The following is a 72,089-nucleotide window of genomic DNA, read 5'->3' as shown; positions in this document are numbered from 1 at the left end:
CGCCCTTTTCGGGTTTTCAACTCAAATCCACCTTTGGTCTCAAGGCGTCCTTTGCGGATTTTCACCTTGGCCTCTCCCTTTTTTTTTCTTTGTTTTTTTCTTTTTCTTTGCTATTATTTTGAATTTTTTTTTGAATCTGAACTCATAGGATTAGGCATGCCCTTGTTATCCCTTTTGATCAAAATTGACACTTTTCTAAATAAGCCCTTCTACATAAGGTCCTTCCCAGCTTGGGATAAAGTTCTTTTTGCATGGGAATGGTTTTCTTCAATACCAGGTCCCTCTCGAGGAATTCTCTAAAGTGAACCTTTTTGTGAGCTTGCATCATTTGCTTTTGGCGCATTTGACCATGATGGATAACTTTGAACATTCCTCTTTAATCGGAATTAGATCCAAAAACTCAGAGAGAAAGAATCTCGTCTTCAATAGGCAAAACCGCGATGGACCCAAGAGAAAGACATTGCCCCAGTAGATTTTTTTGTCATCCCCTTTTTGGCTATATGACATTAATCATGAACAGACTGCAAAATTTTGATATTATGCTGTTGTTCAAATTTAGTACATTGTCAGATATGATCCTTTTGGCGTTCCATACTGATTCTTCACGAATTTGCTAACTGTCGACTTTGTATCATTGACATATAAAGCAGCTTCCACCCTTTTAGTAAAGTAATTGACGACCACAAAGATGAATCGATGATCGTCAGACTCTTTTGGCTAGATTGACCAAATGACCTTCATGCCCCGCATAAGGAGAAGTCATGTATCCCAATGATTCTTTGTAGGGTAAAATCCGTTTCTCGACTTGTTCTACCTACCTTAACAAGTCCGGAAATAGGCTACAATCTATGTCATCTTCAAAGTCATGAGATCCCTCTAAACACATGTCTCGCTCAAAAGGAGATTCTGAGTCTGTAGCAGCGTCACTCATGTCGTTGATATCCAGGGACCTATAGTAAGTACAAAAGAATATACAAAGAATGTACGAATTTAAGAATGATTATTTGTACAATATAATTATGAATGTGGAAGAAAATCCAAAAGAATGAAAGAATAATTATTTAAAAAGAATAAAATATATTGGCTCAAAAAATGAATGCAAAGATGTATTTTATTAGAATAATGACGTTTAGACATGAGCCTATTTCGCAAAGGCATTTTTATCATTTTAGGCTAAAAACAACAAAATTGTTCTGAACATTACTCTAAATAAGCTCTAAAAGACTACAGAGATTTCTTCCGTAGTTCAATTACTTAGAACACTTCTAAATTGATAAGGGTGAATATCTTCAAGGACCCTTGTAAATTGTCTTCAAAAATGGCATTGATGTGAACGCCTCTCAACATTTCTTCATACATCCCATTCACCCCCATTATCAAATGTGATTGGGTAGCGAATTTTCTGCACTAGATGAATCGCCAAATTTGACAACGCCCATACTGAAAAGCCTTTCAACCAGTTTTTTAAAGGTAATGCAATTTTCTATAGAATGCTCCGTAATTCCTGCATGATAATCACATTGTGCACTTGCATCATACCATTTGGGTTACGGGGGCTATGGAGGCTTCACATGTAAAGGAGAAACAACATGCGCATTGAATAAGCTTTGATACAGCACTTTGTACGACATTGGAATTAGCGTGAACTGGAGCTTTTCAGTACCTGGCTTCACACCTAATTCTTGTCTTGATGAACTCTGTTGATTAGCAATCGATTTGCCATACGTATTCACGCCGTTCACCTCATTTTCCTTTTCTTTTGAGGCTTGCCTTCTGTATTTCCTCCAGCATCAATCTTTCCGCTCCTTATGGCGCTTTCAATCATTTCACCATTCATGATTATGTCAGAAAAGCTTTTTGTTGCACTCCCTAACATATGTGTGATGAATGGGGCCTTTAATGTATTAACGAAAAGCATTGTCATCTCTCTTTCTAGAAGAGATGGCTGAACTTGGACGGCAACCTCCCTCCATCTCTGTGCGTATTGCCTGGCACTTTCACTAGGCTTCTTCTCCATGTTCTGCAGAGTAATTCTATCAGGTACCATGTCAGTCACATGGCTGTACTGTTTTAAGAACGGCTCAATTGATTGTACCACTTGGATGCTGCCCCTGCGAGGCTATCCTGGAAACAATATATCAGTAGTTGGTCATTATTAACATACCCAGTCATCCGCCTACAAAACATGGTAACATGAGCTTCGGGGCTACTAGTTCCATTTTATTTCTCAAATTCTGGCATTTTAAATTTGTAAGGGAGCACTAGATCCGGAACCAGACTCAATTCTTTAGCATCCATCCCATAATAGCCTTCTGCACATTCCATCGCTCTAAATTTCTCTTCCGGCCATTTGTACTTTTCCTCTAGCTGTTTTGGCAATTCATCATTCATTTTCTCCTTTCCAGCCGTCTCATCGAAATCAGGAATAGCAGGACTAACAAAGTTGGCTCCGGGGTTAGAGCCTGATCCTGCTTGGAGATTCATTAGCGTTGCAGCGTCACCTGGAGGATTAATGGTAACAGAGGACCTATGCGGGTATATCTCAACTTGTTGGGGGGTAAAGTCCGGAGGATAGACAGGTCCCTCATTGTCTCCTTCTTCAATATTGAGCACAGAGCCTTTTCCTTTATCAGTTCCTTTGTTGAACCATTGAGTTAACTGAGCCATCATACTCCCTTGAGATTCCATCATTTTGTCTATAATCTTTTGCTGCTCATTCATTTGCTTTTGAAGCTGCTCCTACATTTCCTTTTGGGATTGTTCTAGTCTTTCCATCCTTTGATCCATAACCTTAGTTTACGATCGAGTACCGTAGTGGTGTTTGGTAGGTTGATTGGTTTCCAGATTAACTGAGGAGTGATTTAAATTAATTAGAATCTTTTAGTGGACTTTAATGCTATGATATCATGTAATGCATGAAATGAATGCATAAAGAGACGTTGATTCTGATTCAATTCCATTTAGAGAACTTTACTAGAAAACAAATCTCTTTACATAAAATGAGTATTTATACGGCCTTGCCCTCACAGGCGAAGACATTCGATCTTCTTCTTCATTCGAGCGTTAAGATAAATCTCACGAACTTTTCAAAAAGGACATCTCTTCTATCTCCTTTTTGCTCGATCCGGGCACAATTCGTTGCTCACTCATCCTCGTGATGCTCGTTGGCTTCTCTTTAAGAAAGTTCAGCAGCTCTCGAATAATCTTTGTCATCTTGAATCCTTGGGCAACGGATCCATAGTCGTGTAGTCCTCCATTAAATTATCATCCTCCTCTTATCACGTGTTCTTGGACCATATTCGGACAACCATATTGTCATCCACTTTATCAAGAAACCCATTTTCTTATGACAAGCTCTCTATTTAACAACTGAACATGAATCAACACCTCTTTTTTATGATGAAATGAAATGTCATGTCATGCAATCAAAACAAAACACAAAAGGTCAGTAACATATATAAACATAGAAAATAATCAAGAAATAGTAAAACATCTATTCGGATATCTACCAGGGTTTAGTGCGGTTCTACCTAAGGTAAGCTCCTAAGGCTCATTATATGCGGTTAGGTTCTAAAGTAAAGGTACCCGAACTAGCAGATTCCTCAATCCTCACCCATTATAGGCTCATATGGACTAAGTTCAGTTCAGGGGAATACATTTCCCTATGGCTGCACGGAGATGAAAATCTCACGAACACATAGGTACGGATGTATCCTGGAAGCGGTCCACTACCCTGCACGGAGGTGAAATCCTCACGAAGGACTAGTTTCTCGCTCCCACTTAAAGGGTAAAATGATTCAACCCATGTAATGTGTAGTGCAAACAGTACTTAAATACATTAAACAAGAAATAATGAATGCAACAGGCTTTTTAAAACAAGTTTCCTTTTTCGACTATAAGAAAAAATTAACCAACTTTGCAGCTCGACTCTCAAAATTCCCCAGTGGAGTCGCCAAGCTGTCGAAACCATTTTTATTTTTGGAAAAAAACAAAAATTAGTTGTCGATAAAAATTTGGAGTCGCCACCAATCTTTTATTAAGGTGTGATTGGGTCACCTAAAAACGACTTTGGTCTACGAATTTTAAAAAAACGGGTCCGGGAGTCGGTTACGTATGAAGAAGGATTAGCACCCTCATCATGCCCAAAAATTGAAACCTAGTTAGTTAATTAATGTCTTAATGTCGAAAATTTGAAAAATATAATCCTTAGCAAAACTTAAAAACATTACGTATTAAGACCCTTATCATTTCAGAGGAAGAAAATGCCACACCCACTGCGTTAGGGCACGACATTCTAATTTCCTCAAAAATGAATTAGGCCAAAATACTCGAGTAATAAAAACTTAAAAGAATATCCATTTATTCAATATTTAAGAAATCGCGGCCCAATACGTTAGGGCACAATTCCTCCAAAACCTCAAACTCGGAATATTTCCTTTATTATTTTTTAGAAAAAATCTTCATTTTGAGAAATCAATGCGTCACATCCAGTACGTTAGGACACAACGTGTTGAATTCCCAATAATGAGTTCTTATTTTTTTGATTAAAGAGAAATGCTCGATTGTTAGATTTAACGAAGAAAATCGGAACCCAATACGTTAGGGCTCAATTTTCTTGAAAATCCTAAATCGAGCATTATCTCAATTTTGAAAATTTTCTATTTTAAAATCGAGTAAAAGATGATGTAACGTTATATTGAATGTATGTATAAATGTTACAATAACAAATGCTACAATTGTATAGAAATAATATAAATGGTAAATAAACGAAATTAATATAAATAAATAAATAAATAAAGCAATGAAAATGTAAAATATTAAATAAATGAGCAACGTAAAGCATTCTTTTAGAATATAAATGTAAACACAAATAAATAAACAAGTGAGGGACATAAGCAAAACTATAAAGTAAAAATAAAGGATATAAAGTACGTATATAATATATCTATTGAAATTATGAAAAGTAAAAGGCATACATAAGGTACGAAGATGGGTTATAAAATTTATAAAATAATATGTATATAGAAATTATAACAAAAAAATCTATGTAAAACTAGGAATATTTAAAATGTAAAGAATATATATAAATGCGCATTAAGACATTTGCAAAATAATAAGAAAATAGATATATGGATATATGTATATATTTAATTTTGAAATAAATGTGCACGTGTATATATAGACAATGAAAATAATAATGATTATGTATATAAATTATAGAAATAAAAATAATAATTACAGCGTTTAAATTAATTAATTCCTAAAAATAACAAAAAGAGGACTAATTTGAATTAGAAATTGATATCAGGGGCCAATCCATGAATAAACGGAGATTGGAGGGCCCTATTGAACACGCTAATAATTCAGAGAGGCTGGAAAGGAAATTACCCTTTTCTCCTCCAAAACAGCGTCGTTCAAATAGGATTTAATCGAAATCGAAGAAAAATTAAGGGGGTAAATTTTAAGAATAAAAGAAACTTAATTGTAAAAATATTAAAGGCGGAGGGGCTAAAAGCGAATTTACCCCTCCGCTTAAAAACACGCGGATCCTCCCCGGGTCGGGTCACACGCGCGAGTCATGGAGTGATACGGCGCCGTTTTGCTATTATTATTAAAAATAAAAGATTTTCTAAAAACATTTCATTTCTTTTTTTTAAGAATAGTAAGCAGAGGGGGAAACTCTGCTAGGGTTTTCTTTAACACAAACTCCCCAGCTGCCACAACCACTTCGGCGAACCCGAATCTCCCCTCCGGTTCTGATTCGGCAGCAAACAGGGTTTCGTCTTCCTCCACGCAGGTAAGTGTATTCCCCTCTTTCACTCTTTTTTGTTTTGTCAAGGAGAAAAAGAAAGAATAAAAGAACACAGTAGAGAAACGCAGAGAAAAAGAAAATTGGTAAATCACCTTTTTTTTGAACTGCTAATCGTTTTTTCTTTATTGATTCTTTTCAAAATCGGATCCCTTTTACAGTATCATCAATGGCTTTATATAGCCATAATAAAAAAAATATAGAAATAAAATCTTATTTACATTGATTTGATTCTCAATCTTTTGATTTCTTTCCATTACTGTATTGCTTCTCTTTTTTTTTGTGCATATGAAGATTCGGGGAGGCGGCTCGTGCGAAGATCCTGGTTGCGGCGCGAGTTCATCCTAGAAACCTTAGGGTTTCTGATTGTTTGGGCCACTGGATTTGGGGTTTGGTTTTGGGCCTCTGTTTGATTTGGGTCACATAGGCCCGTTTGTAATTTGGGCCCTTTTGACCCGGGCAAAAATAGGATATTACACTAACCATAGTTTAATCGATGACAATTCTCCTACATTATTTTCAATAAGTAGAATATCATCGACATACAAAACGAGGAAGACCACCTTTTTGTCCTTTATATGATTATAAGCACAAGGTTCATCAGCGTTTTGTTCAAATCCAAAAGTCTTGATCGTTGGATCAAACCTTTTATTCCATGAGCGGGATGTCTACTGAAGTCTATAAATGAATCTGAGCAATTTGTAAACTTTCTGCTCCTTTCCTTTGACAACATAGTTAGTGGATTGAGCCATGTAAATGGTCTCATCAAGATAGTCATTCAAAAATGCTCTCTTGACATCCATTTTCCAGATCTCATAATCAAGAGCAGTAGTAATAGATAAGAGTATGTGGATAAACTTGAGCATGACTACTGGAGAAAAGGTCTCATTGTAATCGATGTCTTCTTTCTATGTGTAAACTTTCCTTACAAGTCTAGCTTTGTGTGTTTCCACTTTCCCTTCCACATTTCTCTTCTTCTTGTAAATCCATTTACACCCTATGGGTTTAATTCTAACCAGTAAGCCTACAAGTTCCCACACCATATTGGTTTCATAGAATCTATCTCGGCATCCGTGGCCTGTTTCTAAAGGTTGAAATCAACGTCCTGCTTAGCCTCCTCGTAAGTGAGTGGATCATCATCATCCTCATGATTGACTTCTGTATTATAAATACTATCCTCATAGATGAAGAAGTTTAGTTTCTTAGAAACTGTCCCACTACGACGGATTCCCCTATGTTGTTGATCATTTACAGGTTTTTCTATAACTTTCTAAAGAATTGAACTCGGTGATTGTTTTACCACTCCCAAAAGTTCCTCGAGTACCACTTTAATTCGAGGCTTAAAGTTATCCATGTAGCTTTCATTGAGGAAAGTAGCATGAGTAAAAAAATTAATCGTATTATCTTTTGAATTGTAAAATAATCCTCATTTTGTTCCTTTTGGATATCCCACAAATATGCAAAATTCTGTCCATGTATCCAACTTCTTTGCATCCTTATCCAGAACGTCTGCTAGACAACCCCATATTCTAAAATGATTTAAAGTGAGCTTCTTTCCATGCCACAATTCATAAAGTGTCTTACAATAAGACTTGATTGGTACATCTTTAGAATATAGTAAGCTATTTGTATTGCATCTCCCTAGAAGGAAGTAGGAAGTTGTGAATAGCTTAACATTGAACAAACCATGTCAAGCAAGATTCTATTCCTTCTTTTAGCTATGTCATTCTGTTTTAGAGTGCCCGACCCAGTTAATTGGAATAAAGTCTCATTCTCTATGAGGTATCCTAAGAATTCATCGAACAAATATTCCCCACCTCATTTAGACCGAAGATTCTTTATGGATAAACCTAATTGCTTTTCCACTTCTACATGAAACTCTCAAAATTTATCAACGGTTTCGCTTTTGCGGCACATTCAATACATATATCCATATCAAGAATAGTCATTGATAAAAGTCACATAATAATCATAATTTCCTCGGGCATTGATACTCATGGGACCACATACATTAGTGTGCACAAGTTCTAAAGGTTGGTTGGCCCTTGTACCTTTCGTATTAAAAGACCTCTTAGTCATTTTACCTTCCAAGCAAGATTCACATTATGGAAGACTAACTTCCTTAGCATACTTAAGGGACCATTTTTCACGAATCTAGTGATTCTTTCTTGGTTAATATGACCAAGTCTTAAGTGTCATAGGTAGCCCTCATTAGAGTGAGACGTTTTAAGCTTTTTATTCACTATTTTAATTTGAATCATCAAGTAGTTATTTGGTTTGATAAAGTAGAGATTATTTTCCATCCATTCATTACAGATTAAAGAATGATTTCTGTGAATAGTAGTCCCTTTATTGAATGTCACAGTATAACCGTCATAAAATAAACATGCTACATAAAGTAAATTCCTCTTAAAATGATGTATATAAAACACGTTCTTCAAAACAATCTTCCTAAAATTATCGAAGTGTAAAATAACTTCTCCCACTACTTTGACTGAATCGAAGTGTAAAATGATTAACTAGCAAGAAACTGGATTACATTCGATCAGTTCATGAATCTTAATTCTCAAGACTCCATACGAACTAATGTTCGTTTAACGTTTGGTCATCATCTCTAGCTTAAATATTGTTTCTTGGAAAACTATTTAATAAGAGATGATCTTCAGTGTGTAACCATTGACTCAACACCCATCATGAACATGCTTTCATTTGTGAGTCATCTTGGGAAAATCTCTCTGAAAATCATGTATGACTAGTTGTCTTAAAAGGAAATCTCATCTAGTGAACCCATATGACAAAATTTACCTTGGGGTGCGGCCAAGGTAAGAATCGACTCAAAAAATTATCATGCTATCACTTTGGGACCATCAATGGAGGTCGTAGGTCTTATTCAAGGGCCATCTCCCACTCAATATTTTAAAACAATGGGAGTTTTTTTATCCCAAATTTCAAGAATGATCATACAATAATCCTAGTGACATTCTTACCTAATCTAAATGACATGCTTCCAATATATGCATGGAATGCTATGACAATTTTATAATATCTATTCATAATAATCAATCAATCTTAAAACAAATAATTTTGATTCTCCACAGTTTTTCTTTTAAAGGAAAAATTGAAGAAGTGAATGAGAACCGTGCACCAAGTCTGGTCCTAGGAAAGGGAGGTGAGTCAAATTTGACCGCTTAAAAACCAAGCCTTTCCTAGCCAGAGCCAATCCTAGACATGCACCTTCTCATTACCACACTTCTCACAGTTATCGAATAACCTAAAGAAGTGAATAGAACAATACAACACATGTATTTTCTCATTACCACACTTCTTATTTTTAATCGATTAACTGTGCATCATTTCATATATATCATAATTATAACATTACATAATATTATAAACAATTATAAAACATAAATATAATGAGATAGGTAATTAAAATAAAATTGTCAGCCAAGGTTTCTATGGTTCTATTTCTAGAAAAGAAACGGAAAAGTAGAATTACATAATTTTTACCACAAGGCATTCCTTGGGTCTTCAACCGCCATCGTATCTTTTACTCGTCATGGACTTCTTTTAGAAAAATTACATTTAAGTCCTATGTCCGTTTCTGACTCAAAATTCAAATTATAGAATTAATATAATAAATAGGATTTGGTTTGTTTATTTTATTATTGTTTATTTTATTATTATTTATCATTTAAATATATAATTTAAATATATATAAATTAAAATATATTAATAATATATAAATAATATTTTAATAATATAGAAATAATATTAATAATATAGAAAGAAAATATGCGTTATATATAACTAATTATATACTTATACTTAATATATTATATACCTAATGTCATATTTTCATATTCTCGGTAAGTGGTGACATACGAGCACTTGATTCGATTTATTTCTTTATCTATGAATTTTTTTTAAAAAAATAGCCCTACGTGGAGATGATAGTCCACGATCTATTTCTTAATAACCACAACTTCAGCAAAAAAAATTATATAACAAATATATAAGATCGCATCCATTCCCATATATAACTCAAAACATGTATAAGATCTAAAGAATGTCACTTTCTATGTAATCAAATCATTCAAGAAGAAGAGAAATTTATTTTGATTATCTGTTTATACTTATAGATAGAACACAACCTGGCTCTGACACCAATTGTTGGAAAAATAGGTTAGGAAAACGCAGCGGAAAATAAATTTATGAAAAAACCATAGTTTAAAAAATTTTCCAAAACAAGATATTGGTTGTGATATCTAAAGTAATAAACACTAAATCAAAATTTTACATTTTCAATTCATCTAGGATGAGCGCTTCAACTGAGTAGTCTTCTTTGCTATCCTCAAGTTCACATCTGTCGAGTGTGGGCTCGCTTCAAATCAGAAAAATTTTCACAAAAATTAACAGTAGGGTAATTTTGAAATTTCTCTAAAATTTTGGGTCAAGTTGTGAATCGGAAAAATATCTCTAGAATTTTTTTGGAATAATCTCTTCACAGAATTTTCTCTCTACAACTTTCTCTTGAATTCAAGTGTGTGCAAATAATGACAGAAGGCTCTCTTTATATAGGGAGAGTTTAGAGAGTTTAATTATGATTAAACTTAATCACTTTAATATTAAATTAATATAAGATTTATCAAGATAAATATTAGATTAAATTTAATATTAAATCTTATTAAAATAATAGAATGTTTATCTACAATATAAACATTAAATTAAATTTAATATTAAGATAATCACTTTAACATTAAATTAATAAAATTCTATTAAGATAAGTATTAAATTAAATTTTATATTAAAGTATTAAAATAATAATATTTTTGGAATAATTAATCTGAAATCAAATTCTCTGGTAGAATTCCAGTAGGAGTGTAACTCTTCCACTACTCAACTACTAACAACTAACCGCCGCCGGCCACCAAGACACCGTTGTTGCAGCCACCGACACCTCCATGTTCGGTGATACAGGTGCAACACCCTTACAGCACCCCAAGCCGGTTTGGCTGCTGCCAATTCGGTCTGGGTCATTGACGACCTGACCAATCTGATTTAGCCACCGGTTGGACCGTTGGCCCGATTTCACATATCGGGCCTGGTTCGACCAGTTTTTGGGTCTTGGTCTCAGTTTTGGGCTTCCGGACCCAATTTACGATCTCAAGTCCAATTTTCAAGTTCAATTACCCATTGGGCCAATTATCTAACTTGAAAATTAACTTCCAAAAATATCATATTAATTTTAATTAATTTGATTTTACTTGAACAAAATTATTTTTTCCAAAAATCACTTCGATTTTCCAAATTAATTTTTCAAGAAAATTCTTTAATCAAATTCTCTAGTTGAACAATTCTCATGACCACCTAATTTAATTCCACATTGAATAAATCGACTCAATTAAATTATTTTCTTCTGATTCAAATGTAGTCTGATCATGCTTTCGTTGAGCTAGTGGAGCGACCAATCGGACATATACAATTAAACTATAGTGATTGCAATTATGTCCAGAAGCACCGTTTCGATAATTCGCAATTACTTAATCGTGGAGCCAGTCCACAAGAAGCACCATGATTGAAAACTCCTTGTTGTATGCTCTTTATGATAGCAATTCATCCAACTGCTTTGTTCAATGACCTCGTCATCTGTGTGTTACCCACATATGATATCCTTGATTCTTTTGAGTTAAATCCATTCACTTAATACAATCTTGTTTTATCTCATTGTCACCATTGTGTCTTCTTAATGATTAATATGATCACTGCCAACAAATGATTGTGATAAATTGCTCGTTCGAGAACGAGCAACCCATGGCCACATTCCATATTTATCAATCCACACAATGCCAATGAGAGTATATCATTAACTCTTAAATTAAGTTATGAATTCCACTGTTGCTACTAAAGCCATGCCGTACAGAAGTCATGTACCCAACATACCGACTATGGGCTCGATCATCTTTACAGCATAGGCCTCCACTTATATCAAAGCACATAAGTTGTTTATGCATGGTCAGTGACTAACTTAGGATTTAGGTAAATCACACCATGAACGTTACAAGTGAATTAATTCACAAACGAATTCAGAATTAATTCATCTTGGGTCCAGTCTAATGTATCATTTTATCAAGAAATACATTTATGTCTCTACTCGTGGAGTCAACTGCTCCGATAGCCGAGACTAGCCATATCTCAAATTGGAATTATAGACGACATAATAAGCCTTCTTAGTATTTGAATCAAATGCTCACTTTGATTCTTTTATGGGATTACAGACTCATTTAGATTACTACTGAAGTAAGTTGTTTTTCTTGCAATGTAAACGTTTTTTATAATGCCACTTATCTTCAGTTTGAACTTTAGACAATCAATGAGCTAATATTTGCTTGTCACAATTTCGCTATGCATGTAAAATATAAAAGACATAATAGTGAAATGTGAAATTAACTTTATTTATTTATTTATTGTTCATATAAATAGAAAATAGTTATATATTTACTACAATATGGACACATTTCTCAACAAGGTGTGATTAGAGTATCTAGGTTTCCTTCTTTTACTTATTCAGACCAAGGGTTTTTTTTTTTTTTTGTGTGTGTGTGTTTAGTAAGCATTTTCATACTATGTTGTTTTGTTGAATAAAGATATCCAACATTTTTCTCAAAAACAAGTGATAAATTTAAAATTTTATGGTTGATATAAATTAAGAAAACAGAAAGTCGCAGGTTCAACCTTATCTTTTATCATTTTAAAAATAATTTAATTGAATAAATTTTTTACAACTTTTTAAATGGTTACGACCTGGAGATTTGGGTTTCCGAAGCATAATTACATCGATTTCACCTCAAAAGATTTGGGACCCTGATACAAATTCATATTGTTCAGGTAAATAAATTTTTTTTATATATTATTGAAGTAAATATTATTCTTAAAAAAAAAGCCAAAACGAAAATGTTTTTCTTTGAAATCAAATACAACCTTAGGGTTTGTTTGGTTTCCAAAATAATCTCTATTTTCATTTTCTATTTTCACTTACAAACAATGAATTCTAATTTTTTCTTAAAATTGAAAAACAAGTTTGATAAATAAAAATAAGAACTTGTTTTCAACCATTTTTTCAACAAGTTTTAAATAATGAAAACATGAAAATATGGACCATGAACTCTATTAATTGAATAACTACTGCCCGATAGTGCATACTAATAAAAAAAGAAGAAGAAATATCACCATATATATAATATCTATTATTTTATTATTTAAAATTTTGGTAGTCCATGATAAAATTATTAAAAGTTCATTTAATTTATAAAGTAAAATAGACTTAAGAGTGCAAAAAGCCTTCAACATTTTTAAAAAGCAATTAAGTCCCTATTTTTTTCACTCATTTAGGTACTTGAACTTTCAAAATGCATAAAAAACCTTCAAACTTTAAAAAAAATCAATTAAGCCCCTACTTTTTTTTTGATTCAATTGAGTACTTGTACTTTCAAAATGCATCAAAAGACCCTCAAACTTTTGAAAAAAAAACACAATTAAGCCAACGCTTTTATGAAAAATTAGAAAGAAATTATAAAAAATTAAAATCAATTAAAGCTATAAATATTATTAAATTTTAATAAAAATTCAAATATTAAAATTTATTAAAATTTAGAAAAAATATAAAAATCTTAAATATATGTAAATTTGTAAAATTTTGAAAAATAACAAGAATTGTGGGAATTTTCTCTGTTTTATTCCTCCCAAAATCAAGAACATATATACACAAGAAATACAAAGATAGAAACCAAAATATTATCTCTTAAACTTAGCATCTAATCTCCTAATTAAAACAAAATATTATCTCCTAAACTTTAGCATCTAATCTCCTAATTAAAAGAAAATAGATATACACAAAACTACCATACATATTTACATAATTAATTCCAATACCCCCTCAAGTTGGAGCATGAAGATCACGGATGCCCAACTTGCAAAGGACAGAACGAAAAGATGTCTGACCAAGAGCCTTGGTAAATATATCCGCAAGTTGTGACGTTGTTGGAACATAGGTAGGTTTCACATTGCCGTGGAGAATTTCATCCCGAACAAAATGACAATCCACCTCGATATGTTTGGTACGCTCATGGAAGACCGGATTGTGAGATATATGAAGAGCAGCTTGACTATCACAAGCAAGCGTTATTGAGTGCGGATGAGAGACTCCAAGACTACCTAATAATCCCTTTAACCATTTGAGCTCACATGTGGTCACAGCCATGGATCGATATTCGGCTTCTGCGGAGGATCGAGACACCGTGTGTTGTTTCTTTGTCTTCCAAGATACCGGAGAAGTACCCAAGAAAATCAACCATCCTGTGGGTGATCGTCTTGTCAACGGACAACCGGCCCAATCCGCATCGCACCAACCGTGCAACCGCAGATCACTTTTGCTACTCAAAAACACTCATTGACCCGGATTTCCTTTCAAGAAACGAACAACTCGAAACGTTGCATTCCAATGATCAATGTGTGGTTGTTGCATGAATTGAGATAAAATATGAACACTGTATGCAAGCTCCGGTCTTGTGAAGCATAAATAAATAAGTCGTCCAACCAAACGACGATACGGTTCTGGATCATTTAAAAAAAACCTGTAGCAAGAGCTAACTTATGATTCTGCTCAATAGGAATACTTGATGGTTTGGCTCCTAAAAGTCCAACTTCCGAGATGATGTCAAGAATGTATTTACGTTGATTCAAAATAATCCCCTCTGGAAAACGCGCAACTTCCACCCCAAGAAAATATTTTAAGGGTCCTAAATCCTTCATATGAAAACAATCACTGAGATAAGATTTAAAAGACTCAATAGCTTCATGATTATTACCTAAGATAATCAAATCATCAACATAGACGAGAACATTGACTTGAGATGTATCTCTTTGCAAGGTAAAAAGTGAGTAATCCGAATGCGATTGTTTGAATCCATAATCTTTTAAGGCTATTGAAAGCTTGGCAAACCAGCATCTTGGCGCTTGCTTGAGCCCATAGAGAGATTTCCGAAGCTTACACACTTTTCCCGGTTGTGTTACTCGATATCCGGGTGGTATCGTCATATAAACTTCCTCCTGAAGATCCCCATGTAGAAAAGCATTATGCACATCCATTTGATGTAATTCTCATTGCTTGGCTGCTGCAATAGCAAGAAAAACCCGAACAGTAACCATCTTTGCAACCGGTGCAAATGTGTCAGTGTAGTCAATTCCAGCCACTTGATGAATACCAAGAATCACAAGACGAGCTTTGAATCGTTCAACGGAGCCATCAGAGTGATGTTTTATTTTATACACCCATTTGCATACGAGTGCCTTTTTCCCTTTCGGAAGATCCTCAATCTCCCAAGTTCTTTGCTTTTCTAAAGCCTCGATTTCACTAGACATGGCATCACGCCATTCTTTGCTTTTAGCAGCTTCAGAATAAGATTTCGGCTCTCGTTCTGCGGTAATGGCTGCAAGAAAATTCTGATGTTGCACAGAAAATTTATCACAGTTCACATAATGCGCTATAGGATAGGACTTACCTTGCGAATACCGTGGAGGGGAGAATTTCGGGGATGGACTTTTCCTCTGAATGGTGTGTATGACAAAGTCCCGCAGCTGAACTGAGGACTGCTTTAAACGCCGTCCACGTCCCAACTCTTCTTCACCACTTGAGTATCAATTTCGCTACTTTCATTTTCACTTTCTTTGCTCATCTACATCAAGAGCTTGACTATCATTTGAAACCACTACCTCATTCCATGCCTCGTCAAGTCCTTCACTTTGAGGAGTGCAATTGTGTCGATCATGGATGACTTGCAAAAGTCAGTAGCAAAAGGAAATTGATCTTCAAAGAAAACAACATCTCTAGAGACAAAGAATTCTAGTTTTCTAAGTCATATAAACGCCAACATTTCTTCCCATAAGGATAACCCATGAACACACATTTTCTACTTGGTGGCAAACTTATCCCTAGTCTTACGAAGGAGCGTAACACAAAGATCCAAAAATTCTTAGGTGACCAAAATCGGTTGTCGACCATAGAGAGCCTCATATGGCGTCTTTCCATTTAAACCTGAACAAGGAGTTCGATTAATTAGGTAACCTGCAGTCAAAATGCACTCACCCCAGAACTTGATAGGAAGCGATCCTTGAAATCTAAGAGCACGCGCAACATTTAAGATGTGCCTATGCTTTCTTTCGACTCTCCCATTTTGTTGTAGAGTGTCGGTACATGAAGATTGGAAAATAATACAATGTTCCACAAAATAATTCTTCATGCAAGTAAATTCTTTCCCGTTGTCACTACGTACCATCTTTACTTGTTTATCAAATTGTCGTTTGATCATAGTGAAGAAATTTTTAAACGTTGAAGGTACTTCAGATTTATTGTTGATCAAGAAAATCCACACACTCCTTGAAAAATCATCAACTATTGTCAGAAAATATGATGCTCCACAAGTAGACAAAGTATTATAAGGACCCCATAAATCACAATGTATTAATTCAAAAATATCAACTGCACGATGTTCACTTAAAGAAAAAACTTCTCTAGTTTGTTTTGCTCGAAGGCACACATCACAACATTTATTCAAAATCTCATCCCTACTATCTCTATCTACCTTCGAAACAAGTTTCATCATCTGCATAGATGGATGACCTAACTGCTTGTGCCACATTTCTAACGAGTTACCGGCAGTCACCCTCATTGCCTTGATCCTTGGAATTTCCCGAAAGTAGTAGAGTCCATCCCTTTGTTCACCCGCTCCAATCAACATCCTCGAGGTACGGTCCTGTATAAGACATAATTTTTTAGTGAACTGGATAAAGCAAGAAGCATTTTCCATAAGTTGTGACACAAAGATAAGATTGCATGTCAAATTCGGCACAAATAGAACATTTCGCAACAATAAATCTCCTCCAAGAGCAACAGATCCTTTCAAAGTAGCCACAGATTCACTCCCATCCGGTAACCCGACGGGACAATTAGGAATTTTATGAATATTATGTAAAATTTTAGATTACCCGTCATATGATTTGACGCTCTGTGTTAATAATCCAAGACAATTTCTTACCCGTCATCTTCTCGAACAGTAGTTGATCTCATACCCTTTAAGGTTTGGAGCAAAACTTGCCACTTTTTCGTTGCTAAGCCCAGCAAAGTGTTTGCTTCATTATCATCGATGTTAGCATTTGAAGATGATACTCCCCACGTGTGGGTCCGGACAGAGATTAGCTCATTGCCCTCTCGTCCTCGATTGTTTGATTGACGTTGGCCTAAATTCTTGCCACGGCTTCCACCCTTCATAGTTCCTCGGGGTCGATCTCCCCACCATTCAGGATAACCAATAATAGCAAAACAATTATCAATATCATGTCCGGGTTGTTTGCAATGGGAACAAACCCCCCCTTTCTCCTTACTTTCTCCACGGCCTCGACTTTGCACCGCCATAGCCATCACATCAGAGCGATCTTCCATCTCACGAGATATGGTCTTCACTCGTTCTTCCTGAATAACCATCGAATAAGCCTTGCTCAAGGATGGCAATGGATCGTTAGCCAAGATGTTGGATCTAACCGTGCTATATGTCCCATCCAATCCCATCAGGAAGTGGTGAACTTTTTCCTCTTCTCGTCGCTTTTCCAACTCGGCTGATAGTTGACAAGTACAATTCTCGCATTTACAAGTCGGCAATTGATCAAAAATCGCCAATTCATCCCATATCAGTTTCAATTTTCCAAAATAATTAACAATAGTCAAACCTTTTTGCTTGCATTCTACAAGATCAGACCTGAGTTGTTGGATTCTTGGACCATTGGCCATTGAAAATCTTTCTCGAATATCATCCCACAAATCCTTAGCCACCTCGACATGAGATATGGTGGATCGAAGAGTTGGTTCAATGGTATTCCGAATCCACGAAACTAGCAACGAGTTAATGGTCCACCAATCTTCAATGTCGACTGATGTATCATCTGGTTTTTTAATCGATCCGTCAATAAATCCAAACTTCTTCCTAGCACGCAACGCCGTTCGGAAAGAACGAGCCCATTCTTCATAGTTTTCCCCTTTCAATTGTACTTGAGTGATTGCAAGTCCAGGATTATCAAGCGAGGTTATATCGTACGGAGAAATCGTTTTTCGCACAACCGCCCCTTCGCCGAATTTGTGACCGAATCACCTTTCCCACCACCATTAGCAAAACTTTACACGCTTCAAAACCCGCTCATGATACCATGAAAAATAACAAGAATTGTGGGAATTTTCTCGTGTTTTATTCCTCCCAAAATCAAGAACATATATACACAAGAAAATACAAAGATAGAAACCAAAATATTATCTCTTAAACTTAGCATCTAATCTCCTAATTAAAACAAAATATTATCTCCTAAACTTTAGCATCTAATCTCCTAATTAAAAGAAAATAGATATACACAAAACTACCATACATATTTACATAATTAATTCCAATAAATTTTATAAAAATAGTAAAAATTATAAAATATATAAAAATATAAAAATTATAAAATTTTATAAAGTCGTAAGAAAATTATACAAAATGTAAATAAATATAAATTTCAGTAAAAAATTTATAAAAGTTATCTTACCAAAAGAAGAATTTTATAATCTTTCTATAACTTTTATCGTTTTTTTTTTTTTTTATCATTTTTCACCTCATGTCGATTGTGTTGCGATGCATTATGACTTTAATTGAAAGAAAACAGGGGTTATTAATTTTTATGATTTTATAAAATTTTATTTTTACAATTTTATAAAAATTCTAATTTTAAATAAATTTTAAATTCTTTTATATATTTATTAAAATTTAATAATTTTCTAAAATTTATGAATTCCTTTTTTAAAAATTTAAATATTTTTACACCTTAAATAGTAAAAATATCAATATAAAAACATAATTTATAATATTTTAACCTTATTATTTTAACTAAAGATTTATCTATTTTTATATCAATTTTATAAATATATTTATCATGCCTAATAAATGTGCTACGATGTAGGCACGTTACATGAGTTCTGGTCATTTATTGCAAAAGATGGTACTTTTCTTCAAGCTTTTATTCAAAGAAGGTGGGTTTCCCCATTTTATTTATTTATTGAGAATTGAATAATAGTTGCATAAATATTTTCATAATATAAAACAATCATTATCTTCTACTTTGCTACCATAGCTGATATTCATTGAATTTAATTACCATTTATTAAGAATTGGGATGAGCTTTTCGATTGAATCGAGTCGAATTAATTGAAAAAAAAATTGAGTTAATCAAGTAGATGAGTCTTATTTTATCATCCTAACTTGATTCGAAATTTTTTCGAATCGAGTTGAGTAAAACGAAATTCAAGTTAAGTGAAATGAAATTTAAGTTAAGTCAAATCGAGTGACATTGTTCAAGTTAAATTAAAAAAAATTAAACATATTAAATTAAAATATTGTTACAAAGATAATTAATACCATGTTAGAAAATATATATTTGAAAACTTTTTCAAAGCAAAAAAGAAAAAAAACAGAAACAAGATATGATAAACTTGAATCATTAATTAACTTATTTAGATCCCAAAATTATTATTGTAGAAAATTTTAAAATTTTAACTTTATATATTCTTTAGAATTTTTATAAATATTTGAATTTTCTTTTGTAATTTTGTTGATAGAGACTATTTTTTTTCAAAATGAGCGAGGGACCAAAAGAGTATTTACATCAATCATTATTCAATTATAAAATTCAACTTTACTCGATTTGAATTCAAAATTTAAATTACTTATTTGAATAAACTTAAAATAAATCAAATAACTCAATTTGATTAAGTGAATATTCAAATTTTTAATTTTTGAATTGAAACGAATTGTACTCATTTCTATTGAGAATTTTCTGTAATTTGAATTCAGAAATATTAATAGGAATATAAATAAGTAATGAGAAAGCAAGCAACCAACACCATGTCTTTTGATTCGTTGTTTTTAATTTAATTTATTTGTCATTCAAAATATGGGTTTAAATAGTTACAAATACAATTCCTACAATTCAGATGAATTTGACTTTGACTACAAAGAATAGAATTACATTCACCTTAATTTAGAGCTATGCTTACAAAATGTGTTTGAAAGTTGCGCAAAATAAATGGAAAATTAAAACTGAAAATGACGTGAAATCCACTTCACATGAATTTGACAATGACACTCACAAAACTAATTTTATTCGTGATAAAAATTAAAATATTTTTCTTATTTTAGGATTGAGAAAATAAAAAAAGAAAATTGGTACTCACAATTATAGGTACGGTATTCGGTTTGATTTTTATTCATAAGAAAAAAATACTTTTATTTAACTGATAATTAATTTCTAATTTTATAATATAAAATAAATATTTTACGAACATAACTTTAAAATATAGATAATTGGGATAACCAATTAGCGTTGGTGTAATGATAAAGTTGTTTTATATAGATAATCAGGATCATCTATTAGAGTTGGTGTAATGATAAAGTTTATTATATTTTTAAAAGAGGATATGAATTCAAATTTTAGAGAGATTATTGTTTTAGGAGATAGTTATTTTGAAATTTTTAAAGGAAAGTAGTGCAAAAAGAAAAGGATAAACTATACTGAAGGTCACTAAACTATTAGTAAATTTATGTTTCGGTCACTTAATTTTAAAAAGCTACAAAATAGTCACTAAATTATTATAAAGTTTTCATTTAAGTCACTAGAATGTTAAATCAGTGTTGTATGACCTATTTTGTTTGCGTCGCTTGCACCAAAAAAAAGCTCTTATTCTCATTCTCTTCTATAGTTTAGTTCTTTTTTCATGAAACTATTTTGAACGCCATAGATCTGTGAACCAAAATCCAAACAACTTTCTACTCCGATCTCCGACACAGATCGTTAGATCGACTTGGATCTAAGGTATGTTCTTCTACTCGCCAATGGATACTAATTCAACATATTGAATGTTGAACCGTCACTTGAAACTCACTAGCCGAACTCTAAAAGAAAACTTAACATCTCAATTACTTAAATAATAACTTTTGACTCGTTTAGTGATTTAGATAAAAAATTTTGAAAAATTTAGTGATAATTTTATAATTTTTAAAGTTGAGTGATCAAAACGTAAATTTATAAATAGTTTAGATAAAAACAAATACCAGAATTGTAATTATGTTCATTATAGACATCTGAAGTTATAATTGAAATAGAAAACCATGTCCATCGAAACAAAAATTGAAGTAGAAATCTCCACCTACCTTTGTTAAAGTGGAACTGGTCTATTACTTCGTCATCAAGTTTGCCAATGGCAGTACCATGTCAGAGACAATGTGGAAATGAATAAGAGCGGCAGGGGAAGGTAAACTTAATCTCAAAACAGTTCACTTGCTTACAATTATTGTATATTCATTAATCAAGGAATGTGAGTAGAGCATGTAACGCGCATTTCATTCTTTAATTTTGTGGGGTTATTATTTTGTTAAGTGCATTGTATGAGCTTTTGCTCCATGCTAGTCACTGTCCCAAGTTCCAAATTGCCCATAACGTTTGATGCAGGAATTTCGGGTTGTTCTTCTTTTCTTTTTTCTTTTTTTAAACAAGTTGGTCAGCTATTTGATGGATCAGATAATCCATGCAAAAAGCAATGGCTTTTGTCCCTGATTCAGACGGTAAGCATTTCATTCTTTAATTTTGTGGGGTTATTATTTTGTTTAGTGCATTGTATGAGCTTTTGCTCCATGCTAGTCACAGTCCCAAGTTCCAAATTGCCCATAACGTTTGATGCAGGAATTTCGGGTTGCTCTTCTTTTCTTTTTTCTTTTTTTAAACAAGTTGGTCAGCTATTTGATGGATCAGATAATCCATGCAAAAAGCAATGGCTTTTGTCCGTGATTCAGACGGTAAGCGTAGTGTGAATAAAATAATATTTTTTATTAGAATGATTTAAATTATATATTTTTAATATTAATTTTATTATAGGTTCTTTATTATATCTACTTTTTTTAGTATAATGCCTAGAATTACCCATAGCCCTTCCCCAACCCTTAAATAAGAGAATAATGCGCTTTAGCGTACTCGAACCTATGTTCTTCTGCACTTGCAACAATGTCAATGTCAATCGAGCTAAGACTCAATTGGCTTTAAATTACATTTTTAACTTTTGAAAGAGGCTAAATTTTTCATTTAACAAAGCCACTAAAAGGGATTAAATTGAATTATTATTATTTGAGAAGGACTAAAGTTATAATTGTATCAGTTAACAGAGTTGAGACCTTACCCACCCTTTTTAGCGACGCCCCCGCTAAGCAAGGTTGCCAAAACCGAATCTAATCTTTCGAATGGTACTGCTTCTGAGGGTGGAACCCCCGGTGATGCCACCACCACCTCTCCCGCCTAATGGGAGTCTTGAAATCTACTTTGTTGTAAATTTACATTTCCTTGCATCACTTCTCTTAATAAGGTTTTCCTCCTTTCTTTGCCTGTCTTTCTTATTTGCCTTGCTTATATTCCCTCCCACAGTTTTTGGTGTGTCTGGTTCTGGTTTATAACATTCCGCACAACTGTCTCAAATTTTAATAATTCACATAAATTTTATACTAACTTGAGGAACTAAGCTAGGACTAACATGACATGTATATAGGGGCGATTCCATAACTTCATATGCCTAGAGGATCTGCTAAATCGAAGCTCAGATACCACTAAATTGTAACACCTTATACTCGACCTGATCGTCAGTTTCGGGTACAGGATGATACAAAGACTCGATTAATTTAATGCTATTCATGCTTCTACTTTCGTTACATACTAGAAAAACTTAGAATTTCAAACTGAACTATTAAGATTTGTAGAGAATTGGTGATAATTCTTACAACTTTAACTCCCACATCTATTTATAAAATTTAAATTTAAGACTCAATTGCTGGCATAATTACACAAACCTTGAGGCGTGGCCTCCAAGGAAACTCCTCTATATACATGAGTCAGCTACCACACCCACCTCTAACGCTGGCTAGGTCTGGCTTAGTCTCTCATGATTTCAAGTCTTTATCTACCCTACACCAAAGTTGTAATCTTATAAGTTCAGGAGAACTTAGTGAGGTTTGTACATAAAATTCATAAAAGACTGCTTAAATCTTAAGCAAATGATATTCTATACACAGAATTAAACTCCTTGGATTTCTTAGGAGGACTCACAAACTTAGTTGGCAAGGCCAGTGCCTCATTCTCTATCAACCGACTTTTGACAGACATAATCCCTAGTCTAGACATAATCACATATCTAGAGATATACTCTCATGGGTCTTTCCTCTGGTTATTGTTGTTTCAGACTTTCCTTATACCCCTTTATGATATGACACATCTTTAATACTCGTATTCGCTACCTTTGATTGGTGATGACTATTGGTGTTTACCCAAATATTCGTTGTAAGTTTAGATCCTTACCTAAATAAGATCTCTTCCTAACATTCTCTTTTCCTTGGTGGACTAGTGCCCAGGATGTATCTCTATAGTATTTATTCTCTTAATCTCATACTACAAGGTACTTTAATAGGGCAGATAGTTCCCAACATACCATTTCCTACTCAAGTATTCATTGAAAATTTCCACTCTTGGTATGTTGGAAAAAAATTTGGTTTGAAAACGGTTTTCTTGCACAGTGAAAAATTAAATTTTGAAAATCAACCCGATTTGTGATATTTATAGCAATAAACCTTAACCAAATTCATACATGTGTTTTCAGCTTAGCGGATGTCCGTTGTTCTTGACTTTCAACCAAACGATCTTCTTCGCTATTCTCGTACCACAAAATACTTTGAGTGTGGGCTTGAAGCAATTGAATCAAAACACAAAACTAGAAAAACTTTTCTCTCGTTTTGGGGTGAAAAAAATTCTCTATTCTTAATGCAAACCAGTAGAATTGTTATTCCGAAAAAATATATGTAATAGTTAAGAATAAATTCTCTCTATTTTTTGGTAGAATAACAATCTCTCTATTTTCTTAATAGCTCTACTGGTGCCATCTATTTATATGAAGAGAAGGTAGAATCATTGTTGAGTTGTAGTGGTTTATTTCAAATAGAAAAACAACATCCTAGTTAGAATAGAACTAGGGTGGACGTCACACCGTAGTTTTCCTACTAGGGTTGCCACCCCTTCAAGTCCTTGAAGGGTTTTTGGGCCTCTCTTGCATTGGGTCCAATTACGAGTACTTCTTGAGCCTTTTTTACCTAATACTCTGTAATGTAATCCAACCTGATTTCTTATCTATTTGAACACAAGCTTTTACTTACATCAAAGTGTATGAGTCACGCATAATAGTCCCCTATCCACTCAGGATTTAGATATGTCACACTATGAACATCATAAGTGAATAAATCCGTAAACAGATTTAGGATCTATTCTGCTTAGTTCCTGTCTGATGTAGTGTCATTAGACCTATTCATGGGTCGGGCTACCCGCTTAGGCCTGCCCAAAACTGGAAAGGTTTGGGTAAAAAATTAGACACCCGATTAAAATATGGGTTGGGCTCAGGCTTAAACATTTAAGACCCAAGCCTAGCCCGACCGGACTGGACCTATTTTTAAGTTTATAATGCTTTATATTATGTTATTTTAATATGTTATGTAGTTTAGAACACATTAAAAAAATAAAACTTTACTGAATGTATAATACTATTCTAATGTAAACATTAAAATAATGTTAAGATGAATATATAAAAATTTTCAATAAATAAAAAATGTATAAAATTATTAACTATTAAAATTAAATAAATATTTTTTTAAAATAATATGGGCGGGCTTAAAATGAGCTTGGGTTAATCTTTTGCAAATATGGGCGTGTTAGGGCAAATTTTTAAGTCTATATTTCGGGCCACGCTTGGGCAAACATAAATTATGTTAATATCATGCTTAGGCCTGGCCCGAACCCAACTCGACATGACCTATGAACACTCTAACTGTCAATCTAGTCAGTCACATTTATGCCTCTATCTTCTAGTAGTCATCCGCTTCGATCCTAGGACAAGGCATCTCCCCAATTGGACTTGATGGATGACATATTAGTCTTTTAATCAGTGTGCTCATTTTCGATTAGACTAATGACATGTTTAGGTTTGTCTACTAATTTAAGTTGTCTTTCTGTACTATGATCCGACCATCTAATACCACTTAGTATTAGTTAAACTTTTAGACAACCACTGAACAACATTTGCTTCCATTTTGCTTTGCGTGCAAAAACCATGTGAGGACAATTATACAAAGTATATCAATAAATTTGTTTTATCAACCAATCTGTTTGAAAAAAGTACAAGTTTACAAATGAATATACACTCAGGGCACCAGATCCAACATTGTAGCCCTATAAGATCTTTCCAGTGCTTTATGGCCCTGATGGACTTTCGCTTCTTACTATTTTCTGGTGGGCTTTATTAATCATGCTGCCTTAGACTTGCATTTCCTCCCATGAAGACACCTATCAGTTTGTTCATTCTTCCATCCACCTCTTTGTCGATTACCAAATTAGGATTTTATCCTATTGCAACCTATTCTGCATCTCTTTAACCAATGTGGGATCTGCAACTTTTTTGACGAACCCTTATTGGTGGACATCACATTTACCATCTTGTTTAAGGAGTTGCTCCATCTTTTCGCACATAATTGAATGAAGACACTTCCTAGGCTCTATTCATCATTGTCTTGGCGAATCCATTAGTTATCCCGTTAGCCTGTGACCCTGGACACACCAAGTCCATTCTATCTTATGGCTTCTGGCGCAAGTCACAACATAACTTCTTCTATATAACTTGGTGGGCCTCCTAGTTTACTGATCTATGGACTTCACATGCTGCTATAGTCTAGCTATGGTCTTACAAATGTAACCCCATGTTTACTATCCCGACGGACTACCCGTGTATACTGTCTCGATGGACTTAATCTACCCTGTCAAGGTAAAATTGCTCCATACTCTACATACAATACTAACAAGTACTTCCATACATTTCATTTCACTAAATATTATCATAAACAGTACACCATTCATCTTTTTTTTTGAGTCACAACCAAATATCATTCAACAACTAAAATAGCAAGAGTACACACTCACAATAATATGCATACAATGTTTACTTAGTTTCCATGTCCATATGCGACCATGGTTCTAGTCATGACTCAGGTTAGACATGAATATGGTTCTAGCAGACAATACAACATCATAAATCACCCACAAGTGGAGTATATAAACTCACCTTGCTTATTTAATCCTCGTCAGCTTAGCTTGTCCAAACGCCAGAGCCTTCTTCATCCTGGAAACTAAGCATGACAACCATTTATCGATTAAATCAAAGTTATTAAACCTTAAAACCTAAAACCCAATTTACAGAAACTTATTAGGAGCACTTGCCCTCATTTTTTCTCAAATTTTTGAGCATAGAAAGTTAAAAAGCTTACTAGTTTCTCGATTTCTCTACTTCTAGACTTCAATTCTCATGACTTTTGCTTTATGGAAAGCTCTCATCAGTTCTCTTTTTCTTTGGAACTATCGAAGAAGACAATGCAAGTAGGAAGAAATTTTGTAGACAGGATTGAGGAGAATTTTTTTTTCTTTTGTAAGAATGTTCACTTTCACCCATATATATAACTTATTTACATAGTCTTCCAATATCTTTTAGCCAATTATCAGTAATTATTATGTCTCCCACTATGGAACCAACCAGTTCCATCCTAACCAAACCAGAATTAGAACTTAACTATATACTCGTCAATCACAAAATTTTTCCAAAATTCCTGGTAGAGTCTGCCAACTTACTGAGCATTCAATCAGGTCCCAAAATTCCTCTAAATTTGAGTCCTTAAAAATATCCAAGTGACAGGGAAGTCAACTTCCTTAAAATAAAAAGGGGATCCAAAACCAAAATTCAATCTTCCAAATTTGAATTATAATTTCCAAGAAGAATGTAATTATAATATAAAAAATTTAAAACAAGAAAACTAAAAAAAATATTTTAGTTTAAAAAACTAACTTAATTAAATTTTGACTAAAATTCGATAAAGTTTCCGTTCAATGTTGCATATATATTTTGACACTCCATAGTCCCTTTATATAGAGGAAAAAATAACAAGAATTGTATTTGAATTAGGTGAGTATAAAATTACTATTTAATAAAGAACTTAGTCCGCCGAGTACTCTCTAAGAGGAGGTTAGTGGCACCAATGAGTCTCTTCAATAATATGCTCTAAGAGTTTATATAAGGTGGGCTCGCACAATCCTGAAGATATATAAGGAAGATCTACTGACATTATTTGTTAATCCATCGCATCCTATGATTGGCGACACTTATCCAGACATCTCACATAGTTCCCTCATATCAACTCCAATAATGTTCCTAGCTAACATTCACCACTCTACCCTTTGCACCTATGAAGTAGAGTGCTTGACACTGAGTACTCTCTAAGAGGAGGTCAGTGGCACCAATGAGTCTCTTCAATAATATGCTCCAAGAGTTTATATAAGATGGGCTTGCACAATCCCTAGAAGATATATAAGGAAGATCTACTGATAGTATTTGTTAATCCATTGCATCCTAGGATTGGCGACACCTATCCAGACATCTCACATAGTTCCCTCACATCAACTCCAATAATGGTCCTAGCTAAAATTCACCACTTTACCCTCTGCACCTATGAAGTAGAGTGCTTGATGGTTAGGATCCATGTAAAGCCAATATTCTTGTATAAATACCTCCTCTTAGCACTAAGGCAAGGAAGAGTTAGGGAGCGAGAAGGCTAATTTTATTGCCCAAACTTTGCTCAAATATCATTCCAACTCAGATAAACCACCATCCTTAGTAGCTCTCATTACTATCTACAATGTGAACTATCACCATTGTCTAATCCAACACTTTGTATAACTTAAATTTTTATAATATATTTTTTTGCATTAGTGGAAATATTGTATTTTTTAAAAAACTTTATATCAGAATTTGGAGCAACCTATTTGAAACAATTCTTTTCATACTTTTTTTTTCTGTCTCGGTTATTTGGATTCTAAATTGATTTAAGAGTAGTTAAAATTACAATATATGAATTGTGTTTTTTTATAAAAATAATACTAAAAAATAATTAAATAAAAAAATGAGGTAAGCAACATATTACAAAAATAGGGTGTTGGCTACAGTGTTTCTCGGTGCCACTTGACTGGTTGGTGGCACAACCCAACTTTTTCCCCAATCATGTTACAATCATGGTGTTTTTTTTTTAAATTATTGGTGTCGCTTGACATAGTGGCAACATCAATATGTAGTTTTAAAAATACCTATATTTTTACGAGTATACATTGTGGAAAAAGTATGCTAAAATTTTTTTTATTGATGTCGCCGGTGTGGTGGCACAGCTTTAAACTTTTTTTTTTAAAAAAAAATGGGTTGTCAAAAGAAAAAGTGAAAAAAAAGTTGTTGGGGGAGGGGAGCTTGTGATCGATTGGGCACGTCAATTGGCAAGGTGCCAGCTTGGTGTTGTATGAAAACTTTTTTTTTTGGCTTTCTTTCTTTTTTCTTCTTTTATTTCTTTTCCTTCTCTATAAGTACCAAGGGCCCCCCACTCCCACATCAATTTCGAAATTGAGGAAGAAAAAAATTATATTTTTTTTGTTGGTTGCTGGAATTTTGAGCGGAAAACTTTGTTTGTATTGAAGTTTTGGGGAGAAAGTGTGATAGTTTTAAGATATGTTTTTATTGTTTGTTATAATAATTAGGAGTCAATCGAATCGAATGAGAAAATTTCGAGATAACAAAGTTGATGAATCCTATTTTATCATCCTAACTCGATTTAAAATTTTCTCGAATTGAGTCGAGTGATATGAAATTCAAAATGAATCAAATATATTTGTTCGAGTTAAATGGGCATTGGGTCCTTGTAGCCGCTGCTACCCACCGTAATCAAATTTATCCATCGTAATCAAATTTTTATTAACTTTCATCCCCTCATAATTTATTTATTAATCTTTTATATATGGGTTAACTTCTTTTTTTTGCTTGGTTGCTTCAATTATCTTCTGATTTTTGTCACCATTTATTTTGAAATTAAAAACATATATTAAATGGAAAAAATGTTTTTGTAATAAAATTTATTTCACAGATAAAATGTAAAATTGATACCAACAAAAATTTTAACACGGATATTTTATGGCATCATCAATAATTCAATTTTAACAAAATTGATAAAGATTCAACATGATTAAAAAATTCAATAATATAAATAGTACAAAATGCAAAATTTAATTCAATTATATAAATTGTAGACATAAATTCGAAAAAAAAATTTGAGGTTTGGGGAAGTAAAAGTCTTGGGGGAAAGCAAAAGGAAAAATTTTTGGGAGTTTGGGGAAGCGTTTGCCACATTAGCACTAAAAGTAACAGCACCAAAATTTTTTATTTTTGGTGCCACCTATTAATATGGAAATAAAACTTTCAAAACAAGCCTTTATACCCAAAGTCTCATTTCTCTTATTTTCTTAAGCAATGTAGGATATGGGATATGTTTATATATTGGCTTATGAATAGGTTTGTAGCTTGTTACTAGACAATATGGGATTGCTTCCTTAAATTGCGATATATATAAACAATGTGCATATATAGACTCATGAATATATTTAATCCACCACTTTGCCTAAATAATTATTTTATTTAGATAAAAACCCAAATTATTTAATTGAATTTTTTTTTCACCAATTTTTGAGTATCATAGTTCCAAATCCTAAAGAATTTGAAAGAGTATGCCCCCTACCATCTTTGTGCAGAGACAAATCTTAATTTTTGTTTTCGTCCATATGTCATGGGGCTAGAACTTTAGTCTTACATTCCATGCAGCCTTAGGCGATCCTTTCAATCAAACACGCCTAAGTCAGCCTAACCACCACAAAGTGAGGATTCAATTAAAATTCCTCCAAGGCACCAATTTATATAGCGGAAGCAACTTTAGCCAAAAGAAAGCACAAAAGAGCAGAAAGCCACAGAAAACAATGCATGATAGGTTTTGAGTAAATGCTCTCAAAGAATTCTATTACTCTTAAGAATTCAGGATACAATAGATGATTTACAAGTGAGGGGGAGGCTTTCTATTTATAGTTGAGCTGCCCCAAAACCGATGGTCCAGATCAAGTTACATTGAAAGACGAGATTAGCCTATCCCTTAAATCTAGGGATTTAAAAGATTACATAATCAAATCAAATCTAATCTTATAAGATATGATTCCCCTCAATCTTCTAAGATTAGTTCCCATATTTACCAAGGAAGCCTATCTTTCCAAATCAACATCATTGGGTCACCCAGGCCTTAATCTGACAGGCTTCTCCAACAGTTCTTTGAATTGGGTCAGTTCTTGCTCTCTAAATGATCCCCATCTAATCGATAGACCTCCATGGAACGCATCTTGTGCGATGGTTATGGGCTTTTCACTTTGGCCCGTGACACATACATATTATTATTATTTTGTTAAAATATATTGAAGTCCCTGTATTCTTGATAAGTTTAGAATTTAGGCCTTTTATTTTTCTTTTAAATAATTTAATTTCTCTATTTTGTTAAAATTTAAAAATACAAGTCTAATTGTTAATATTGTTAAAATCATTTTGTTAAATTTATTTGTGTGACTAAATAAAAACCACAAATATTGTAACATCTAGATTGATGGTTAGATTGACCAACCCATCGATTTTTAATTTAATCTTTCAACAATATTTAAATAAAAATTCAAATCAGCTCTAGATTTTGTGACAAGTGTTGAACTTTGATTTCCAACACGTAACTCTAAATCATATATGATAAAAGACAAAACTGAAAGTTCGGAAAAAAAAAAAAAAAACCTTATCTTTAAATCATAACTCTTTTCGAGTAAATTATAAACCTTCAAATTAAATTGCAACCCAACTATTTTTAATATACATTTAGAAAAAATATAAAATAATTTTTGAGTATGTCAAATATAGATTTTAACTAGTATGCAATGTGGAAAATAATAATTTTAAATACTAATTTTAAAATAAAAATATATATTTTAACTTTGTTTCTTTATTATATTACACTTTTCATATAAATCAATCACTTTAAATACAATAGTTAAACAGTAAAAAGGACACAAGTTTATTATTAATCATATAAATACAATCACTTTATGATTTTAAGGAATATATTTTAAGAAAAATCAATTCACATATTGACAACTTAAATTTCTTAATCTATATATCTTAAAAAATCACAATTTATATTGAAAAATTATCTTAAATTTCCCATTCTCGTAAATGTTCATAAAAATCGGCCTATTTTAGTAATTTTTAAAACAAAGCTTTTTTGGTAATTTAGTCTATATTTTTGTTTGAGTTTTAGGGATAGATTACGATAGTTTTAATGCATGTTTTTTTAGTTTGTAATAATAATTTGTAGATTATAATATTTTACTTATAATATTTAGATTTAATGCTTAAGACTTGATTTTAATTTGTAAAAAAATTGTGTTTGTGTTTGTGTTTGAGTTTTAGATTTCATTTTACTTATAATATTCACATAAGAAAAAGTTGGTTTGTGTTGGAGTTTTTTGTTTTTAACTTTTTTTATATTTGTTGTAACAGCTCAATTTTTACCCTAATCGGATAAAGTGGTTTCGGGACCACAAATCCGAGTCAAAAAAATATTTTAAAATTATTTTTGGTATTTTTCGTATGTGACTTAATATGTGTGAAAATTTCGTATAAAAATTTGATCGTTTGAGTGCTCAATTTGATAAAAAGGGCTTAATCGCGTAAAATGAAAACTTAGGGATTTAATTTAAAAGCATCTAATTGTTATTGTCTTTTAATATAGGAGGTTTAAAGCTGCAATTTGACCATATTTAGATAGTGGGTGACTAAGGTCAAAACTAACCTTAATTTATATGTTATAATTATTTTAATAACGTTAAATTAGTAAATTATTAATTATTATAATACATAATAGTAAAAAAAAAATTTATAGCATATATCATCTTCCTAGCCGAAACTTAGATGAAAGAAAAGCCATTAAATCTTGAAGAAAGTTCGGCCATGTCTTTGCATAATTAAAGGTTCATTGTTGTTTGGTTTTTGAAAATTTTTATGTTTTTGAGATCGTTGCTTTGTGTACTACAAGACCCATACCTTAATTTTAGAATTTGGTGTTAATTTTGTGATATGCTATTGATGAATGCTTGAGCTTTTTGTTAGTTAATGATGAAATATGAAAGATATGTGAAAGATTAACATGTTTTGTATTTGAATTTTTGGTGAAATTGAGTAATTAGGGCTAAATTGTGAAATTAAATCTTTGAGGGACTAAAATGTGAAATAAATTAAATATGTGAACTTCTACGAGGACTAGGGATATTCGGACCTTCTATAGTGTGGGCAAATTTTGTGTATTTTGTGTTTTATGCAATAAGGACTAAATTGCAAAAAGTGTAAATGTGAGGGGAAAATGGTAGTTTTATCATTTATGTGTTTTTGGACTAAATTGAATGAAATAATATTTAAACTAGTTCATTTTGAATATATTTAGATCAAGAACCAAAGAAATCGGAGTTGGATCGGGGAAAAGCTAAAGTCGTGACTAATAAATGCAGTTCCATTTTTCACCGTCTCGAGGTAAGTCTATTAGTTGTTTAATGTTAGTATATCAGATATATGTATGTATATCTATTTTATTTTGTTGAGCTATAATTAAAAGTAATTGATTGAATAAATTTGAAGTATAAATGGTATATATGTCTATATACAATATTCAAATATATAGGTATATACTTATATAGATCTTTGAATTTAGTTAAAGTAAGAAAGGGTATATAGGTATATATATACAATGTTTGAATATTTATATATGAATATATATATATATATATTTGTGATGAATTTAATTGAATGTATGAGAGTTATATGTGCGCACAAGGTTCGAACAAATATGAGTATATATATGTATATATTCTAGGTTTAATCAAAGATATGAATATTATATATATATATATATATATATATATATATATATAAGATTTGAATATATATACATAAGAATATACATGTATGAGCTTTTGGATTGATTAAAGGTATGTATATGAGATACCTATATATTCATATGTAATTTTTAAATATGTATGAGATTATATATATTCATATGTAATTTTTAAATATGGTATATAATGAATATATATTCATATGTAATTTTAAATATGTATGAGATTATATATATGTATATGTTTTTATATTGAACTTATGTATGCAATTATATATATGTATGTGATAGATTCAATTATAGATTCAATTATATATATATATATATATGAATAAATTTTGGACCTAGTTAAAGGTAAAATTGTGTAAATAAATACATTTATATTCGAATATAAATGTATATACATGTATGGGTTGTTGATTTTAGTTAATGGTATAAATGTTAAATATATTCATGGGATTCAAATATATATATGTATATTTATGTATTGGTTCTTGGATAGAATTAAGGGTCTAAAATCTATCTCTTTTATAATTGAGGTTTGACTTTATATATTTACGTGTATATATATATATATGTTTATGAATTTATAAGCACTTGAGTTGAATTGAAGGTATGATTGGTAAACTCTGTTACGATTTGAATATGGTATATAATGAACATGTGATTGTTATTATGAATGATATGAGGAATTATTTGTATATGTGAAATTAAAATTTTAGGCTGCGAGCCTAACAGGTTTATTGACAGTGAAGTAATCCAGACATTACGTCTAGCACGCTTGATGTTTCACCTGTATATATGAAATTAAAATTTTAGGCTTCGAGCCTAACAGGTTTATTAACAGTGAAGTAATCCAGACATTACATGTAGCAGGCTTGATGCCGTTGAAACATACCAGACATTACGTCTAGCAGGCTTGATGCCGGTGAAACATACCAGACATTACGTCTAGCAAGCTTGATGCCGGTGAAACATACCAGACTTTACGTCTAGTAGGCTTGATGTCGGTGAAACATATCAGACTTTATGTCTAGCAAGCTAAGTGTCGGTCTACTAAAACAGGCTTTAAGCCTAGCAGGCTAAGTGTCGGTGATATTGTTTATATTATGTATATACATGTACTAAATGTGTATATGGATTTAGTGTTATGAAATTGAAGAATATGATTACATATTCGGTCTTCATATTTGATGAACATACAAACATCCGTTTATACGTATCTGATGAGTATGTGTATATGTATATACAGCTTTTAAGCACATGATAGATATATGCACATTCACATATATGCATGTGATAAATTTATTTTGCATTATGTATATGCTTTTATTAAGCATCTATGTGATTGGTGATATGCATTTTGGGTAAGTATAAATGTTCTCTGTTATATTAGTTTGATGTACATATATATATGTATATTCGGTTATAATAATTGTTGAGTATATATGTATAAATATGCGTTTGGTTATACGCATTTGAAGTGTAGTTGTATTCACTCTAAGTATTGATAGAATGTATGTAATTGATTTTAAGTAAGTGATAAGTTCATATATTTGGTTGTAAGTTCTGATGAGTATTTAAACATACAATTGGTTGTATGTATATAGAGTATATATATACTCATAGGTAAGCATTCTACGATTACATATATTTTATATAAATATGATGGCTATGCATTTTAAATATCCAGTTAGTAAAATATGTGGTATTTGTGACATCTATAAATGTAATAAGGAAATTATATGATATTTATGTGTTTTATTTATGTGTTGTTTTAGGTATGCCATAGACTTACTAAGCTAAATAAACTTACCTTGTTCTTTTACGTCTCTCTGTTTTAAAGATTTAAAGATCAAGCTTCAAGCTCGGGGATTGTCAGCAAAGATCATCACTCTACCTACTGTCTCGGTATTAAAATGTTTGAATTTTAACTTAGGGCATGTATAGGCTAGATAATGTTATAATAGCGTACTTTAATGTTTTGTAAATGAGTTTCATAGCCAGCGAAAATGGCTTATTTCCGTATAGTCTAGTTGGATTGTAATGTTTTCGTTTTGTTTTAAATGACTAAAAGAAAAGCTTAAAATTTCGCGTGTTTAATCTTAAACCGAGCTTATCTGATGTAACTACTATAATTATTGAACTTTAATGAATGTCTGTTTTGAGTTGTATTTTGATTAGTAATGCCTTTTAACCCTAATTCGGTGACGGATACGGGTTAGGTGTGTTATATTTTATTGGTATCAGAGCTACGGTTTAGTCGGTTCTAGGACTAATGTAGGGTGTGTGAGTCTAGCTGTACATGCCATATTTTATATTCCAATAGTGTGATGACTTCTGACATTTGAAAATATGTTTTCGTATAGTAATGGATCTCGATCAAGCTATAGCTAATGACGTTGAAAGTATAACGTCTACTCCTGCGCATGAGGCAGTACCAATTGACTCCTGGCCTACCTCGAGTAGCCAAGAGGGGGAGGCAAAGCAAGTCTTCTACCAAATGATGGATGATTGGTTTACACAATATATTCAAACCAATCCGATTGTGCAACAACCCCCACTTCAGAATAATCTATCTCCGATACCTATGATACCTTTGACGATTGATCCGATGAGGTTAAGTAAGCCCCTTGTTGATAAAATCTAAAAATACGGGGTCGAAGAATTCAGGGCCACAGTTAATGATGATGTTGAGCGGGCTAAATTTTGGCTCGATAACACTATCTGTGTATTCGAAGAATTGTCATGTACGCCCGGCGAGTGTTTGAAATATACCATATCCTTGTTACGTGACTCTGCCTACCATTGGTGCAATACTCTAGTGTCTGTTGTACTGAAAGAGCGGGTCACCTGAGAATTCTTTCAGATTGAGTTCCGCAAGAAATATATCAATCAGAGATTCATTGATCAAAAACGTAAAGAATTTCTTGAACTTAAATAGGGTCGTATGACTGTTACTGAATATGAGCGGGAATTTGTGCGACTTAGCAAATATGTCCGAGAGTGTGTGGCGACTGAAGCTGTTATGTGTAAGTGATTTGAAGATGGGCTGAATCAAGATATTAAACTGTTAGTTGGTATACTTGAGATAAAAGAGTTTGTGGTACTTGTTGAACGAGCTTGCAAAGCCGAAGAACTCGAGAAAGAGAAGAGAAAGGCTGACTTTGAAGCTAGAGATTTTCATAAAAGAACATTCAGTAAATCATTTCAATCGACTTCAAAGAAATTTACAGAAGATCACAGCCGATCGAAAGCTACTGTCGGATTTTTTAGACGAGATCGAGATTGACCTCTTGTAAGTTCACGAGCTACTTCAGTTGCTAGTGTTGGTAATGTCTGACAAAATAGATCTGAGTGCAAGCATTGTGGTAAATGGCATCTAGGAGACTACAGATTGCATGATCGGTCTTGCTTTAAGTGTAGATCAAAGGATCATTTTATTCGAGAGTGTTCGATGGTGGCCGAGCAAAACACAGTACAGAGTACCAGACCGAGTAATGTGTCAGTACTAGGTAGACCACCCAGGCATACATGTAATGTAAGTGGTAGTAAGAGAGGGACAAAGGACACGACAGTTCGATTTGACGTTTGTGCACCTACCAGAGCATATGCCATTCGTGCTCGAGAGGAGGCTTCTTCCCCTGATGTTATTACTGGTACTTTCACTCTTTATGATACTAATGTTATTGCATTGATTGATCCTGGTTCAACTCATACATATGTGTGTGAGACTTTAGTATCCAGTAAGACTCTGCCTGTTGAGTCTACTGAGTTTGTCATTAGAGTATCAAACCCCTTGGGTCAATGTGTTTTGGTTGACAAAGTGTGTAAGAATTGTCCGTTGATGATTCGAGATTCAACGAGTTTATTATTATTCTGGGAATGGACTGGTTAACTTTACATGATACTGTGGTAAATTGTAAAAGGTAGAGTTTTGATTTGAGATGTCAGAATAATAAGATTATTCGGGTTAAATTAAATGATTTGAATGATTTATCAGCAGTGATATCTTCGATGTTAGCTCATAAGTATGTGAGAAAGGGTTGCCAAGCTTACTTTGCATATGTGATTGATAGTAAAGTGACTGACAAGAAGATTGAATCAGTATCAGTTGTGTGTGAATATTCGGATGTGTTTCCAGAAGAGTTGCCAGGGTTGCCGGCGATTAGAGAGGTAGAGTTTGGGATTGAGTTAGTACTAGAGACAACTCCAATATCCATAGCTTCGTATAGAATGGCACCTAAAGAATTAAAGGAATTGAAAGCTCAGTTACAAGAATTGACAGATAAGGGTTTCGCGCGACCGAGTTTCTCCCCTTGGGGCGCACCAGTTTTGTTTGTGAAAAAGAAATATGGGACAATGAGAATGTGTATTGATTACAGACAACTAAATAAAGTGACCATAAAGAATAAGTATCCATTGCCACGAATTGATGATTTGTTCGATCAGTTGAAAGGGACCACTGTGTTATCTAAGATAAATCTGAGGTCAGGCTATTACCAGTTACGAGTTAAAGACTCTGATGTGCCAAAGACTACTTTCAGAATGAGATATGGACATTATGAATTTTTGGTCATGCATTTTGGACTTATTAATGCACCCGCAGTTTTCATGGATTTTATGAATCGGATCTTCAGATAGTATCTGGATCGGTTTGTGATAGTGTTCATAGATGATATTTTGATCTACTCCTGTGATGAGACTGAGCATGTTGAACATTTGAGACTTGTGTTACAGACCGTACGAGATAAATAGCTGTATGCAAAGTTCAGTAAATGTGAGTTCTGGTTACGTGAAGTCAGTTTTTTGGGTCATGTTGTATCAACATCTGGTATTAGGGTTGATTCGAGTAAATTTTCAGCTATATTTGATTGGAAGCCTCTGAGAAATGTCTCTGAAGTTCGAAGTTTTCTGGGATTAGCTGGTTACTATAGACAATTTGTGAAGGGTTTTTCTATGATTGCAACTCCGATAACGAGGTTGTTGTAGAAAGATGTTAAATTTGAGTGGTTCGAAAAGTGTCAGAAAAGCTTCGACCAGTTGAAAGCCTTATTGACTGAAGCTCCAGTATAATTCAGTCAGAATTGGGAAAAGAATTTGTTATATACAGTGATGCATCTTTGAATGGTTTGGGTTGTGTATTAATGTAGGAAGGTCAGGTCATAGCTTATGCTTCGAGACAGCTGAAACCGCATGAAAAGAATTATCCAACACATAATTTGGAGTTGGCCGCCATTGTATTTGCGTTGAAGATATGGTGCCATTATTTGTTCGGTGAGAAATGTCATGTTTACTTCGATCATAAGAGTTTGAAATACTTGATGACACAAAAATATCTGAATCTGAGACAACGCCAATAATTAGAATTACTTAAGGATTATGACCTTGTGATTGATTATCATCCAGGAAAAGCTAATGTTGTTACTAATGCTTTGAGTCGAAAATCACTGTTTGCTTTGCGTGCATTGAACTCTAATTTAGCTATGTTTGATGATGGTACGATAATAGCTGAATTGAAAGCAAAACCGCTATTTGTTTAATAGATTTGTGAAGCTCAGAAAGCTGATGAGAAATTAATTGCAAAATGGGCTCAGGGTGACTTAAACGTTGATTTAGAGTTTCTAGTTGATGCTGACGATTGCTTGAGGTACATAAACCGATTATGTGTTTCGAAAAACTCGGAGTTAATTCAGATAATCTTGAATGAAGCTCACAGTAGTCGGTTATCCATTCATCCGAGTAGCACGAAAAAGTTTAATGATCTTAAACAACACTATTGGTGGCGCGATATGAAACGAGACATTATTGATTTTGATTCAAAGTGTTTAATATGTTAGCAAGTAAAAGCCGAGCATCAAGTACCTTCTGGACTGCTTCAGCCGATAATGATACCAGAATGGAAATGGGACAGAGTCACAATGGATTTTGTGTCCGGTTTACCATTGACATCGAGTAAGAAAGATGCTATTTGGGTTATAATGGATAGATTAACTAGATCGGCACATTTTCTTTCGATTCGCACAGATTATTCGCTTGATAAGTTAGCTGATTTATATGTTTCCTAGATTGTAAGGTTGCATGGTGTACCTATTTCTATTATTTCAGACAGAGACCGAGATTCAAATCGTGGTTTTTGAAGAAACAGTAAGATGCTTTAGGTACGAAACTACACTTCAGTACAGCTTTCCATCCACAAACAGATGGTCAGCCCGAACGAATCATTTAGATACTTGAAGATATGTTGAGATGTTGTATTCTTGAGTTTGAAGGTACGTGGGAACGATATTTTCCATTGATTGAATTTGCATATAATAATAGTTTTCAGTCTAGCATTGAAATGGCACCCTACGAGGCTTTATACGGTTGTAAATACCGTACCACATTGTATTGGACTGAGCTTAGTGAGAATAAGATACACGGGGTTGATTTGATTAAAGAAACTAAGCAGAAAGTGAAAGTGATTCGGGATAGTTTGAAAGCAGCATCGGATCGTCAAAAGTCATATGCAAATTTTTTAAAAAAAAGATATAGAGTTTCAAATTGGGGATAAATTATTTTTGAAAGTCTCACCATGGAAGAAGATACTCAGATTCGGTCGTAAAGGTAAATTGAGTCCGAGGTTCATTGGACCTTATGAGATTATTGAACGTACTGGGCCAGTTGCTTATAGATTATTATTACCACCTGAGCTAGAAAAGATTCACAATGTATTCCATGTTTCGATGCTTCGTAGATACCGATCTGATCCTTCAAATGTGATTATTTCGTCTGAGGTTGAGATTAAATCTGATATGACATATGAGGAAGAATCGATTCGTATTTTGGCTTGTGAAGTTAAAGAGTTACGAAACAAGAGAATTCCGTTAGTTAAAGTACTATGGCATAAACACGGAGTTGAAGAAGTGACTTGGGAACTAGAGGATGCAATAAAAGAACCTTATCCAAACCTATTCACTGGTAAGATTTTCGAGGACGAAAATCCCTAAAGGGAGGAGAGTTGTAATAGCCCAATTTTGACCCTAATCGGACAAAGTGGTTTTGGGACAACAAATTCGAGTCAAAAAAATATTTTAAAATTATTTTTGGTATTTCAGTATGTGAATTAATATGTGTGAAAAATTCGTATAAAAATTTGATTGTTTGAGTGCTCAATTTGATAAAAAGGGCTTAATCGCGTAAAATGAAAACTTAGGGATTTAATTTAAAAGCATCTAATTGTTGTTGTCTTCTAAATTAGGAGGTTTAAAGCTATAATTTGACCACTATTTAGATAGTGGGTGGCTAAGGTCAAAACTAACCTTAATACATATATGTTATAATTATTTTAATAAGGTTAAATTAGTAAATTATTAATTATTATAATACATAATAGTTAAAAACATAATTTTATAGCATATATCATCTTCCTAGCCAAAACTTAGATGAAAGAAAAGCCATTAAAGCTTGAAGAAGGGTCGGCCATGTCTTTGCATAATTAAAGGTTCGTTGTTGTTCGGTTTTTGAAAATTTTTATGTTTTTGAGATCGTTGCTTTGTGTACTACAAGACCCATACCTTAATTTTAGAATTTGGTGTTAATTTTGTGATATGCCATTGATGAATGGTTGAGCTTTTTGTTAGTTAAAGATGAAATATGAAAGATATGTGAAAGATTAACATGTTTTGTATTTGAATTTTTGGTGAAATTGAGTAATTAGAGCTAAATTGTGAAATTAAATTTTTGAGGGACTAAAATGTGAAATAAATTAAATATGTGAACTTGTACGAGCACTAGGGATATTCGGTCCTTCTATAGTGTGGGCAAATTTTGTGTATTTTGTGTTTTATGCAATAAGGACTAAATTGTAAAAAATGTAAATGTTAGGGGGAAAATGGTAAATTTTCCCATTTATGTGTTTTTGGACTAAATTGAATGAAATAATATTTAAACTAGTTCATTTTGAATATATTTAGATCAAGAACCAAAGAAATCGGAGTTGGATCAGGGAAAAGCTAAAGTCGTCGACTAATCGTTCGGTTCCATTTTTCACTGTCCGAGGTAAGTCTATTAGTTATTTAATGTTATTATATCAGTATATATGTATGCATATCTATTTTATTTTCGTTGAGCTATAATTAAAAGTAATTCGATTGAATAAATTTGAAGTATAAATGGTATATATGTGTATATACAATATTCAAATATATAGGTATATACTTATATAGATCTTTGAATTTAGTTAAAGTAAGAAAGGGTATATAGGTATATATATACAATGTTTGAATATTTATATATGAATCTATATATATATATATTTGTGATGAATTTAATTGAATGTATGAGAGTTATATGTGTGCACGTGTTTGAACAAATATGAGTATATATATGCATATATTCTAGGTTTAATGAAAGATATGTTTATTATATATATATATATATAAGATTCAATATATATACATAAGAATATACATGTATAAGCTTTTGGGTTGATTAAAGGTATGTATTTTATAATTGTTTAAGTAGTTTGAATATATAGTCATATGCAATTATTAAATATGTATGAGATTATATATATGTATATGTTTTGTATTGAACTTATGTATGCAATTATATATATGTATGTGATAGAGTCAATTATATATATATATAAGTATGAATAAGTTTTGAACCTAGTTAAAGGTAAAAATTGTGTAAATAAATACATTTATGTTCGAATATAAATGTATATACATGTATGGGTTGTTGATTTTAGTTAATGGTATAAATGTTAAATATATTCATGGGATTCAAATATATATATGTATATTTATGTATTGGTTCTTGGATAGAATTAAAGGTATAAAATCTATCTCTTTTATAATTGAGGTTTGACTTTATATATATACGTGTATATATATATGTTTATGAATTTATAAGCACTTGAGTTGAATTGAAGGTATGATTGGTAAACTCTATTACGATTTGAATATGGTATATGATGAACATGTGATTGTTATTATGAATGATATGAGGAATTATTTGTATATGTGAAATTGAAATTTTAGGCTCCGAGCCTAACAAGTTTATTGACAGTGAAGTAATCCAGACATTACATCTAGCAGGCTTGATGCCGGTGAAACATACCAGACATTACGTCTAGTAGGCTTGATGCCGGTGAAACATACCAGAATTTACGTCTTGCAGGATTGATGCTGGTGAAACATACCAGACTTTACGTCTAGCAGGCTTGATACCGGTGAAATATATCATACTTTATGTCTAGGAGGCTAAGTGTCGGTGTACTAAAACAGACTTTAAGCCTAGCAGGCTAAGTGCCGGTGATATTGTTTATATTATGTATATACATGTACTAAATGTGTATATGGATTTGGTGGTATGAAATTGAAGAATATGATTACATATTCGGTCTTCATATTTGATGAACATACAAAGATCCGTTTCTACGTATCTGATGAGTATGTGTATATGTATATACAGTTTTAAGCACTTGATAGATATATGGACATTCACATATATGCATGTGATAAATTTATATTTGCATTATGTATATGCTTTTATTAAGCACCTATGTGATTGGTGATATGCATTTTGGTTAAGTATAAATGTGTTCTGTTATATTAGTTTGATGTACATATATATGTATATTCGGTTATAATAATTGTTGAGTATATATGTATAAATATGCGTTTGATTATACGTATTTGAGGTGTAGTTGTATTCGGCTCTAAGTATTGATAGTAATGTATGTAATTGATTTTAAGTAAGTGATAAGTTCATGTATTTGGTTGTAAGTTCCTAATGAGTATTTAAACATACAATTGGTTGTACATATATAGAGTATATACATACTCATTGGTAAGCATTCTACGATTACATATATTTTATATAAATAAGATGACTATGCATTTTAAATATCCATTAGTAAAATATGTGGTATTTGTGACATCTATAAATGTAATAACGAAATTATATGATATTTATTATGTGAGTATTTCATTCAAGTAAAACAAAAACCAAATTATTATCGTAAATAAGTTATGGTAAATACTATTATGTGCAAGCGTTTATGTTTTAAAATGATATGTTCATTCAATTTTTTTGTGCAGATATAAAAATGGGTTCTTTGATTAGAGCCATTGATCACACAACCATGATGACTAATGTGTTGGTAAAAATATTTGTTACTTTTTATTAACGAGTATATTTATAAAGTTGCATGTCATTATTTTTTTAATTGGCATTTTACATTAATTTATTATGGACTAGGTGAGTACCGTGTCTAAAGGCACGTGTCCATGGTCTAAGTTACTTTTCAGAAAAGTGTATTTTGCCCTATTTGGATGCCGAGGGATTTGAAACATCGACATTGATTCGGATGTTTGAGCTAAGGGCCGACTTAATAACCACCTTGGTTGAGCTGTGGTGTTCGGAGACCTACACTTTTCATTTTCCATTTAGGGAGTGTACCATCACCTTAGAAGATTTTGTATTACAACTCGGACGATGTTACAGTCAAGGGTTCAAGTAAAGTGATTGAACTTGCGTCGCTTTGCTATCAGTTGCTTGGACGATCGTCGAGTGGTGGTGGTGCTAAGTTAACCAGTTTGGAATTTTCCTAGTTAAAGAAAATTTTTAAAATCTTATCGAGTGGTGCCTCTTAGTGGGAGAAGACGCGCACTTCTCGAGTGTATATACTGGAGCTGATAGGGGATACTAATGTCGGATGCAAATGATAATAAAATCCACCTGATGTACTTGCCTCTGTTTATTGATTTCCAAGTTGCTCGTTCATACAGTTAGGGTTTAGCAGTATTAGCAATGTTGTATTGTGAGCTTTGTCGGGCAACAAAGCACGATACACAAGATATATGCGGGTGCCAGGTATTGCTACAGTCTTGGGCGTTGTACAAAATACCATCTCTGGCATCACTGAGTCACCAACAGTATGTTTTCCCACTTGTAAATAGGTAAACAAAAAATAAACTTCGATTAAGAAATTTTTTTATGAAAATGTTATTTAACAAGTTTTCTTTACTTTTTAAATGGTTTACTTGTCCAGGGATTGGGAAGTCTGAAACCCTTGTTTTCTATAAACAAATGATTTAGGCATACATTGGGGAGCAGGTAATATTTTTTCAAAATAAAATTATATTCATTTCATGTAATTATTTTAGTTATGTTATTTTACTCATGTCACTATAGCCTTATTATTAATTTGTGCAGTTCGTGTGGATGGCACATGTTGTGTCAAACATTGTAGGTGTAATTCCCCAATCAACTTACCACCATTCACATATGTGGTGCATTAATACACCCATCTGGAATTTTTAGCTATTGAGTACTACAATGAGGATTGAGTTTTCTGACAATTCGAGAGTAAGCAATCGAACATTCCAGTGAACTTCGACAATGTCCATGATATTAATAAGAGGGGAAAAGATGTAAAGAATTAGACATTGGAGCATTAACAATGGATTGTAATATGGAACACTCGAATGGACAGGAGGCCTTAGTTGGAGTCTTGTATGAGGGATTTCACACTCTCGGTCCACTACGAATGTTGGTACATCGAGAATAGGTTGTCGAATTTTTTCGGTGGCCAATTGATGATAGTCCCTAGACACATGCACCAACGAGGGCATCAAAAAAGTTGACCAAGTTGATCCCATTCTCACCAAAGACATTCGCCTCCTTCTTCTGAGCCCAAATATGAACCTGTGAGGATACATACACAATCAGAGGGTAGTTCTTATTATCTGGAGTTAAGTAATTATAGTTTTGCATCGGGGTTCCAAGGCTATGCATATCCTCCGAAGATGCCCGATTCCAGTTTTGATTATCAATAGTCGAGGTAATCAATGATGGTTGATATGTTTAACTTCACACCTTAATACTCCACACCTCTTGGGTAAACCATTGGGAAATATGATTTTTCGAGTTGCTTCAATATATCCTGAGGTTCGACGATGGATGATGAGAATATAGATTTGGGTGAAGACAACATTAAGCTCTCGATTGACCGTCATGAACAACCCAGTCGCCAACAAAAAGCACTACAACGAATCACCCCATGGAAAACTACATCAAACCATCAATTTTGATACATATAAATTTACTTCTTTGTAATTATTTACAAATATAACTAATAATTTTTTAAAATTACATGGAAAAAATTTAATAAATGTTTGAATTAAAGCCAAATATTTTTCTTATTATGATTTTAAATTCTTACTGTATATGAATTTAATGTATTTTATTTCAATTTTATCATAAGAGCAAGCTTACCTATAATTATGGGGTCCTATACTAGCTTACAAAAGCTCTTAAATTAACTAGGGATCGAATAGGGACCAAATTGTACAATTTAAAACTATGATACTGATGTCGCAACTTCTAGAGTTCCTTGTTGCGACATTAAAATCCTGATGTCGTAGCGTCAAGCCGATAGTTTATAAATTTTATAATTTGGTCCCTATTCGATCCTGAGTCAATTTAAGATTCATTTCAACACTTTTAATCATTATCATATGCCTAATTTTGATCATTAACACTATATATACATATACATTAGATTGTGAAGATGATTAATATACATTTAAACATCGGGTATATAAATTTATATTCGCCTCGATTATGATGATTGTACAAGATGGCAGTTTTGATGCGGACACTTGTTTCAATTGTGGCAACGATTTTGTATAGATCACAATGTTTGGGTTTGATTATATCCCTCAACTCTATGTCAGCCCGAATCCTAGTGACCTACGGGAGACCATTGGGTACCCTACGTAGCCTCAGGTCTAGGAGCAACTCGAACGGAGGCGAAGTTATTTCCCATGTCGAGAGATCCTTGAAGGTAGGGAACTCTTTTCCCAAAATACATAACACGTGTTCCAGCGTGTATGCGTCATCGATATATTGGTCCCAATTGACATTGGCCAATGCACACGTTGTAACGACGTGTGCACATGAGTACTAAAGAATCTAGAACCTCCCACAGTCTCATCACCTATTTCGAAGATCAACTCCATAGGACCTAGCCTGGATACCCACTCGATGGTCGATGGAATATGTCACCTAAAAAGTTTTCAAATGCCAAGAATATAGTTATACATTCATTGACCTCTCGCCCCATGCGTTGACATCCATTGCCTTCTTAACCTCCTCGTAATAAACTTGTCCCGTCTCCATCTGCTTTGCTTGTTTCAGCCCTATTCTTGGCATCAAGGTTGCCAAACTGTAAAATGTAGCTAAGAAAACAAGTGAAATTGGCAGATTATGTTATGTGTACGCTTCAAGACGCCATTAACAGCCTCTATGAGGTTGGTGACCATATGACTATAGTGAGTGTAACAACCCATTTTTCAATGATTTCAAAATCCCATTTCCAATATTCTAGTTCATAAATATTATTATTTAATATTTACAAGGTTAGTATAAAGTTTAATTAAATTTTGGTCCATTAATTTTGCCAATTTGATAGTTAATTAAGGTACAATAACTAAATTATAAAAGTGGTAAAAAGTTAATTGCTATAGATTTTTAATTAACTAGAGGATCAATTGAGCAATTAGACCAAAAGTGTATGGTCAAACGATGGTGGAGTGGTATTAAAATCCACTAACTCTTGTTAATTTAATTTAAGTTTTGATTAATTAAGATTAAATTAATTAATTAAGTAATTAAAAGTTTAATTAAACTATATAAGATAAATTAAAACCACCAAAACCACCATGGAAGATAAGCTTTCAAGGGTTTGAGTGTTCGGTCCTCAAATTTATAAAGTAATTTCTGAGGTCTCGGGAGCTTGATTTAGCTAACTAATCGGTGCATATGTACAACTTTGTACAGCTTTGGCCTGTGTACCAAATGTTTAGCCTGGACGGATAACCTGACATGTATATGTACAACTTTGGTCAAACTATTTGATGTGTCAATATAAAAGTTTAGCTTGGACGGGTAACCTGACATGATTATATGTTTAGCTCAAAAAAGCCATTGATGAATCGATATAAATGTTTACCTCTACAGGGTAGCCTGACACGATTATATGTTCATCTTAGATGGGTAATTGATATGTCAGAGATACTTAGGACATAGTTTTAGCTCAAATGAGTAACCTAATGTTGTTTTAAAAGTTTAGCTCAGACGGGTAACCTGATATGTGTTTATATTATTAGCTCAAACAAGTAACCTAATGTTGTTTTAAAAGTTTAGCTCGGACGAGTAACCTAATATGTGTTTATATTATTAGATCGAATGAGCAATTGGTTCATCATAGATACTTGTGACATAGGTTTAGTCCAGACAAGTAGCCTGACATTTGCATATATATACATTCAGCTCAAATAACTGGTGTAACAAGATAATTATGCATGGTATGAATTTGATATTCAAAATGGTTGAATGTTGAATGGATTATGCATATAGTACTGAAAAGTTAATAATGGTGAATTGATTTGATACATGTTTGAATTACTATCATATGTGATTATATGATAAACACACCTTATTTTTATGTGTGGATGTGTTTAGGCAAACTTTACCTAGCTAAGTTGTTTAATATGTTTAATTACAAAATGAGGTAAGTTTATATTTAATGCCTATAGACTAACTAAGCATCCAAAATGCTTACCTCATGATTTCCCTTTCTTGTAGATTGTCAGCTTGCGGAACGTGTCGATCGGATCACCTCAAAGCTCACACTATCCTGTCATCAACTCGGTAGACTTTTACTCGTTTCAAGTCCAGTTTTGTGGCATGTACATAGGTGTTAATATAGTTGTTTACTTTGGATTGATAGTTTGGTATTAACTTGGTTGATGTTTGAAATATGGAATGCTAATGATCTTATATGTAAAAGTATGTGTTGGTAACTTATGCGACATTGTTTATGTCTTTAAAATTACAAGTTTTTTATGGAATAGTATGTGAAATGATGATATGAAATGGTTTAAAAGCTTGATTGTATAGGTGAAATTTGAATAGGTTGAAATGATATGTTTTGGATCCAAATTGTGACATATTGATTGGTTGAATTGAATTGGTTAAAATGCATTGTTTGGAATGTGTTGAACATGTTTTATATAGGTTTGCAGGTGAAAAAATTTACCAAAGGTGCAAATGGTTGAATTGGCTTGAAATATGTACCAAAAGGCCTATTTTGTACCAAAAACAAAGTCCACACCACGACGTCAAGTGATGGTCGTCACGACGAGACTTGGGTTTTAGGCACGGCATGACAAGGGACCTCATCATCACAATGAGGCCAATTCAGTATGTCACACCGCGACGAGTAACCCCTACATGTCGCGACGTCGAACTAAAATTTTAAAAATGTTACAAATTGGTCCTTTTTAATTTTTGGTTAACTTTAGAGCATACATAGGCTCGTATAAGACCCAAGAAAGATTTTATAATGTGATTATGAACTGAACTAATTTTGATTTCTTGAATTATGTTTAGTTGAATGTTAATTGTCTGAGGTTTCTCCGGCTATGATTGTAGCATTCTGTAGCTTGGCCCTAACGATCGAGTCAGGTGAGGGGTGTTATAGCGAGACCCGTCATCAAAACAGTGAACCCATTGGTATAGGTCCATGCTATTAAACCACACTTATAAATCATGATTTGTTTCACAGTTCATTTCAAGTTGAAGCTTGTTCATCCACTGTTTGAAACAGTGTTGTTCTAGCTCGTACCTTGTGTATGTATTCTGATAAGGCACGTTATCATTCAATTTAATTTTTAAATGTATTCAAAAGATTTAAAAAATGAAATTGGGAATTACCCATGTTCATGACTTGTTTACGCCAATCTGCATTGTTGAAGTCTCTATAAAAGTTAACTACAATGTGACAGATGCAATAGACGGATCTCCACAGGACATTGGACACCTAATCACCTCAATTAACCCCTTCGATTGATCCAAAATTATGCAAATGTTGTCTTTTCTAACAACACGACTCTCCAAGTTCGTCAAGAAAAATTTCTACGATTCCATGTTCTTAAACTCCATAATGGCAAAGGCTATTAGTAGTATGTTTTAGTTATTGTCTTGTACAACTTCAATAAGGAGGATCTGCGCATATTTCTCGTACAGCTAGGTCCCACCAACCTACACAAGCAGCTTGCAGTGGGGAAAGGCCATGGATCAAATGTCAAGAACAAGCGGTGGAAAAGTCTATTTCCCCAGTTGTAGTTGGTCGTCCAGGCCGTAAGAAGGCAACGTTTATAGGTCAACTGCAACCCCTGCCATGTACTCCTACCTCGTGGCTAACCACCCTTGAAGTTCATTTTCAATATCTATACAACTGCTTCATCGCCATCTCTTTAGCCTGCCATGTTTTCCTATATGACATTCTGTTCAGAAACTGTGATTCTGTGTCGGTAATCAAGACCAATATAGGAATTATGGTGGCAATCAAGACCATGTAGTTACAAATTTTTTTCACATCTATTTTCTGATGGTCTTCCAGCATCCGTGCAACAGTGCATGTGTGAGGCCCAACAAAATTTTGAATCTCCCACAATTATGACCAATAGATCAATGTAGACCTCCAACACGCCCCAATATATAATTTCAGTTTAGATACGACTTTGTAGTCCACCTAAACTTTAATACTATATCTCTGGATGAAAAATACACATTTCTCATTGTCTGCAAATTGTTACCCTACGAACAACTCTCTTGATTCAGAATATGCCACCAACCTGAGCGAAGGGGCGTATACATTATCATCATCACTTGCGCCTTCGTCGTCGATATTAGCCAGGTCCTCATCAAGATCAAGGTCACTAAAATCTTCACCTTGGTGATTAGAACCACCATCATTAACGATTCATTCTTCACCATTTGTATCTATACTAATCACCAACATATGTATCTATAAATGGGGACCCAAATTAGGGTTGTTACACATAGTTGGAGCATTGTGTGGATTTTCGACCCATGTCTATGCCCCTCTATAATTGCACGGTTCTACCCACCTGACATTCAAATCAAAGTCAAACCCATGTATAGATGATACCCTATTGACAGACAATCTCGGAACCTCCTTATATAGGTCTTGAACTCTATATTGTCGATTTAATGGAGTGATATTTTGAACAAGCTCAACATCTGCTAACTTAATTAACAACTCAACTGGTTTAACGTTTCCAGGCAAGTAATATAGTGCGATCATAGTATCCACGTCATCATCCTCTACAAGTTCCATCTCCCTATATTTGCGTGGATTTGATGAAACTGAAAATTTATAGAATACTCTGGACATCCTCCTCCCACAATGTCGAGAAATTTTTGCACTAATATTTTGCTTCATTTCATCAAATTTTACATTCTTGTTAAATCTCATTCCTATATGATGACACGATTCAAATATACAACCAACAATTGTTTGTAAAATTACCCTATCGAAATGAACGTATATGAAGAATTGGTTATTCATCTTCAATACTAAATTTGTAAAATGAATTAAAAAGAAAAAATATTAGTTCCTATTAAAACAATTCATACCATTTTAAAGAAAAAACTTTTTATCAAACAATATAACTTGCATCTCATATTACTAATTATCAATATAAAATAAAATGAAATTAATTACAAGCTAACTTGATAAACTCAAACTTGATTTTTGAAGTCTAAAATAAAAAGCAAATATGTTATCTTCAATTCTGATTTCTAACAGTTCTTTTTTTTTCTTTTTCGTTTTGATAAACCAATTTAGCATTATTTTTTCTCTCTCATATTTTTAAACAAAATTTCTTCTCTTAAACAGATGGAAACAACATTTTAGTCGGGGGATGAGGCATTATATAGGGGCTGGTGTTGCTTGACAGTGTGGCGACACCCATTTAAACAATAGGATTTTCAAATCACCTGACATTGACCACTTTTTTTTTCACTTTAGTAGATTTTTTTCTTTTCAGTCATTTTTAAAAAACTAAAGTGGTGTCGCCGGTGTGTCAGGTGGCACTAATAAAAATTAATTTTTTCATATTTTTTTCACCATGTATACCCGTGAAAATACTAGTATTTTTAAAAATACATACTGGTGCCACCACTGTGTCAAGCGACACCAATTAAAAATATTAGTTTTTTTTTAAAAAACGTCATGATTGTTGCATGATTGGGGAAAAAGTTGTGTGGTGCCACCAATCAGCCAGGCAGCACTGAGAAACACTACAATAAACACCCCATTTTTGTATTTAAATTAAAATTTTGAAAATGCTTTGTCTAGTTTTTTTCTTATTTGGAAACCGCAACTTTTATACAACAGTATTGCTAATAAAAATGGAAAAATATTTGATACACTGTTAGTGAAGTTTTTTAGATTCTACTAACGGATTAAGGATTTGACAAATGTATTATAGGGTATAGTAAATAAATAAAAAAATAATTATATAAATAGTTGTGACACTTATCACACCCTCAACCCGCTTGTGAAGTCTAAAACCTCTATTGACATGTATCAAATAATTACCTAAAAATTTATTTAATTTAAGGGAAAATATTTGGTATACTACCAGTGAAGTTTTTAGACTCCACAAATAGGGTTAAAGGTTTGACAAATGTCAGTGTAGTAAAAGAATGATTATTTGGTATATTGACAATATACTTTTTTTTATTCCACAAACCGCCTTTAAGAATTGACATGTGTCTCTTTTTCAAAATATTTATGTTTTGAATATTTTACTATATCTCTATAGGTCACTTATCAACTCTTTCACCCTACTTGTGAAGTTAAAAAACCCCATTAATAGTGTACCAAATTCTCACTTTTAATTTAAATTTATCTATAAAATATAAAATTTATTGATATAAATTTATTATTTATGAACAATAAATATATACAAATGGTCCAACCAATTTAATTTGAGATTAGGTAAGGATTTAAAAAAATTTTGGACCGCAGGTTCAGCCTCCTTATCTAAACCAAGGATAGAGACTTGTACACTTAAAAATAAATATACTTAAATCTTTACAGCTACACAATTTTAAATATGAGTTTGATACAACAAACTAACCTTTAAACCTCTCACAATTGACCCTAGTCCATAACATAAGGAACATAACTAGCATTCTAGCAACCAGAATTAAGCCTTGAACGGCCATTAATGGAGAGCAAGAGCTCGGTCAACACCATGAACCTCGATTTCAGACTTAGAATTTGGCTAAGGGTTACTTTAAAAATATTATAAGGTAACCTGAATTTTAAAGAAGTGTGATACAATGTAACATTTATAATTATTTGCTCAATTTCATAATTTTTATGGATATCTATTTAATAATGAATACAAAATTCTTAAAAATATTTGAAATTTATAATTCATATTTTATATCTTTTAAATGTGGGATTATTATGATGTTTAAATGGAACTTTTAATTCGACAACCAAAGCTAATATACTATCATGCATTTTTGCTTTTAAATATAATATAACAACACATGCAATTTCTTTATCCAACTTATGGAATTAAAACTTCATTAATAATGGGCTAGACAATAATCCTTTAAATATATAATCATATTAAATTTTAATTAATTTATAAATGATATATGTATTTTTTATAACAATTAAGTTATACAAGGTGTTGGGAGTAGACTGACGGTGATTCACATTGTAGGTGGTACTTAGAGATACTAAGAATCATAGTTTATATGAGTTTAGAGAATGTTTGAGTTAGGTGACTGTAAATGGAGTAAATGAGTTCTTCTTCTTCTCTTAGGTTGTAGGAGGTTGATATTTATAAAGGGAGTTTGACTTGGCGTGGGTGACTAGACACTTTTTATGGTTGTAAACTCAATTTTAGCCCGGGCTCGCAAAAAAAAATCTAAAGTAATATCATTTGGCCCGATCGGAATTGCCCATTACTTGAAAAGGTTGAAGGTCCATCTACAAGCTTATGGAAACATAATCTTCAGGGATATGCAATCTTAGATATGATATGCAATCTTAGATATAATATATAATCTTAGATATGATATGCAATCTTAGGTATGATATATAATCTTAGATATGATATGCAATCTTAGAAGATATGATTATCTTAGAGATTTAATTTGTAGATACCCTTTAATCTCAGCCGTTGATGTAATTGATCTGTACCGTTGGATTTGGGGAGGCTCAACTATAAATAGAGGCCTCTCCCTTCATTGTAAGAAAAAAAAGAGAAAGAATAAAAAAAGAGAATGATTGACAGTTTTTTAAAGGTGACTTACTATTTTTTTCTTTTGATTATTTTTTACTTATTTACGATTTTAAAAAAAGGGAGAAGGTGATACCACTACGAATTTTATTTATTTTATTTAGCCCCTCCACCTTTTAATGTTTTTGTAATTAAGTTTTTTTTATTTTTTTTAATTTACCCTTTTATTTATTTTTATTTCAATTTGGTCTAATTTGAACGGCGTCGTTTAGAGGAGAAGGGAAAATTGCCCTTCCAGCCCCTCTATGTAATTCGACCGTTCAATTAAGTCCTTCAGACTTTATTTATTTGCGAATTTACCCCGGATCTTTACTGGCGATCCAATTTAGTCCATTTTCATATTTTCTTTAAAAATCAATATTTTGATAATGCAATTGTATTCTTTTAATTTTATTTTATAATTCTCATATGCAATTATTATTTTTTTATATGTATATTTAAGCATGTATTTATGTTTTTTATACTAAAATTTTATATACTTTATTTTATATACACATGTTTAATTTATTTAATTAATTTTAATATTATATTAATTGTTTAAAACTTATGTATTTTTTATGTGTACAGTATATTTTTTATTCGCTTATTAGTTTATGTTTGCATATTTTTATTATTATCTTGCCTATTTATTTGATATTTTGCACGTCATTATTTTGTTTATTTATTTGTTTATTCATATTATTTCTATGAAATTGTTGTATTTATTATTGATATTTGTTTAAGGGAATTCATTCACATATTCAACATAACATTACCCTATCTCTTATTTAATTTTAAAATAAAACGCTTCAAAATAGAAGTAATACTCGTATTTAGGATTCTCAAGGAAATTGAGCCCTAACGTATTGGGTTCCGATTTTTTTGAAAATCTAACAATCGAGGATTTCTCTTTAATCAAAAAAAATAAGAACTCATTATTGGGAATTCAGCACGTTGTGTCCTAATGTATTGGATGTGACGCATTGATTTCTCGAAATGAATATTTTTTAAAAAAATAATAAAGGAAATATTCCGAGTTTGGGATTTTAGAGGAATTGTGCCCTAACGTATTGGGCCGCGATTTCTTAAATCTTGAATAAATGGATATTCTTTTACATTTTTTATTGCACTAGTATTTTGCCCTAATTCATTTTTGGGGAAAATTAGAATGTCGTGCCCTAACGTATTGGGTGTGGTATTTTATTTCTCTGAAATGATAAGGGTCTTAATACGTAACGTTTTAAGTTTTTGCTAAGGATTACGATTTTCAAATTTTCGACATTAAGACATTAATTGATTAACTAGGTACCAATTTTTGGGCGTAATGAGGGTGCTAATCCTTCCTTATACGTGAATCAATTCCGGACCGTTTTTCTAAAATTTGTAGACCAAAGTCATTTTTAGGTGACCCAATCACACCTTAATAAAAGATTGGTGGCGACTCCCAATTTTCATTTTTTAAAGTCGACAACCTAAAATTTTTGTTTTTTTCAAAAAAATGGTTTCGACAGCTTGGCGACTCCGCTGGGGAACGTAAGAGAGTCGAGCCAGAAAGTTGATTAATTCATGTCTTATAGTCGAGAAAATATTTTTTATAAAAAAACTCATGACATCCTTCATTATCTTCTTGTTTAAATAATGTTTGCATTATACAATCCATTAGCTGAACAATTTTACCCTTTTAAGTGGGAGTGAGAAGCTATGCCTTCGTGAGGTTTTCACCTCCGTGTAGGGTAGTGGATTGCTTCTGGGATATATCCGTACCTATGTCTTCGTGAGATTTTCATCTCCGTGCAGCCATAGGGAAATGTATTCCCCTGAACTAAACTCGGTCCATATGAGCCTATAATGGGTGAAGATCGAGGAATCTGCTGGTTCAGGTACCTTTGCCCTAGAAGCCGAACTTCATATAGTAAACTTTAAGAATCCACCTTAGGTAGAACTATACTAAACCCTAGTAGATATCCTAGTAGGTGTTTTACTCTTTCTTGATTATATTCTATGTTTATATTTGATACTGACTTTTTGTATTTTATTTTGATTGCATGACATGACATTTCATTTCATCATAAAAAAAGAGGTGTTGATTCACGTTCAGTTGCTAAATAGAGAGCTTGTCATAAGGAAATGAGTTTCTTGATAAAGTGGATGACAATATGGTTGTCCGAATATGGTCCAAGAACACGTGATAAGAGAAGGATGATAATTTAATGGAAGACTACATGACTATGGCTCCGTTGCCCAAGGATTCAAGATGACAAAGATTATTTGAGAGCTGATGAACCTTCTTAAAGAGAAGCCAACGAGCATCACGAGGATGAGTGAGCAACAAGTTACGACCTGGATCGAGCAAAAAAGGAGATAGAAGAGACGTTTTTTAAAGAGTTCGTGAGATTTATCTTAATGCTCGAGTGAAGAAGAGGATCGAATATCTCCACCTATGAGGGCAAGGCCATATAAATATCCATTTTATGTAAAGAGATTTGTTTTCTAGAAAAGTTTTGTAAATGGAATTGAATCAGAATCAGCGTCTCTTTATGCATTCATTTCATGCATTCTCATTACATGATATCATAGCATTAAAATTCTTCAAAAATTCTAATCACTGCTCAGTTAATCTGGAAACCAACCAGCCTACTAAACACCACTATGGTACTCGATCGAAAACTAAGGATATTGAACAAAGGATGGAAAGACTAGAACAATCCCAAAAGGAAATGCAGGAGCAGCTTCAAAAGCAAATGAATGAGCAGCAAAAAATGATAGAAAAAATGATGGAATCTCAAGGGAGTATGATGGCTCAGTTAACTTAATGGTTCAACAAAGGAACTGATAAAGGAAAAGGCTCTGTGCTCAATATTGAAGAAGGAGACAATGATGGACCTGTCTATTCTCCGGACTTTACCCCCGACAAGTTGAGATATACCCGCGTAGGTCCTCTGTTACCATTAATCCTCTAAGTGACGCTGCAACGCTAATGAATCTCCAGGCAGGATCAGGCTCTAACCCCGGAGCCAACTTTGTTAATCCTGCTATCCCTGATTTCGATGAGACGGCTAGAAAGGAGAAAATGAATAATGAATTGCCGAAACAGCTCGAAGAAAAGTACAAATGGCTGGAAGAGAAATTTAGAGCGATGGAATGTGCGGAGAGCTACTATGGGATGGATGCTAAAGAATTGAGCCTGGTTCCGAATTTAGTACTCCCTTACAAGTTCAAAATGCCAGAGTTTGAGAAGTACAATGGAACTAGTAGCCCCGAAGCTCATATTACCATGTTTTGCAGACGAATGACTGGTTATGTCAATAATGACCAACTCCTGATACATTGCTTCCAGGATAGCCTCATAGGGGCAGCATCTAAGTGGTACAATCGATTGAACCGTACCCAAATTAATTTATGGAGAGATCTGGCATAGGCGTTCATAAAGCAGTACAGCCATGTGACTGACATGGTACCTGATAGAATCACTTTGCAGAACATGGAAAAGAAACCCGGTGAAAGTTTTAGGCAATACGCACAGAGATGGAAGGAAGTTGCCGTCCAAGTTCAGCCATCTCTTCTAGAAATAGAGATGACGATGCTTTTCGTGAACACATTAAAGGCCCCATTTATCACACATATGTTAGGGAGTGCCACAAAAAGCTTTTTTGACATAATCATGAATGGTGAAATGATTGAAAGTGCCATAAGGAGCGGAAAGATTGATGTTGAAGAAAATAACAGAAGGCAAGCCTCAAAAGAAAAAGAAAATGAGGTGAACAATGTGAATATGTACAGCAAATCGATTGCTAATCAATAGGGTTCATCAAGACAAGAATTAGGTGTGAAGCCAGGTACTGAAATGCTTCAGTTCACGCCAATTCCAATGTCGTACAAGGAGTTGTATCAAAGCTTATTCAATGCGCATGTTGTTTCTCCTTTACATGTGAAGCCTCCACAGCCCCTGTATCCCAAATGGTATGATGCAAGTGCACAATGTGATTATCATGCAGGAATTACGGGGCATTCTATAGAAAATTGCATTACCTTTAAAAACGTGGTGGAAAGGCTTATCAGTATGGGCGTTGTCAAATTTGGCGATTCATCCAGTGCAGAAAATTCGCTACCCAATCATATTTGATAATATGGGTGAATGGGATATATGAAGAGATGTTGGGAAGTGTGCACATCAATGAAGACACAAATGAAAGGGGGACCTTGTTAGATATCCGCCCTTATAAATTTGGGAGTGTTCAAAATAATTGGATTGGAAGAAATCTCTATAGTCTTTAGAGCTTATTTAGAGTAATGTTCAGAACAATTTTGTTATTTTTAGCCTAAAAATGATAAAAATTCCTTTGCGAAATAGGCTCATGTCTGAACGTCATTATTCTAATAAAATACATCTTTGCATTCATTTTTGAGCCAATATATTTTATAATCATTCTTTTAGATTTTCTTCCACATTCATAATTATATTGTACAAATAATCATTCTTAAATTCGTACATTCTTTGTATATTCTTTTGTACTTACTGTAGGTCCCTGGATATCAACGACATGAGTGGCGCTGCTACAGACTCAGAATCTCCTTTTGAGCGAGACATGTGTTTAGAGGGATCTCATGACTTTGAAGATGACATAGATTGTAGCCTATTTTCGGACCTGTTAAGGATGGTAGAACAAGTTGAGAAACGGATCTTACCCTATAAAGAATCATTGGGATACTTGACTTCTTCATATGTGGGGCATAAAGGTCATTTGGTCAATCTAGCCAAAAGAGTCTAACGATCATTGATTCATCTTTGTGGTCGTCAATTACTTTACTAAATGGGTGGAAGCTGCTTCATATGTCAATGTCACAAAGTCAACAGTTAGCAAATTCGTGAAGAATCAGTATGGAACGTCAAAAGGAGTTTGCAGTCTGTTCATGATTAATGCCATATAGCTAAAAAGGGGATGACAAAAAAAACAAAACAAAAAAACAAAATCTACCAGGGCAATGTCTTTCTCTTGGGTCCATTGCGGTTTTGCCTATTGAAGACAAGATTATTTCTCTCTGAGTTTTTGGATCCAATACTGGTTGAAGAAGAATGTTCAAAGTTATCTGTCATGGTCAAATGCGCCAAAAGTAAATGATGCGAGCTCACAAAAAATGTCCGCCCTAAAGAATTCCTTGAGAGGGACCTGGTACTGAAGAAGATCATTCCCATACAAAAAGAACTTCATCCCAAGCTAGGAAGGACCTTATGTGGAAGGCCTTATCCGGAAAAGCATCGACTTTGATCAGAAGGGATAACAAGGACATGCCTAATCTTACGAGTTCAGATTCAATAAAAAATATTTCAAAAAAAAAAGGGAGAGGCCAAGGTGAAAATCCACAAAGGACGCCTTGAGACCAAAGGGGATTTGAGTTGAAAACCCGAAAAGGACGGCTCAAATATTTATCAAAATGGGCATGAGGTGATTAGAGCAACTCGAATCTTGATCAGATTGGGGCATGTGGTGATCTAGTTATATCTGAATCAACAGGAAAGAGTAGGCAAAATCTTGGGGCATTGGCAGAGTACTGTGGATTTCCTAAACACATGTCAAACTCAGAAGGATCTTCAAAAATTTTGTACAGAGAAGTTCAAGCTGCGATATCTGGGGCACCCAATTTTCATACTATTGAATTTGTTATTCTTGGAATACTTCATTCTTTTCAAAGATACACATTCCCAATCAATTTCTTTGTTATTTATTTTTACTATAATTTATTCTTATCCCTTGTTATGACCTTTTTGTAAGCATGTTGCATTAGAATAATGATCAATGGACTAATAAAACTTTTACAAGGGAGGTTTTGCATATTACTCTAGAAGTTTCTAAATAATACAGGAGCCTGAAACAAGACTATTAGGGCATGTTTAGTTGGGTGTATTGGCATAGCCAATACACCCCTAATCGGTGGGGCCCACTTAAGACGCCTCTATGCCGTTGTTTGGTTCATGGTTTTTCTATTACGCCTATAATACAATACTAACCTAATCGGTGAAATCCACCGATTTCTAATACACCCCATTTGCTCAGATTAGGCGCCGCATAGGTTTACCATCCCTGTTATACCCTCCCATCTGCTTCCCCGTTTCTCTTCTGTTCCTTCTAGCCTCTGCTGATTTCCTTGTTGGTAAGTTAATCCCCTCCAGATTTGTTTCACTCTGCTGATTCTGCATGTAATCGGTTTCCCCTTTTCTGATTACAGCTTCTTCTTCATCGCATTGTGCCCGGATTTGGTCATTTACAGGTTAGTGTTTTGGGTTTTTAAGCTTTCCATTCCTCCTAATTTATTCCTCTTCTTGGTTGCCTTGCCTGCGCCTAGTTATCACCATTTCTGCTTCTTTCCAGGCTCCACTCAAGGCTTCAATTTATTTCAAAGGAAATCCATATTCATTACAGGTCAACTAAACCTTCAATTTACAAGCCATATGTAATCATGTTTCCTTTTTTTTTTAATTTTGGGTCTCTGCAAGATTTGTTCTTTTTGGGGTTTTGAATTCTTTTTATTGTTATGTTTAGTTAATCCTTGAATTTATGTTGTTTAGAGATGGTGAATTTAATGTAAGTAATATAGTTGATGTCGGTATTCATGTCTGTGGAAGAAATGATTAGAAGAGTTAATTATAACAAGAGAAATGGAAATAAGGTACAATTCACTGCGTTAGAAATAGTACCTTTTCGTTGAACAAAACTCCACCAGTAGGGTTATCTTTGTCGATAGATTTATGGATGAATGCCTTCAAGTTTGGACTGCTTTCTATCTTAAGAATCTTTAAGGCTTGGGAAGTCAACAAGATAATCTTCATGGAAAATTCCAATGAGTTTCGAAGATCTTTCAATTTGAGGAGTTCAATCGAGGGAAGCAAATTAATCCTCTGCTTTTAGAATGCTTCTTCGATCCGCTTCTCCATTGATATTATCTCCGCATGCATTTGCATTCACTTACTTCCAAGCATTTGAACTGCTGCAAATATTTAATCATGGAGTCGGATACCACATGCTTTATGTTGACGCAACCCTCAATGATCAAGCTTGTCAAATTTTGAGTTGAGCAAAATGCTTGGGGAAGCCATATTCTTTCAATGCCAATTGAGGATAGTTTCAACTTCTCTAGCTTAGGAAACAATATCTGCACAAAGATACTATTAAAGGATTACTTGATCATTGCGGTTTCGGTTTCACATTTATAAATGGAACTTTTGAATTTATACTTTATTACTTGTACTTTCTATCGCATTTTTAGCAATATAATTTGTACCGAAAGCATGTAAAATAATTCCATGCCTTTCTTACGTGTTTAATATCCCTTTTTCTCTTTTGCTCCCTTTCACTTATGGGCCTCTTCATTGCTATATGACTCGTTTTTAAGACGTTGCTTTTCTCTTAATTTTATTGCCTTCTTGTTTACCTTCCAGTGCAGGTGTGAAAGTTATCTTATTTCCTTTCGGGAGGAGCTAGAAGGAAAATTCTTTAAAGACGAAGACCTTTTGATTTGCAAGGTTGGTTTTGCATTTGTTTTCATGATGTTATTCTTTCAATCCATTGTCTCGAGGCTGATTAGCATTTTCATTAGATATAAGCAAAATGGTTGAGTGGTTGAGTGGTTATGAAGTGTTGGCATAGATGCCAACGCATGTTGATTCAAATATGTGCTTTATTGGTTTTCAATTCGGATCATGGCCCAATTGATTGAGACAAAGAATTGATAATTTATATAAAAAGCTCTTGTCACTTTAATAATAATAATATTTTTATTATTATTTTAAATATATTATTTTATCGTAAATATGATAAAATCTACTAAGGCAAGATTCTCATTATAGAAACCGAAATTCCAAGTTGAACAAAGTCCCCGATAGGTCCCATCTATATGCTATGGATAGAATATTTCTAAAATAGTTAATCAAATCTTCTTCTTTTATATTATCATGATATTATTTTATTATAAATAATATTCTTTTAGATTTATTTTCAAATTTTTAATAAAATGGCATCATATAATTTATATAAAATTTCGACATTAGAATGATTTTAGGTAAAATATTTTCATTGGTAAATTTTCCTAAAGCAATTTTTGAAAGTTGTTTTTCCATGAAATAAATATAATATAAATTATATTTGTTACAAAATATTATATAACTATTTTCTCAAAATTTATTTTATAGTAAGATATTAATTAGTTATTAAATAACTAATATCTTATATAGATTTAATAATAATCAATGCGTAATTAAAACTTAATTTGAAAATATATATATTACATATATGAAAGTGCATAGTAATACACTGAACTTAGAGGAGATAAATGAAGCTAAGTAATAGTTAAATATATTCTTATATTTATATTATTAAAATACTAATATTTTATACTATAAAACATTTATTACTTTTAAAAAGCATTTATTGATCAATGTTAAATTTTATTATTAAAATAAGATTGTAATATTAAATAATTTTTATACAAATACCAAATCTCAAATCCTTAAACAAAACCACCCAATTGATGCTCATTGGTGCATCGACTAACTTTTTGGCGAACAATTTGACCAGAGGCCAATTTTGGCATAGCAACCTTGGTCTTCGGTGTTACAAAGTACATTCGATAGTAGAATTGATCGGTTCAATTTCGATGCTTATATAATTGTTATTAAATTAATAATATTCAAATTCCTTATTTAATTCAAATTGATTATAATATTATTTTCAAATAAATTATCAAATTATAAAATGACAATATCTCAACAATATCTCAACAATATCTCAACAATTGATAAAATCTTCTTCAAGATTAACAATATCTCAACAAAAATTGAATGAATTATCTATTTTATTAATTGAAAAGATATCTTATACGATATTTATTTTAATAAATTTGCATCTCTAAAGTGTGAGGGGATTGATACTGAGTTCTAATTTTAATATGGTGCAGTAATGGCTCGTTTGCCCTTAATTGCACAAAGTGTGAGGCGTACAAGAATCGGTGCTGCATTGACAATTTGGTTGGAAATCTGTAGAATCGCGATTTGGTTCTTATTTAGAATGGGTGTCAGCCTTAGCCTACATACTTATAGACCAAGGATTAGGTCCTATACCGTAGATTTTTATGCACAACGGGATTATGTGAAGAGGCTTGTATATGCTAGTGATGAGACTTGTATTGAACAAGTTAGGATGAATAGAACTGCCTTTTTTAAACTATGTGAGATGTTAGAATCGATAGGGGGATTGAAGTCGTCAAGGTTCATGCTTGTTGATGAGCAAGTAACAATGTTTTTACATATCATCTCCCATCACCTTAAAAATTGAGTTATCAAGCATCACTTTAGAAGGTCCGGGGAAACTGTAAGCAGAGCATTTCATAGTGTTTTAAATGCTGTCATACGCTTACAAGATGTCTTATTTAAAAGCCGAGCCAATTACATCCGAGTCTTCGACACAAGGTGGAAATGGTTTAAGGTATTAGACTGAGTTTTATATATAGCTTGTACAACATTTATTTGACTTAGATTTAAATTAGTATTCTAACTCAAGGTTTTATATCATGTGAAATAGAAGCGCTTAGGTGCTCTTGATGGAACCCACATCAAGATTAGGGTGCCAACAGTTGATAAACCTAGATATCGAACCGAAAAGGTGACATAGCAACAAATATGCTAGGTGTTTGTACACGAGATGCAATTTGTTTATGTTCTTCTGGTTGGGAAGGTTCGATTCTTAGATGGACGGGTGCTTGAGATGCCATTAGTAGAAGACATGGACTAAAAGTTCCTCATGGTACGATTGTATAGTTAGAGGAATTTGAATTATTCATTAAGATCAAACTTTGTTTGTTGAATTAATCATTTTAAAAAAATTATTTTATAGGTTGTTATTATCTAGTTGATCTTTGGATACACAAATTACGAGGATTTCTTGCACCATTTAGAGGACAGCGATATCATCTGAACGAGTGGTGTCAGGGTTATCAGCCAAGTTCTCCGCAAGAGTTTTTTAATATGAAACATGCCTCAGCACGTAATGTCATTGAAAGATGCTTTGGCTTATTAAAACTTAGATGGGGAATACTTAGGAGTCCATCGTTTTATCCTGTACGGGTGCACAATAGAATTATTATAGCATGTTGTTTGCTCCATAATTTTATTCGAACCCATATGAGTATTGATCCCATTGAAGCGGATGTGGGAGAAGGATTACCTACTAATGTGGTGGATGACGATGAACCGAATATCACAAATATTCATCCATCGGATGCTTGGGCTACTTGGAGGATGGAACTAGCCACTCAAATGTTCGATGAATGGCAAGCATCTAGAAATTAGTTAGGTTTAGGGACAAATTGAGTTGTATTGTACTAAACTTTGTTGAATTATAATTTAATTATCTTTTCATTCAGCATGTGTTATAAATTTAAATTTAGTATTGAACTACCGATATAATATTATAAACTGTTCACCTTTTGATTCATGATATTCAATATCTCAAATATGTTAATTTGTTTTTTTTTCTTAAGAACAATATGTCAAGTGTTCCACCAACGGGTGCTTCTTCTCAAGCTTCTCGAGGAAGCAAAAGAAAATGGGTTCCAGAAGAGGATGCAGCCTTGGTTTCTTGCATGGTGGATTTGCATAATGTAGGGACATTTAATGCTGATACCGGGTTCAAAGCCGGTTATTTGAACGAGCTAGAGAAAATGCTAGAAAAGGCTTTACCAAGAGCAATGCTGAAGGCGAAACCAAATATTGAATCTCGGATTAGGTGCCTAAAAAGGGAATGGTCAGTCGTCTACAACATGCTTAATGGCCAAAACAATAGTGGTTTTGGTTGGGACGAGCATAAATGACTCGTTGTTCTTTGAAGATGCGATTTAGAATCCTATGTAAAGGTAAAATGTATTTCAAGTATTTATTTGTTTTTTTACAAAACTTATAACTAATATGATTTCCTCATTTTTTTTAGAGTCACAAAGAAGCCTCTCAGTTCAGACATCGTTCTTTCCCTTACTACAACCAGCTTACTGCGATATATGCAAGAGATCGGGCGATCGAAAGACGCTCAAACAATTCTTGATGTTCTTGAAGAAATACATCTTGAGGATGAACGTTACTACAGATATAAATGAAGAGAGAAACACATTCTATGATCATGAAGTCGACGTCTCTTTAGACGACATGGATGTTTCGATGCAGATCCACGAGGAGATAGAGACCAAGGGGGTTCCTTATCTTCAAACAAGAGAAAGAAGAAATCGATGCTCATGATAATGTGTATTCTTCATTTGAGGAGGCGCCACTTTGTTGGGGAAAAATCCAGCCGTTGGCGATCAAATCGATGGGAGTATTGCCTCCGGGTGGTAGTTCAAAGAAGTCAAGAACATCAAAAGATGGAAGAGAAAGCTTCAAATTTATATTCACCTTATGGTCAATTGAAGGTTTAAGCGACGATCATGGTATGATGCTTTGAGTAAAATTCGATCATCCAAATCAAATTATCGCTTTCTTTAGTTTACCTTCATTTGCCCGATTGGAATGGGTCAAGATTTCTTTCTCACCATTAAATATCAATGTTCAAATTTTTGATGTTGTAAAACTATATAACATATGGATTATGATGTACAATTTCATTTTCATCTAACTTTTCTTAATATAAGTTAATTATGTTTATGCGAATATAATTCATATAAGAAAATTTATTATCAAGAATTTTATGAAATTTAATATTAATTATTAAATTATATGTAATAATTATTATTTTAAATTATACAAATTCATAAAATATAATTTATTAGTTATAATTGTTTTAAATTATTTTAAATCATATATTTTAATTAAAATATATTTAATATTAATTATTTCAAATTTTCATTTATAGTATCATATATTATGATTTGAGTAAATTCATATAAGAATATTAATTATTAAGAATTTTATTAAATTATATATTTTAATTATAATATATTTAATAATAATTATGTTAATTTATATTTTACAATATCATATATTATGATTTGAGTAAATTCATATAAGAATATTAATTATTAAGAATTTTATTAAATTATATATTTTAATTACAATATATTTAATAATAATTATGTTTAAATATGATTAAATTATTTATTATTGATATTAATAATCTTATTAAAATTTAAATAACAATAACAATAATAATTTACCAAAACAAATTTACGCTAATTATAAGAATTTTATTAAATTATATATTTTAATTAAAATATATTTAATAATAATTATGTTTAAATATGATTAAAATATTTATTACGATAATAATAATCTTATTAAAATTTAAATAACAATAACAATAATCATTTACCAAAACAAATTTATGCTAAGGGTATTCTAGTCATTTTAGTTTTTTCCATTATGCTATTACACCTCTATTCCATTCAACAAAACACAAGATTACTATTACGCCTCTATTCCATTACATTCAACCAAACAGTTGATTTGCTATTACACCTCTAATCCAATACAGCGAACCAAACGCACCCTTATTTAGAACGCACCAGGTTTAAAGGTTGGAAATCTGAAAAGGAAGAGTCTAAACTAGGACTTTCGCTTTGGATTTTGTTGTCAAAAACATTGGTTGAACAAAATAATAAGATGTCGTGTTGATGACAAAGCCTAAATCAACAAGCAAGTAATGATCACCAGGTAATAGAAAGAGGTTGCCTCGGGAAGAGAGCCTTTATTTGCACATGAGCCTTTGGTACGACACCCTGGGAATGGTGTAAGAGACTAGAAAGATTTAGATCTTGTATCCTTGAATTGTGATAGGAGAGGATTGAAGAAAAGCCATATACTCTTGGGTTACAGTGGAAGAACGATGGTATGAATTTTTTGCACCCCAATGGATTAAACTTGGAGGTTCACAGTGGGGGGCAACCTGGCTAAATGTTTCTTCAGAAAAGCCAGTCAAGCAAGAAGGCATTGTAGCACGCCAGTCACAAAGCCTTAATAAACTTCGAGTAATGACAACCTAAGCGAGATCATTCTCGGAAAAATAAAATTTTGCATTCATTCAAACACCATTCACACATGTCTAGTTAGGAGCATTTGATGCATTTTGATCATGCCATCCTAATCATTAGGCATAATTAGGTTCATAATAAAGGTCATGTTCCCTAAAGAATAGATTAGTGAAAATAGCAGATCTTGCCTTCCTGCATCGACAGCGAAGCAGATCGACAACAAAGCCTTGCCTTCCTCGGTTGTAGTGGAGCAGGTTAAGGATAGCAAATCTTGCCTTCCTGCATTGACAGCGAAGCAGATCGAAGATTGTGGATTTTCCCTCCTTGTGGTTATAGTGGAGTATATTGAAGCCAGTAATTCTACCTCCCTAGACAATAGTGGAATAGATTGAATATTTCAGATCTTATCTCCCTAAGCAGTAGTGGAGTAGATCGAAGATGGCGGATTTTACCTCCCTGTGGTTATAGTGGAGTACATTGAAGCCAGTAATTCTACTTCCCTGGGAAAAAGTGGAATAGATTGAAGATTTCAGATCTTATCTCCCTAAGCAGTAGTGGAGCAGATCAAAGATGACGGATTTTACCTCACTGTGGTTACAGTGGAGTACATTGAAGCCAACAATTCTACTTCCCTGGACAACAGTGGAATAGATTGAAGATTTCAGATCTTATCTCCCTAAGCAGTAGTGGAGCAGATCGAAGATGGCGGATTTTACGTCCCTGTGGTTACAGTGGAGTACATTGAAGCCAGTAATTCTACTTCCCTGGACAATAGTGGAATAGATTGAAGATTTCAGGTCTTATCTCCCTAAGCAGTAGTGGAGCAGATCGAAGATGGCGGATTTCACCTCCCTGTGGTTACAGTGGAGTACATTGAAGCCAGTAATTCTACTTCCCTCAAGAATAGTGTAATAGATTGAAGATTTCAAATCTTATCTCCCTAAGCAATAGTAGAGCAGATCGAAGATGGCGGATTTTACCTCACTGTGGTTATAGTGGAGTATATTGGAGCCAGTAATTCTACTTCCCTGGACAAAAGTGGACTAGATTGAAGATTTCAGGTCTTATCTCGCTAAGCAGTAGTGGAGCAGATCAAATATGGCGGATTTTACCTCCATGTGGTTACAGTTGAGTACATTGAAGCCAATAATTCTACTTCCCTGGACAATAGTGGAATAGATTGAAGATTTCAGGTCTTATCTCCCTAAGCAGTAGTGGAGCAGATCGAAGATGGTGGATTTTACCTCCCTATGGTTACAGTGCAGTGCATTGAAGCTAGTAATTCTACTTCCCTAGACAACAGTGGAATAGATTGAAGATTTCAGATCTTATCTCCCTAAGCAGTATTGGAGCAGATCGAAGATGACGGATTTTACCTCCCTGTGGTTATAGTGGAGTACATTAAAGCCAGTAATTCTACTTCCCTAGACAATAGTGGAATAGATTGAAGATTTCAGGTCTTATCTCGGTATGCAGTAGTCGAGCAGATCGAAGATGGCGGATTTTACGTCCCTGTGGTTACAGTGGAGTACATTGAAGCCAGTAATTTTACTTCCCTGGACAATAGTGGAATAGATTGAAGATTTCGTGTCTTATCTCCCTAAGGAGTAGTGGAGCGGATCGAAGATGGCGATTTTACCTCCCAGTGGTTACGATGGAGTACATTGAAGCCGATAATTCTACTTCCCTCAACAACGATGGAATAGATCAAGATTTCAGATCTTATCTCCCTAAGCGATAGTAGAGCGGATCGAAGATGGCGATTTACCTCCCGTGGTTATAGTGGAGTACATTGAAGCCGGTAATCCTACTTACCCGGACAACGATGGAATAGATTGAAGATTTCGTGTCTTATCTCGCTAAGCGATGAGGGAGCAGATCAAAGATGGTGAATTTTACCTCCACGTGGTTACAAGTGGAGTACATTGAAGCCGATAATTCTACTTACGTGGATAACGATGGAATAGATTGAAGATTTCGGTCTTATCTCCTAAGCAGAGTGGAGCGAGATCGAAGATGGCGATTTTACCTCCCTATGGTTACAGTGGAGTACATTGAAGCTAGCAATTCTACTTCCCTGGACAACAGTGGAATAGATTGAAGATTTTAGATCTTATCTCCCTAAGCAGTAGTGGAGCAGATCGAAGATTACGGATTTTACCTCACTGTGGTTATAGTGGAGTACATTGAAGCCAGTAATTCTACTTCCCTGGACAACAGTGGAATAGATTCAAGATTTCAGGTCTTATCTCACTAAGTAGCAGTGGAGCAGATCGAAGATGGCGGATTTTACATCGTTGTGGTTACAGTGGAGTACATTGAAGCCAGTAATTCTACTTCCCTCAACAACAATGGAATAGATTGAAGATTTGAGATCTTATCTCCCAAGCGATAGTAGAGCGATTCAAGATGGCGGATTTTGCCTCCCCTGTGGTTATAGTGGAGTACATTAAAGCCGGTAATTCTACTTCCACGGACAACAATGGAATAGTTTCAAGATTTCGTGTCTTATCTCGCTAAGCAAGAGGGAGCGGATCAAAGATGATGATTTTACCTCCACGTGGTTACAAAGTGGAGTACATTGAAGCTAGTAATTCTACTTCCACGGACAACAATGGAATAGATTGAAGATTTCAGATCTTATCTCCCTAAGCGGTAGTAGAGCGGATCGAAGATGGCGGATTTTACCTCCCCGTGGTTATAGTGGAGTACATTGAAGCGATAATTCTACTTCCCGGACAACAAAGGAATAGATTGAAGATTTCAGATCTTATCTCGCTAAGCGATGAGGGAGCGATCGAAGATGGAGGATTTTACGTCCTGTGGTTACAAAGTGAGTACATTGAAGCCGATAATTTTACTTCCTAGACAATAGTGGAATAGATTGAAGATTTCAGTCTTATCTCCTAAGAAGTAGTGGAGCGATCGAAGATGGCGATTTTACCTCCCTGTGGTTACAAGTGGAGTACATTGAAGCTAGTAATTCTACTTCCTCAACAACAATGGAATAGATTGAAGATTTCATTCTTATCTCCTAGCGGTAGTAGAGCGAGATAGAAGATGGCGATTTACCTCCTGTGGTTATAGTGGAGTACATTGAAGTCGAAATTCTACTTCCCCGGACAACAGTGGAATAGATTGAAGATTTCAGGTCTTATCTCGCTAAGCAGTAGTGGAGCAGATCAAAGATGGTGGATTTTACCTCCCTGTGGTTACAGTGGAGTACATTGAAGCCAGTAATTCTACTTCCCTGGACAACAGTGGAATAGATTGAAGATTTCGTGTCTTATCTCCCTAAGCAGTAGTGGAGCAGATCGAAGTTGGCGGATTTTACCTCCCTATGGTTACAGTGGAGTACATTGAAGCTAGTAATTCTACTTCCTTGGACAACAGTGGAATATATTGAAGATTTCAGATCGTATCTCCCTAAGCGAGTGGAGCGGATCGAAGATGACGGATTTTACCTCCCACGTGAGATTTGAGTCTTATCTCGCTATGCAGTAGTCGAGCAGATCGAAGATGGCGGATTTTACGTCCCTGTGGTTACAGTGGAGTACATTGAAGCCAGTAATTTTACTTCCCTGGACAATAGTGGAATAGATTGAAGATTTCAGGTCTTATCTCCCTAAGGAGTAGTGGAGCAGATCGAAGATGGCAGATTTTACCTCCCTGTGGTTACAGTGGAGTACATTGAAGCCAGTAATTCTACTTCCCTCAACAACAGTGGAATAGACTGAAGATTTCAGATCTTATCTCCCTAAGCAGTAGTAGAGCAGATCGAAGATGGCAGATTTTACCTCCCTGTGGTTATAGTGGAGTACATTGAAGCCAGTAATCCTACTTACCCGGACAACAGTGGAATAGATTGAAGATTTCAGGTCTTATCTCGCTAAGCAGTAGTGGAGCAGATCAAAGATGGTGAATTTTACCTCCCCGTGGTTACAAGTGGAGTACATTGAAGCCGATAATTCTACTTACGTGGATAACATGGAATAGATTGAAGATTTCGGTCTTATCTCCTAAGCGGTGAGTGGAGCGGATCGAAGATGGCGATTTTACCTCCCTATGGTTACAGTGGAGTACATTGAAGCTAGCAATTCTACTTCCACGGACAACAATGGAATAGATTGAAGATTTTAGATCTTATCTCCTAGCGATAGTGGAGCAGATCAAGATTACGGATTTTACCTCACTTTGTGGTTATAGTGGAGTACATTGAAGCGATAATTCTACTTCCACGGACAACGATGGAATAGATTCAAGATTTCGTGTCTTATCTCACTAAGTAGCGATGGAAGCGAGATCGAAGATGGCGGATTTTACATCGTTGTGGTTACAGTGGAGTACATTGAAGCCAGTAATTCTACTTCCCTCAACAACAATGGAATAGATTGAAGATTTCAGATCTTATCTCCCTAAGCAGTAGTAGAGCAGTTCGAAGATGGCGGATTTTGCCTCCCTGTGGTTATAGTGGAGTACATTAAAGCCAGTAATTCTACTTCCCTGGACAACAGTGGAATAGTTTCAAGATTTCAGGTCTTATCTCGCTAAGCAGTAGTGGAGCAGATCAAAGATGACAGATTTTACCTCCCTGTGGTTACAGTGGAGTACATTGAAGCTAGTAATTCTACTTCCCTGGACAACAGTGGAATAGATTGAAGATTTCAGATCTTATCTCCCTAAGCAGTAGTAGAGCGGATCGAAGATGGCGGATTTTACCTCCTGTGGTTATAGTGGAGTACATTGAAGCGGTAATTCTACTTCCACGGACAACGATGGAATAGATTGAAGATTTCAGATCTTATCTCGCTAAGCAGTAGTGGAGCAGATCGAAGATGGAGGATTTTACGTCCCTGTGGTTACAGTGGAGTACATTGAAGCCAGTAATTTTACTTCCCTAGACAATAGTGGAATAGATTGAAGATTTCAGGTCTTATCTCCCTAAGAAGTAGTGGAGCAGATCGAAGATGGCAGATTTTACCTCCCTGTGGTTACAGTGGAGTACATTGAAGCTAGTAATTCTACTTCCCTCAACAACAGTGGAATAGATTGAAGATTTCAGTTCTTATCTCCCTAAGCAGTAGTAGAGCAGATAGAAGATGGCAGATTTTACCTCCCTGTGGTTATAGTGGAGTACATTGAAGTCAGAAATTCTACTTCCCCGGACAACAGTGGAATAGATTGAAGATTTCAGGTCTTATCTCGCTAAGCAGTAGTGGAGCAGATCAAAGATGGTGGATTTTACCTCCCTGTGGTTACAGTGGAGTACATTGAAGCCAGTAATTCTACTTCCCTGGACAACAGTGGAATAGATTGAAGATTTCAGGTCTTATCTCCCTAAGCAGTAGTGGAGCAGATCGAAGTTGGCGGATTTTACCTCCCTATGGTTACAGTGGAGTACATTGAAGCTAGTAATTCTACTTCCTTGGACAACAGTGGAATATATTGAAGATTTCAGATCGTATCTCCCTAAGCAGTAGTGGAGCAGATCGAAGATGACGGATTTTACCTCCCTGTGGTTATAGTGGAGTACATTAAAGCCAGTAATTCTACTTCCCTAGACAATAGTGGAATAGATTGAAGATTTCAGGTCTTATCTCGCTATGCAGTAGTCGAGCAGATCGAAGATGGCGGATTTTACGTCCCTGTGGTTACAGTGGAGTACATTGAAGCCAGTAATTTTACTTCCCTGGACAATAGTGGAATAGATTGAAGATTTCAGGTCTTATCTCCCTAAGGAGTAGTGGAGCAGATCGAAGATGGCAGATTTTACCTCCCTGTGGTTACAGTGGAGTACATTGAAGCCAGTAATCATATCTCCTTGGTCAGCAGTGGAATAGGTTGAAGATTGTAAGTCCTATCTCCTTGATATTGCAGTGGAGTAGATTGAAGCACCAATTCTTATACATTTGAAGATGCAGTAGGATGGAATGTGGCTGCATGAAGAAGAAGAGCACTAAGATCCAGCGTGACTGGGCAAAAATTGGGCATTTCTAAAGTTTTTGCTCCGTTCCTGTTACACGATAACGAGCAAAGAGGGACAGCTGTAATACCCAATTTTAACCGGGGTTCATA

Source organism: Gossypium raimondii, chromosome 4 (genome assembly GCF_025698545.1).
Source record: "Gossypium raimondii isolate GPD5lz chromosome 4, ASM2569854v1, whole genome shotgun sequence".
Taxonomy (NCBI): Eukaryota; Viridiplantae; Streptophyta; class Magnoliopsida; order Malvales; family Malvaceae; genus Gossypium; species Gossypium raimondii.
This window is presented reverse-complemented; position numbering follows the sequence as displayed.